This window comes from Camellia sinensis, chromosome 10 (genome assembly GCF_055761805.1).
Source record: "Camellia sinensis isolate YWXY chromosome 10, ASM5576180v1, whole genome shotgun sequence".
Classification (NCBI taxonomy): Eukaryota; Viridiplantae; Streptophyta; class Magnoliopsida; order Ericales; family Theaceae; genus Camellia; species Camellia sinensis.
The window spans coordinates 26,088,318-26,160,406 of record NC_138970.1 but is presented as its reverse complement, the minus strand read 5'-3'; the positions used below and the strand labels follow the sequence as shown (position 1 = coordinate 26,160,406).

Sequence of the window (72,089 nt, the reverse complement as noted above, 5' to 3'; positions counted from 1 at the left end):
AAATCTCTTAGGTGTTAACAATTCTCTTGGATCATCAGATTGGGGGATAACTCTTGAATAAACCATGGTGCACTTGTGGGAAATTCCTTGCCGAGAGCTTGTGCACCCCTAGGGATTAGTTGGGTTTTGATTCGGACACCCCAATGCCAATCCAAAAAAATAAAAATAAAAAATAAAAATGTGGAGCATCACTTGTAGCATGTGAAGGTAAATATTTAGTGTTCTTGCCCTTGAGCCTTGGGACTCTCTTGCGATGAGTGCAAGAGAGGTGTTTACTTATGTACCTCTTATAAAAACACCCCCTCTCCTCATTCTTTTGGGCCTATCGTGTACTTGGTCTTGGTCTCTCAAAACTAAGTTTATGTGGATTGAATTATCTAAAATAGTGCAGTAGACTAGGTTGCTTGGTGTTGGCCACCAATATTATATTTGGACTTTGGCATGTAGTTCATGTTGGATTTGAGTCAAGATGTCCCCTAATTTGTTACAATGTGTGGTAAAGGTATCCAATTTTCCTTCATTTATATTTTAAGGTAGAATAAAGTTTCTACATTAGGAGCTAGGAAGTCTAACATGGTAGTTCATTTATATTAAGATATGCTTGTAACATAGCGATAGAGAAGAAATACCTCAGCAACTTCTGGATCTTTTTGGATTGTGATAACACTAATCTGTTTGTCGGAAATGCTTATTGGGTGAGTCCAACCACGTGCATCTGGCACAATACCATATCCATTTTCATGTTTTTTCAGCAGGTTATTTCACGTACTTCCAAGCATCCACATAATGTCGTTAATGCACTTTATTCTCTAAACTTATTCTCCTTATTAACAGATCCACAAAGTTGCTGGTTGTTAACATTGACATGACCTATATTACCTTGCAGATTTCAGCAAATAATCTAATTGATTAATTTTGATGGAAAGTTTTATTTTGTCAGTTCAGTGGGATTTTTGGACAGCTCAGAAATGCTTTTCCCAACAGCCAACCAAGAAACTTCTTCCATTCTCTCTTACACAATCATATAAACATCCTGTTAAATGATAGTCTGCATATATATCGCACAGCAGCTTCCAGTCAGTCAGAGATCATATTGTTTTGCATGTATAGATCTTCTCTTCTGTTTATTATGAATTATTTGTAATTCCATGAGCAGTGCCCATGGCTGCAACAAGAATTGAGAATGAACTTCCTTTTAACGCCATCAAACTGAATTCTACTACTAGGCTCGTGGTAACCCAGGTCTACGCAAAATTGGCTCTCCGAAATGCAAAAGGGTGAGACAGAAGCACTCAATTAAGCCTTTCTTTATTCTTTTCGAGTGGAAGAGATGGAAGATGAAAAGATTGTCCAACATGGTGTTGTAATGATTTTTGTGAGCATAATCTTCCATTGCCAATAATAGTTTGTCTTTAGCTGTTCTTTTTGTTGTCAACCCTGTGTCCACTCAGATCATAGTACTCTTTATTTCTGCATTTTCTGTAGTTGTAGGTCCTTTTGATGTAGGCCAAGTTGTCATAGCAGTCATTATATCTTAGTAGTAGGAATCGTTATAGTAGGTGACGATTTTCTGGAAGAAATGCGATTTTGCGTTCCCGAATCAGAATCGTGTAAGAAACGCGATTCTTAAGAGAGAAAATCTCGTTTCGGTATGAGATGAAAATGTCTGTGAAAATCAAACAACTCCGTTCTCTCTCGGACACGGCTCTTCTCTCTCGTCGGATTCAACTCTTCTCTCTTGGACACAACTCTTTACAAATGACAAAAGAAATGAAAGAGTAGAGAGCAAGAGAGAACCTAGTTGCCATTCGAAAGGATGAAGACATCGGTCACCAACTTCGACTGCTTCGGTCGCTGCTTCGACTGCTTCAATTGTCGCTCGTTGCTCGATCTCCTTCTTTGTCTTCTCTCTCAATCTCTCTCTTCTTCTCCTCTCGTCTCTCGATCTCCCTCTTCCTCCTCTCCTCTCTCTCTCTCTCTCTCCTTTTGTTGACTTCTCTCTTCTTCTTTCTTTTTTCTTTTTGTCTTCTCTTCTCTCTCTGTTCTCTTTTCTAATATTTTTAATTAAGTTTATATTATACGATATAAATTACATTAATATAATAATATATAATATTGTTCATCCAAAAAAAATTGTATAATATAAATGTCTAAAATAAAAATAACTTATTTTATCATATATAATATAATTTATTTTGTATCTATAATAATTTTTATAATTTTATTTATATATATATATATATATATTTTAACAAAATTTATTATTCCTTGGTTTTTTTTAAACTCATCTTTTTTCATTTATAACATATATATGTATATATATATATGTATGTATGTCAATTTATTTATTGAAAAAATATGTACACGTATGTCAATTAAAAATAAAAAAATTTATATAGATAAATTAAAAATATAATTAATAAAAATAATACATAAGCACTCCTAATTTACGACTCCTCTAAGTGGCCATGTACCCCTGCTCCCGCTCCCGCTTTGTGCAACTATGCATTATATATCTAATACCACCATCTACATCTAAATCTTGTAATTTAAGACGAACTTAAGTCTAGCCTTGCTCTTCTTTGAACATTCAAGGAATTATGTTCTCTGCTAAGTAGGCCGAGTTGGTACTTCTTCCCAAAATGGTGTGTTATGTGTAAGGGGACCGATGAAAGTATGGATAATTTATTTTTGTATTGTCCTTTGGTTGTATCTTTATGGTGGAGAGTTTTTCATTTGGTGGAGCAGGATTGGGTTTTTCCACCTGCTTATGAGACTATGTTAAGCATTGATTTTACAGGATTTGGTTCAAATGTCGAAGCTCAGGATCTTTGGAGGCGTGTTATATCATGCGGTTCTTTGGGTTTTATGGCTAGAAAGGAATGCTACAAATTTTAAGGAGAAAAGCGAAGATGTTGAGAGTATTTAGGAGAAAATTTGTTCTTGGCAAGGCTTGGGATCAAGGTTTTAAAAAGCGGCCGCAACCGTTACGTAACGCCATTACGTAACGGTTTTGGCGGTTACCGCCACCCGTTACGGCTGCTTTTGTAGTGTGATTGAGATTCACAGGTGTGTCGGCCGTAGCGGTCGTAACGGTGCCGTAACAGCCGTAACGCACCGTTACGCAACGGTTCCAAACTGTTTCTTTCGAAAAAACATACAAAAAAAAGCTGAAAATGAGGGAAGAGGGATAGAGAGAAGAGGGAAGATAAAGAGTGTTAAAATTCACCTACTACACACCTACCACTACCACTACCACCTACTACACACTCACCTACTTCACCTACTCTCCACCTACTCCTCACCTACTCCATACCTACTACACACTCACCTATTCTCTTCCCACATCCTCTCTTCTATATATAGGAATCATTGTAATATATCAATATAACAATCAATAATACAATCATTTCTCTTTATACATTAAATTTCTACATGGTATCAGAGTAGGTTTAGAACCTACTATTTTCGCTTCCCCGGCGGGCGGCAACATCATCTTAGCCGCCCGCCGGACCTCAACCTATTCCGCTTGAATTTTCTACACATACCTTGATCACTCTGCATGTCCTTCCTCCTGCTGCTGCTGAATACTGGTTTGCAACTTTGCTCGGTCAGTTCAATTTACACAAGTTCCTATCCTCTGTCAAAGAGAATGGATTGATGCAACCCTCCGAATCTTCATAGCTAAAAAACCTTGGAAGACACCTTTTGCAACAATGGTGGACGAGGACAATGAATCATCATCGGCTACAGTCCTCGATCTCACAAGCTTCCAGCTACACGATCTCGACTCAGTCGAGCTTCCACCGAGTCTGACCTCACCGCCAATCGACTCTCCACCTTGGACCTCCGGATTGCCCACCTTTCCAACCTCAGGAAGCTCTCTCTCCGCCAGAACCTCTTACACAGCCGCCACACCCATTTCTCAGCCTACTCTCTCTCTAGATCGAGAGGCCATCCTTCTTCTTCAACAAGCCAGCAGTGCCGCCGTTTGCATAGACCTCCATCGCGGCTTCAAGCAACACCGCCGAAGACCCAACCATCAACTTGTTGCAGCTTCGACAGTCGTAGGTGTAGACACCCCATTTTTGACCGACCTTAAGACTCAGACGTCACCGATTGAGCACTTGGTGATGTTGCATAATGTGCTTGTTCAGAGGTTTCGGAGTTGCGGCCGTGAGCCCTGCCTCCGGACTCCCGAACCCTTTTCTGTGCCTTGTCTCGGTTTGCGAACCAGACTCGGTTTTCTCTGTTTCTTTTCCTGAGGGAAGGAAGAGGTCCTGTAGACCATCTCTCAATGTCTGCAGGCTACATTTGGTGGCCGTAGGCCATTTTGCCCATTTCGCCCATTTCGGAGTCCGGTTCTCGGTTTTGGGAGCCGTCAGGCCGTGTGCCTCGGTTCGGGACCGCCTAACCATCTCCGTTTGCTCTGATTTTTGGCTTACATCTTATTTTCTCCCTTTTGAGGGACACTGGGGTCTGAGAAACCCACTTCGTGGCCGAACGCCACTTTCGGTGTTTAACGGGCAGTTTCCGGGGCCCCGAACTGCGTGTTTTGGCCCCCGAACATTCGTTTTGCATCGGTTTTCGTTCATTTTTGGCAGGTACCTCTGTTTTATCACCAGGAAGGTCACTGAAGGGTGGGAGGCCAGCAATTGTTGCAGCAACCAGTTATCTCTCCTCCGGAGCCTCCCGACGCCCGTTTTTCGCACTTCCGGGCTAATGTTGAATACCCTAGGGTTAGTGTTGTCAACTTTCAACCACATATCTGTGATCTACACACCTGGGAGGCTCCTAAAAACCCATGGCCGACTACTAATTTTTCTTTCCATTTTTGCCCCTCCTCTTTAACTGCAATGTTGAACACCTTGGGCCCATTTTCTCGAACTTTCAACCACATATTTGTGATGTACACACATGGGAGGCCACTAAAAAGTGGTGGCCGGCCATTAATGTTGATTGACCCTTTTGAACCCCTCTTTCCGAGCCAATGTTGAACCCCTTGGACCCATTTTCTTGGACTTTGCACCACATGGTTGTGATGAGGAGACCTAGGGGAACATCACCATGTGGTGGCCGGCCACCAAATTTGATTGAACCTTTTGACCCCTAGCCGGCCGGCTAGGGGGGGTGGCGGGCCAGCCACCTGCAGCCAAAGCAATGGGCCGGCCTGCTTCCTCACTGTGTGTGCTTTACAGCTGTCCAGCTGTTTCCCCCCAGAAAATATCCCAATTCGGGGATATTTTGTGGGGAAAGATTGCCTCCTTTTGGCCCCACCTTTACACCCATCTTCTTGTCCATATAACCAGCTGAGGTCCTTCTTGACAAGGGTTAGAAACTTTCATCTTCAAGCTTCCATAGCCAACTCCATCTTCTTCCTTCTCAATTCTTGAAAAACCCTAAGTCCCTAACCATCATTCCTTCTACACCACCAAGCTCTACCACCACCATCTCATTTCCAGCAACAAGGAAGGATTCTTGAAGGCTAAAGAAGCTGCAAATCCATCTAAGAAGCAACAAAAGTGTTGATCTTCAAGGGTAAGTAATACTTTGACCCTTTTGACCCTTTTTCTTGATCAATATGTAAGCCATGCATGCTTTTTGTGTTGAGCTCCGGCCATAACTGAAAGTGGCCCTCTTTTGAGCTCATTTTCACTTTTCATTAAGGGCTCAACCCTGTTTGAGCCCTCCATGATGCACTTGCTTCATTGACCCTCTTGTATGTCAACATTTTGCATGCTATTTTTAGCCTATATGTAATCTGTTTTTGAGCATGTTGTAATCTGTGAATGTGCTTATTTTGGGCCCTTCTTCAACATTGTTGAAGGGCGCCTCACCATTTGGTGCCTCCATGTGTCACTTGTAGTTATATCCCTTATTTGGCCCCATTTTTGTGTAAATTGGTAGCCCTCTTTGCTTCTGTTTTTGGACCTTGGTCCGAACTTAAAGTAGCCTTATTTTGGCCTATAATTCATGTTTCATTAACACTTTTTTTCTGTTTGGTGAATATTTTGCATACTTCATGTTATAGCCACTTTTGAGCTTCATTTTGCATAGCATTTTTAGCATATTTGTATATTGATTTGAGGCTTGTCATATACTGTAAATATTCATATTTTTGGTCCCTCTTCAGTGTTGTAGAAGGAAATTTTTCAGTTTGGGTTTAGCTTATACTACTTGCTTCATTACCCCTATCTTGGCCCCTATTCTTGTATGCTATTTTTGCCATACCTATATTTGCTTCTTTGGCCATGTTTATAACTGGAAAAGTGCTTATCTTGGGGCTGTCTAGTTTCTGTCTTTGCATTGCATGTCCATGTTGTGCATATTTAGCATGGCTATAGGCCATTTCGGGTGCTTAATGTTGCATTTCGGGACATTTCCTTGCATTTCATATCATTTCGCCTCATCCCGGGGCTGTTTTCCCCTTGTTTTGTTGCTGAAATTCCATTAGCATGCTTGCATATCATTTTTGCCATGTTGCATCACATTTCACCATTGCCTCGGTTTGCGTGCCCGTGTGCACGCATTTCGAGGCACTTCATTTTCTGCCATCGGCATCTTATGTGAGTGTGGCTGAGGCTCTCTCATGTTAGTATAAGTCCATTTGTCATTTTCCATGTCATTTGCATTGCGTATGCATTGCCTCGGTTTGCGTGCCCGTGTGCACGCATTTCGAGGCACTTCATTTTCTGCCATCGGCATCTTATGTGAGTGCGGCTGAGGCTCTCTCATGTTAGTATAAGTCCATTTGTCATTTTCCATGTCATTTGCATTGCGTATGCATTGCCTCGGTTTGCGTGCCCATGTGCACGTATTTCGAGGCATCTCATTTTCATCATATTCTGTCATTGCCTCGATTTGCGTGCCCGTGTGCACGTATTTCGAGACACATAGCATTGTCTCGGTTTGCGTGCCCGCGTGCACGTATTTCGAGACACATATCATTGCCTCGATTTGCGTGCCTGCGTGCACGTATTTCGAGACACATATCATTGCCTCGGCTTGCGTGCCCGCGTGCACGTATTTCGATACACATAGTATTGCCTCGGTTTGCGTGCCCGTGTGCACGCATTTTGAGACACTTCATTTACACAGCATTTTACCATTGCCTCGGTTTGCGTGCCCGCGTGCATGCATTTCAAGGCACCTCATTTTCATTGCATTCTGTCATTTTCTCGGTTTGCGTGCCCGGGTACACGCATTTCGAGGCATTTCACTTTCATAGCATTGTGTATGTTAGGATTGTATATTAGTTGCATTTCATGCATATCATGCATATTGCATCATGTCCGGAATAGGAGTTAGCCCGGGCACGGGAAACGAGGTACATTTCGTACTCCGAGTGACGGAATGTGTCTCAATTCCCCAGTCACCGACACTCCGGATTATCCATGATGGAGTTAGGTTTTAGCTGTAGTTTCATGTGCATTCATCCTATATCGAATTGTGCATTTCGACTCCTCGACCATCATGCCTCGGTATGCGTGATTGGTGGCACGAGGATCGAGACATGCATATATTTGTGCAAATACATTGCTATGCCCCTTTCCTGCTCTCTGTTGCAGCAAAACGAGGAATCAGCAACTTTCCGGGACTTGGCACGCTTTTCAAGAATAACAGGTGTAAACAGAGGCTAATTGGGGCATTCCGGTGGATTTCCGCGCAAGACAGTCCGGACATGCATCATCCACCAGAAGCAAGGCAGTCCTTGGCTTGCACGCCAGTTTATTTGCTTTCTAGTTAATTCATTAATTAATTAGAATTCTGTAATATTTTGGACTGTAATATTCTTTTATTTTGGACTGTAATATTTGGACTGTATTATTTATTCGGACCCTCTGAGTGAGGGCACAACTGTAATAAGTGTGGGTGAGTGTGATGTATGTCTTCCAACCCCACGTCTTTCTCCCTTTTATTTATCCGCTTTTTATGGTTAGACTAGGGCATGTTTAAATTAGCATACAGTATGACAGCATGTTTTGCATTCATTCATCTGTATTGCATGCATCGGGCTCGGCGCATCATACTAACTGCATTGTACTTTCAATTCCAAGTTGAATACATGTTAGTTGTAGCATTTCATATACCATCTTAGAATAGCCGAGCCTACTATAGTTGCATTTTGCATGTGTTGCATTAAGCATTTTTTTGTATACTTAGGATCATGCATGATTTCTAATGTAGTTTCTGTTTTTGGCTTGGAGTACTCGGTAAGCTTTATGCTTTAGCATCCTTGCATGCGTGTGAGTGTTGCCATGAATAGCATGCTCACCATGAGGCTATGTGCTTATCTGATATAACTGCCTGAATGCCTGTGGGTGAAGGTTGGGTTATCTGAATTGGAATAAATCATCAAATGTTTCAAACCTACCTTCGGGTAGCAAACCATTTTCAAAAAGCAAACATGAAATGTTTTGTTCCGATTCGGACGACCCGGTCTATACTTATATGCTGTGAGCATCACATAGTAACCTAGGCTAATAACCGGATTAAGAACTCACAATGTTTTCAAAAATTGATATCATGGTTAGTAGAGGCCGGTCTATGACCGGGCGAGCGGGGGTGCTCACGAAGTGACCTTCCCCAATCGTACCCAAGTTCCCGAGCCGAGGCAACTTTGGTGATGACGGACACGTGGCCTTTTGGCACCGAGTCAGGGTTTCCTAAATTTCCCAAAATAAAATATTTAGGTGGCGACTCTGTATCTGGCAAAGCAGTCCATGTTTGGCACTTCTTTCAAAAATCAGTTTTCCTAAAACGATTTGCCGGATTTGGACTCTTTGGTTCAGATTTAGAACCGTGACGCAAAAGTCGAGTCCGAGCTGTAGCGAGGTCCCCCCCGCGGGCTTGTTACAGTTTCTGGCGACTCCGCTGGGGACTTAGAGAACTTGACTCGAACTCTTGATATCTGTTTTTGACTACACTTGTGTGTTTCTTTGCATTGCATTTGCATTGGTGCGCCTAGGACACCGTGTTTGCCATCTGCTATTCCTGAACGGTTTGCCAGAGGCTTGTCTTGTCAAGGCATGACCATAAGGCTGACCGGTTGTGGGCTCTGCCAGTATGGGAACACAAACCCCGATTTTACCGGGGCACCCTCTTTGACCATTCGACCTAGTGCATATTCGGATCCATAGTGACCATTCCAAATTAGGACAGGTTGCTTACCCGTTTATAGGTTGTTTGAAACCGCTGTGTGCGTAGTGAAACCCTAGCTCCTGACACAATAGGACAGGGAAACCTTACCCCAACATAGGGGTGTTTTGGCTCTCACTTATCTGTTATGTGCTTTAGAGTGCGTCTCTACAGGAATGCATGTATCAGTGTATGAGTTTGGGCGTCAGGCCTGCGGGCACCAGTTTGCGAATTTTGGCATCAAGCCTGCGGGCATTACTATCAGTATTTGGGAGTCAGGTTTACCTGCGGGTATCAGACTCAGATTTTGAAGCCGAATTTTGGGGCAGAATTCAGTAGAGGGCACACTCATTCAACTATGCTCGTATCTGTTCAGATGGAATCAGGCTGAGATGCTGTCTGTTTTCCCTTTTGCTAGGGTAGTCTTGGAACTATAGCTTCAGAAGGCTCCGATATCCCCCGGGTACATTGGATCCGTGTCGATAGACTTTGTCAGGTCGGAAATTCAGTTCAAGGGCAAATCAGTGTTTTTTCGCTGAGGTAAGGCAAAGGAGGGCCAGTTAGGGTTCATTTTGTTCATCTGATCCAACAGTCACCAGTCATATCATCAGCAGACCCGTGATGGCACAGGGTTCGGAAGATCTTCAGAGAACTGTGATAGGTTTGGCCTCCGGGACGTCGGCTCCATCATCGACCACACCACATACCGGGAACTTCATGTCAAAAGACTCCCCGATGTTGGGACGGGCAGCATTTGAGGAAAGCCAATCCCTTGGCAAAGTGGAGGCGAGTGGAAGGAACGAGGTAGGGGTGGACATGGATCCTCATAAACATCTTCTGTTGGCTGTTGAGGCTTTGAAAGCCGAGGGACTGAACAAAGAGCAAGTGTTCGCAGTCTTTGCAAAAACTGTGGACGACATTTTCGCCACTCAAGTTGGGGGCAGTTTGAATCAAGGGGCAAGCCGGGAGAAGGGTCGTTGTATCAGAAACGTTCCTTTCGACTATAATTCTGCACTTGGAAAAGATCAGCAAACTAAGACAGCACCTGCTAATCCCCCTGCTGGCGCGTCCAGCAAAAATCCACAAACCTCAAAATACCCACCTCGAGGCCAGAGGGTGTTCGCACCATTATATATGTCTCTATCAGCGGCCTTTAGGATCTTGATTAGAGAGGGGGATTTGAAGCCCCTGAAGCCGCAACCATTACCAAAGGACCTCCCTCTCTCGCACAACCCAGCCGACTACTGTGCCTTCCATCAGCGAGCTGGCCATGACACTGACACGTGCTTTCGTCTCCGCCACGAAATACAAGATCTGATCGACAACGGGGTCATCCCCGTACCAGGTCCTACAAAGTCTATCGGCATTTGATCAGTGAACTTATGGGGGATAATGTGATCAAGGGATGAACCACCTGCGGGCAGCGCTCAATTTACTTCAGACGTGGGAATGGCATGCACTGTTCTGAGCAATATGCAAATACCAGTTTTTTGTGCTCTCTGACTTGGGTATTGGGCCAGTTTTGTTGTTTTGTTTTGAGTCTGTCTTTTTGTTTTAAGTCAATCTCTTTTGCTTTGGGTCTGTCTCGTTATATTGAGTCAGTCCTGTTGTATAGGAAGTCGGGTGATCCCGGGGGTGTTACCTCAGGCGTCACCATTTTGTTTTGTGTCTGTCTTTTTCGTTTTGTTTTGAGTCTGTTTCTGCCAGGGAGCCAGTAACACCAACAGATTTGAATGAAACAACAGTAATTTTTGCACTTCTGTGTTCGCTTCTGCCGTGTGCTAGTTGTGACGGAATTTGAATGAAACGGCAGTACGTTCCACTTGCTCTCTTCTGCACCCCAAAATCATTGCATTTAACCTAAGTTTTTCAAAACTTTTTGAACACTGCGGTGAAAACAAAGAGGAAGTAATTCCTCGGGTTTTGCAAAACTTTGATCATTTGAGAGAAAGAGAGGCATGCTAAACCCTTAATGAATGAAATCATGCTTGTTAGCGTGAGTACTGAGAAAGACCCTGGCTTGATCCAGATTGGTTCTACACTATCTTCAGCGCGAGCGATTTGTCGCTTTCTTAAAAATTTTCAAAAAACAAAATGTTTTGCGCGGTCTTGCGAAGACCTGTGTGGAATCGCTCTTGAGATTGTGCAGCCTAGGATCGCTCTCAGCCTCGAGACTCAACCCCTTCGCTTCCAAACCTTGAACTTGAAATCAGAAGGTTCGACGGTCAACTACGATGTGAGGCCTATGTGGCTAGATTTGAAGCAGCCCTCGAACAAGAGGCACCAAAGTCAGGTCAAGAAGATCAGATCTCATCAGAAGAAGCTTACAAAGCAAAGCAGCAGCCATTCTCCTGGATTCAGATGACTCCAAGATCTCAAAACCATTTGGCATGGACTCGTTACGCTTTCACCCTTAAGAGGCTCGCTGGGCCGAAAACCCGGAAGGGCGACCCAGGCAAAAGTTAGAGCAAGAGAAAAATACAAAAAAAAGAAGAAGCAAAAAATGCAAAAAGAAAAAAAAAGAACAAAAAAGAAAGATGCAAAGAAAAGAACGAAAAAAAAATCAAAAAAAAAAGAGAAATGAAAAGAATTGAAAAGAAAAGAAAAACAAAGCTCGCAAGGTCGAAAACCTGCAACAGGCGCCTTGGCAAAAGTTAGAGCCTAAAAAGGAGAGGTTAATACCCGAGTGTACCTTAACCCCGAACTACGTGAGGCTTGATTCCCATCTTTGGGATACGTAGGCAACTTCATTCTGAAGTCCAGCCGTAAAATACTTCAAATTGACTGTGCCCATGTAATGGTTTTGATCATCTTCGATTTCTCTGTATCTGAGAATTTGGTTGTATTCGTCGCTCTGCCTACAATGCGCTGCGGTGCCATCCAAACAAGGGGCAACTTTCCGTTGCCATTCAATGCACCGCGGTGTCATTCAAACAAGGGGCAACTTTCCGTTGCCATTCAATGTGTTGCGGTGCTATCCAAACAAGGGGCAACTTTCCGTTGCCATTCAGAACGCCGCAGTGTCATTTCAAACAAGGGGCAACATTCCGTTGCCATGCAGTGTCCTTCAGACAAGGGGCAATTTCCCATTGCCATGGATCCGAGGTTGCGCATCTCAAGAGTAGGTCCCATGCTCGTTCAGCAGTGGCCGTTTGCGAAATAGTTTTTGAGAATTTTTTACTGAGGTTGACTAATCTTCTCGAAAAGTATTCCATTTTCAAAACTGGACCTTTTCTTGGACCCAAAAGAGGAAAACTCTCAGTGCTCACTGCCTAACTTGCATGATTTTAAATCAGAAAATTGAACAAGCATGTTAATCTAACTCTCATTTTGGTCAAAATTTTTTTTAGGAGAAAACTAAAACAAAAAATGGTCAAAATGATGAACTAAGGGCATAGTTGAGTCAGGCTTCCTGTCTTTCCCATTGTCAACATACTTGCCAAGAAGGGCACTCTACCTGCCAGAAAAGGGCACAACTAAGGGCAGAAAGCTCTCACATCCTCCAAGCAACGAGGTATCAAGCAAAGTGCGAAGCACGAACTAGAATGGGGCAAGATATTCCACTCTCTTGTCTGGACACATCTGATCACGTCCAAACTCCCCAGCAGAGCATCATCAACCGATGTTAGCTGAAGATTTGCTACACACCCAGTTGTAGCGCAACCTTTCCATAGGAGGAACTCACTGTTGTGAGCAGAAGAAAGAGAATCTAGCAGAATGCTAGGGACGTGAGCCCACAATTTGCTGTTCGTCCATCAACCACCCAGGGGAGGGATGAAAAATGAGAGATTGAAGAATAGAGAGACGTGCGTTGAGAGAAAAAGTGAGAAAAGGGCTTTTTCAGAAAAACAGAGCTTGAGGGCCGAGCGATGTGAGAACTACAAATGAGAAAGGGTGGGAAACACTACCCGGTGAAACAGGCTCCCTGTGCACGTCTGAGTGTCGTGTCTTTTTGTTTTATCTCGATTCTTGTTTTGAGTCGTTTCGAGTGTTACTCGATGTGTCTAGGTTGTGTGCCTTTTATTTCTTTGTTGAGTCGTTTCGCTGTGTTCAGTCGTAGGCTCAATACCCGATCGAGAACTCATTTATCAATTCAAGAATAAAATTGTTTTGCGCTCCGAGCGCCGTGCCGTTCTCCACATCTGTGCAAAAACAAGATTCGTTCTTTCATAAAAACCGCAGGGTTCAACCCAGGTCATGCGAGAACAGTAGAACTAGGACCTATTTGAAGCTATATGGGTTCCAGACTGCAAAGCAAAAGCAAAAGAGGAAATGTCGGGTATCTGAGTTTGTTTCAACTTCAGTAAGTTCCGAGACTACATCCCGTGTGTGCCTCTTCAAGTCTTGCCAAGGCTCCGAAGTATGAGTGTGCCTCTACCTCAAGCTCAAGATCAAGTCTGCTTCAAGCCAAAATGGTAATCAGAAGTGCTCTCCCTGAGTACCATGTTCGCAATGAGTTCCTAGGAGACCAACTGCGACGGTGGAAACTAGAGTTCGAATGGCCGATGCCTAGAACGCAAAGGTTCGGGATTTTCGAGACTAAAGTCTGGTTTAAATACCCAGAGGCGTGTCCTCGGCTTGAAATCCGTATGGAAGCCCCATAGGTTGAGATAGCGTGTATGTACCTCAATTCTGGATACTGAACCAACCTAGTCTGTCACCCCGTTGGAGAATAGGGAAAGTTGCGAATATGATCAGGAAGAAAGGCAACATCCAAAGTGTTCTACATGAAGAACCCTTATCAGTATTTCAGAGCCTTTGTGCTGTAAGTTGAAGGTAAGTGTTCAAAGAGCACGAAGGGGGGATCCCCGTCAGAGTAGAGCGGTTCATCGCCACTCACCCCATGAGGTGCTTTCTAAAAGCGCCGCCACGCTTGTTTATTGCTTTTCTTAAGCATCATGCATTGTATTGCATTGTACCTATCAAGTTTCTTTCTCATTCATACACGATATTGTATGTACGGTTCATTCAAAGAAGTTCCGTTTGAGATCATTCATTTAGTGTATCAATCACACTTCATTCATTTAGTATATCAATCATACTCTTTACACCGTTGTTTTTCTCGGTTAAAACCTTCCCTCTCTCCGTATGAAATACGTTGAGATACGCCTGTTGGTTACACCATTGTTATTCTCCTCGGTTAAAACCTTCCCTCTCTCCGTATGAAATACGTTGAGATACGCCTGTTGGTTACACCATTGTTATTCTCCTCGGTTAAAACCTTCCCTCTCTCCGTATGAAATACGTTGAGATACGCCTGTTGGTTACACCATTGTTATTCTCCTCGGTTAAAACCTTCCCTCTCTCCGTATGAAATACGTTGAGATACGCCTGTTGGTTACACCATTGTTATTCTCCTCGGTTAAAACCTTCCCTCTCTCCGTATGAAATACGTTGAGATACGCCTGTTGGTTACACCATTGTTATTCTCCTCGGTTAAAACCTTCCCTCTCTCCGTATGAAATACGTTGAGATACGCCTGTTGGTTACACCATTGTTATTCTCCTCGGTTAAAACCTTCCCTCTCTTCGTATGAAATACAGTTAGGTATGCCTGCTGGTTACACCACCTTTCACGTGAAACGTGTTAGGACTTTGTGTTAATCTTTAGTATATCAATCATACTCTGTTCACATAGTGCATCTATCACACTTTGTGTTAATCTTTAGTATATCAATCATACTCTGTTCACATAGTGCATCTATCACACTTTGTGTTAATTTTCAGTATATCTATCATACTTGTTCACTAAGTGCATTTATCACACTACGTGTTCACATTCAGTATATCAATCATACTCTGTTCACATAGTGCATCTGTCACACTTTGTGTTCACCTTTAGTGTATCCATTACACTTTGTTCACTTCACCCCTTTGTATATCACTTACACTTTGCCCAAACAGTGTATCTATCACACACTCGCTTTGCTCACTTAGTGCATCTACCACACTTTGTGCTCACCTTTTTGTGTATCAATCACACACTCTCGCTTTGTGTATCTATCATACTTATTCACTTAGTGCATCTATCACACTCTGTGTTCACCTTTTTGTGTATCAATCACATGTTTGCTCTGTGTATCTATCGCACATGCACACTGTATTTGCAGTGAGAATTCCATAATTTTCTTACATCCTTTCTGCACGAGGTGTAGTTTGGCTCGAGTTTACTTGCTTGCCTAGCATTCGCTTAAAATGTTGCATTTATTTCGCATAATTGCTTCATTACAGCCCTCTTTGCATAATCATGAGTCAAAATCGGCTTCGCGTAGCGTATAAGTCCAATCTTCAAAATCTTCTCGCATATCATTTTGCATCTTGCCCCCCCTGCCTGCGGGCATGCCTGCGGGCACATTTCTGTTTATCTTGTATGTTTGTCTAAGTCTTCGGCCTTGTCAAAAATGGGTCGTCTCTGGGCTTTGACATTCACTCCCGTCACTTGTGACTTCCGAGTTCTGTCAAAGAGGGGCAACTGTAGACACCCCATTTTTGACCGACCTTAAGACTCAGACGTCACCGATTGAGCACTTGGTGATGTTGCATAATGTGCTTGTTCAGAGGTTTCGGAGTTGCGGCCGTGAGCCCTGCCTCCGGACTCCCGAACCCTTTTCTGTGCCTTGTCTCGGTTTGCGAACCAGACTCGGTTTTCTCTGTTTCTTTTCCTGAGGGAAGGAAGAGGTCCTGTAGACCATCTCTCAATGTCTGCAGGCTACATTTGGTGGCCGTAGGCCATTTTGCCCATTTCGGAGTCCGGTTCTCGGTTTTGGGAGCCGTCAGGCCGTGTGCCTCGGTTCGGGACCGCCTAACCATCTCCGTTTGCTCTGATTTTTGGCTTACATCTTATTTTCTCCCTTTTGAGGGACACTGGGGTCTGAGAAACCCACTTCGTGGCCGAACGCCACTTTCGGTGTTTAACGGGCAGTTTCCGGGGCCCCGAACTGTGTGTTTTGGCCCCCGAACATTCGTTTTGCATCGGTTTTCGTTCATTTTTGGCAGGTACCTCTGTTTTATCACCAGGAAGGTCACTGAAGGGTGGGAGGCCAGCAATTGTTGCAGCAACCAGTTATCTCTCCTCCGGAGCCTCCCGACGCCCGTTTTTCGCACTTCCGGGCTAATGTTGAATACCCTAGGGTTAGTGTTGTCAACTTTCAACCACATATCTGTGATCTACACACCTGGGAGGCTCCTAAAAACCCATGGCCGACTACTAATTTTTCTTTCCATTTTTGCCCCTCCTCTTTAACTGCAATGTTGAACACCTTGGGCCCATTTTCTCGAACTTTCAACCACATATTTGTGATGTACACACATGGGAGGCCACTAAAAAGTGGTGGCCGGCCATTAATGTTGATTGACCCTTTTGAACCCCTCTTTCCGAGCCAATGTTGAACCCCTTGGACCCATTTTCTTGGACTTTGCACCACATGGTTGTGATGAGGAGACCTAGGGGAACATCACCATGTGGTGGCCGGCCACCAAATTTGATTGAACCTTTTGACCCCTAGCCGGCCGGCTAGGGGGGGTGGCGGGCCAGCCACCTGCAGCCAAAGCAATGGGCCGGCCTGCTTCCTCACTGTGTGTGCTTTACAGCTGTCCAGCTGTTTCCCCCCAGAAAATATCCCAATTCGGGGATATTTTGTGGGGAAAGATTGCCTCCTTTTGGCCCCACCTTTACACCCATCTTCTTGTCCATATAACCAGCTGAGGTCCTTCTTGACAAGGGTTAGAAACTTTCATCTTCAAGCTTCCATAGCCAACTCCATCTTCTTCCTTCTCAATTCTTGAAAAACCCTAAGTCCCTAACCATCATTCCTTCTACACCACCAAGCTCTACCACCACCATCTCATTTCCAGCAACAAGGAAGGATTCTTGAAGGCTAAAGAAGCTGCAAATCCATCTAAGAAGCAACAAAAGTGTTGATCTTCAAGGGTAAGTAATACTTTGACCCTTTTGACCCTTTTTCTTGATCAATATGTAAGCCATGCATGCTTTTTGTGTTGAGCTCCGGCCATAACTGAAAGTGGCCCTCTTTTGAGCTCATTTTCACTTTTCATTAAGGGCTCAACCCTGTTTGAGCCCTCCATGATGCACTTGCTTCATTGACCCTCTTGTATGTCAACATTTTGCATGCTATTTTTAGCCTATATGTAATCTGTTTTTGAGCATGTTGTAATCTGTGAATGTGCTTATTTTGGGCCCTTCTTCAACATTGTTGAAGGGCGCCTCACCATTTGGTGCCTCCATGTGTCACTTGTAGTTATATCCCTTATTTGGCCCCATTTTTGTGTAAATTGGTAGCCCTCTTTGCTTCTGTTTTTGGACCTTGGTCCGAACTTAAAGTAGCCTTATTTTGGCCTATAATTCATGTTTCATTAACACTTTTTTTCTGTTTGGTGAATATTTTGCATACTTCATGTTATAGCCACTTTTGAGCTTCATTTTGCATAGCATTTTTAGCATATTTGTATATTGATTTGAGGCTTGTCATATACTGTAAATATTCATATTTTTGGTCCCTCTTCAGTGTTGTAGAAGGAAATTTTTCAGTTTGGGTTTAGCTTATACTACTTGCTTCATTACCCCTATCTTGGCCCCTATTCTTGTATGCTATTTTTGCCATACCTATATTTGCTTCTTTGGCCATGTTTATAACTGGAAAAGTGCTTATCTTGGGGCTGTCTAGTTTCTGTCTTTGCATTGCATGTCCATGTTGTGCATATTTAGCATGGCTATAGGCCATTTCGGGTGCTTAATGTTGCATTTCGGGACATTTCCTTGCATTTCATATCATTTCGCCTCATCCCGGGGCTGTTTTCCCCTTGTTTTGTTGCTGAAATTCCATTAGCATGCTTGCATATCATTTTTGCCATGTTGCATCACATTTCACCATTGCCTCGGTTTGCGTGCCCGTGTGCACGCATTTCGAGGCACTTCATTTTCTGCCATCGGCATCTTATGTGAGTGTGGCTGAGGCTCTCTCATGTTAGTATAAGTCCATTTGTCATTTTCCATGTCATTTGCATTGCGTATGCATTGCCTCGGTTTGCGTGCCCGTGTGCACGCATTTCGAGGCACTTCATTTTCTGCCATCGGCATCTTATGTGAGTGCGGCTGAGGCTCTCTCATGTTAGTATAAGTCCATTTGTCATTTTCCATGTCATTTGCATTGCGTATGCATTGTCTCGGTTTGCGTGCCCATGTGCACGTATTTCGAGGCATCTCATTTTCATCATATTCTGTCATTGCCTCGATTTGCGTGCCCGTGTGCACGTATTTCGAGACACATAGCATTGTCTCGGTTTGCGTGCCCACGTGCACGTATTTCGAGACACATATCATTGCCTCGATTTGCGTGCCTGCGTGCACGTATTTCGAGACACATATCATTGCCTCGATTTGCGTGCCTGCGTGCACGTATTTCGAGACACATATCATTGCCTCGGCTTGCGTGCCCGCGTGCACGTATTTCGATACACATAGTATTGCCTCGGTTTGCGTGCCCGTGTGCACGCATTTTGAGACACTTCATTTACACAGCATTTTACCATTGCCTCGGTTTGCGTGCCCGCGTGCATGCATTTCAAGGCACCTCATTTTCATTGCATTCTGTCATTTTCTCGGTTTGCGTGCCCGGGTACACGCATTTCGAGGCATTTCACTTTCATAGCATTGTGTATGTTAGGATTGTATATTAGTTGCATTTCATGCATATCATGCATATTGCATCATGTCCGGAATAGGAGTTAGCCCGGGCACGGGAAACGAGGTACATTTCGTACTCCGAGTGACGGAATGTGTCTCAATTCCCCAGTCACCGACACTCCGGATTATCCATGATGGAGTTAGGTTTTAGCTGTAGTTTCATGTGCATTCATCCTATATCGAATTGTGCATTTCGACTCCTCGACCATCATGCCTCGGTATGCGTGATTGGTGGCACGAGGATCGAGACATGCATATATTTGTGCAAATACATTGCTATGCCCCTTTCCTGCTCTCTGTTGCAGCAAAACGAGGAATCAGCAACTTTCCGGGACTTGGCACGCTTTTCAAGAATAACAGGTGTAAACAGAGGCTAATTGGGGCATTCCGGTGGATTTCCGCGCAAGACAGTCCGGACATGCATCATCCACCAGAAGCAAGGCAGTCCCTGGCTTGCACGCCAGTTTATTTGCTTTCTAGTTAATTCATTAATTAATTAGAATTCTGTAATATTTTGGACTGTAATATTCTTTTATTTTGGACTGTAATATTTGGACTGTATTATTTATTCGGACCCTCTGAGTGAGGGCACAACTGTAATAAGTGTGGGTGAGTGTGATGTATGTCTTCCAACCCCACGTCTTTCTCCCTTTTATTTATCCGCTTTTTATGGTTAGACTAGGGCATGTTTAAATTAGCATACAGTATGACAGCATGTTTTGCATTCATTCATCTGTATTGCATGCATCGGGCTCGGCGCATCATACTAACTGCATTGTACTTTCAATTCCAAGTTGAATACATGTTAGTTGTAGCATTTCATATACCATCTTAGAATAGCCGAGCCTACTATAGTTGCATTTTGCATGTGTTGCATTAAGCATTTTTTTGTATACTTAGGATCATGCATGATTTCTAATGTAGTTTCTGTTTTTGGCTTGGAGTACTCGGTAAGCTTTATGCTTTAGCATCCTTGCATGCGTGTGAGTGTTGCCATGAATAGCATGCTCACCATGAGGCTATGTGCTTATCTGATATAACTGCCTGAATGCCTGTGGGTGAAGGTTGGGTTATCTGAATTGGAATAAATCATCAAATGTTTCAAACCTACCTTCGGGTAGCAAACCATTTTCAAAAAGCAAACATGAAATGTTTTGTTCCGATTCGGACGACCCGGTCTATACTTATATGCTGTGAGCATCACATAGTAACCTAGGCTAATAACCGGATTAAGAACTCACAATGTTTTCAAAAATTGATATCATGGTTAGTAGAGGCCGGTCTATGACCGGGCGAGCGGGGGTGCTCACGAAGTGACCTTCCCCAATCGTACCCAAGTTCCCGAGCCGAGGCAACTTTGGTGATGACGGACACGTGGCCTTTTGGCACCGAGTCAGGGTTTCCTAAATTTCCCAAAATAAAATATTTAGGTGGCGACTCTGTATCTGGCAAAGCAGTCCATGTTTGGCACTTCTTTCAAAAATCAGTTTTCCTAAAACGATTTGCCGGATTTGGACTCTTTGGTTCAGATTTAGAACCGTGACAACAAAAGTCGAGTCCGAGCTGTAGCGAGGTCCCCCCCGCGGGCTTGTTACAGTAGGCGTCGCGGCCCAAGCTGCCACTCACCTTCGGTGCTTCTCTTCAGTGTAACGAGTAGCTCCTCTCAGACCCAAACACATCGGAGCTCCATTCCTACTGATCGTAGCTCTCTCAAATCTATGGAGCTTAAGAATGCCATCACAGATCGACGAATGCTTGTTCTCAATCTTAGATCTGTAGTCTTTGATCTCCGACTTCGGATCTGAGTTTAACCACTATGACTCCGCCGTCACGCGAATCAACAACGGCTAGTCGTCGGAGTCGCTGAAGTTGTCTCTTCTGCCTTAAATCGCCTCAGATCGTCAACAGCATTCTCAAGCTGGTGTGTTTTACTCTAGTTGAGAGAGTCTTGCACTGAGCCCATCCACCACATGTAACAGAATCAATGTAGTTCATAGAACTGGAATTTCTGACAAGGGAAGGGCGAGAGTGAGAAGCAGCCAGGGGAGGAACAAGACGAAAACCATAGCTGGGATGGGGATCAAATTCTTCATCGCTTTCTTCGTCGAGGTTAAAGAAGTTGAAGGAGGCTTTGTCTTTGGATCCAGAAAGTTCCATGATTTGCTTGTCCCTGCACTCCGATGACTTCATTGATCCAAATTCAATGTATCTGAACAACAATCCAACCTTCTCCACACATTTATTTTATTATTATTTTATACAAACCCTACTTTACCCACTTTACCTTTATTTATTTTATTTTATACAAACCCACTTTACCCACTTTCCAACCCACCAAGGCACATGCTTTCGCCATTAATTTTTATTTTTATTTTTTATTATTATTATTATTATTTTTATTACCCAAAAAAAAAATAAAAATAAATAAATAAAACACCATTACAAACAATTTACAAATTTGCACAACCAACCATATTTTATTCATCTCAGGGAACAACCCCGATCACCCTTTTACACCAAAAAAAAAAAAAAAAAAAAAACAAACAAACAAACAAAACAACCACATCCACAGTGGGAATTTTCTTCTCTACTCTGCCGCCGGTCTCTTCTTCTTGCCTCCGTCCTAGGCGGCCCTTGACGGTGTTGCCTTCGTGTTTCCCACTCCACTGGGCACGATCACTATTCCCTGCTCCTCCACCGCAGCATATGGCGGACCTCCGAATCGGAACATCACGGTGGCCTTCCGCTTCAGCTCCTTATTTTCCGCCTTTAGCACACTTATCTCTGCTCGCGCATCCTTATACATGCGTTGGAGCAGAGCCAGTTGGGCGTTTAGCTGCTGCACCTCATTTGTTCTACTTTGCAGCCGGTGCGACAAGTTTGTGACTGCCGTCATGGTCTCCACACATGACTTCAAAGTATACTGATTGGCCTCAATATCAGTTTGCACCGCCATTTTTTGCTCCACAGACCGCATAGGAAAGTTCAACGGAGCAAAATCAGAGGTGTTTGGTTGAGGTTCACGGGCCATTGCACCAGTTATCTCTCTTGTTGACTCGTTGAGGTCTGGAAAGAGAGTGAGCAGACTACGGGACGAAGAGGCCATTTTCTGGGCAACCGAGTGTTACAGAGTGTTTCAAGATTTGCAGCTCTTAGAGACAATCTCTCAGAAAACGAATATCTCTCTCAGAAAATGAAGAGCTTTTCAGAAGTTTTTTCACAAGATTTTTTTGTCTTCGCTTCTGCCTCAAGCACAGCTTCCGCCTCAGTTTATAAAGACCCTGACGAAGAGGCAGACACGCGCATCATGCGCTGCTCGGCGCTCGACGACAACATGGGCGCGCCTTTTGATGGCCCGTCTTTTGATGGCACGCCTTTTTATGGATTGGGCACGCTTTTTGATGGCACGCCTTTTTTGACAGATTGGGCACACCTTTTGAGGGTGCGACTTTTTAAGGGTCCGACAAGACTCTGTAAACTGTCCCGACATTGATTCTGGTTAGTTTCTACAAGGGTCCAGCAAGACTCCGTAAACTGTCACAACAACTGTCACAACACCTTTTGAGGGTGCGACTTTTTAGGGGTCCGACAAAACTCTGTAAACTGTCCCGATATTGATTCCGGTTAGCTTCATGGGTCCGACAAGACTCTGTAAACTGTCCCGACATTGATTCCGGTTAGTTTCTACAAGGGTCCAGCAAGACTCCGTAAACTGTCACAACAACTGTCACAACATTGTCTGTTACAACGGTCCGACATGACCCCATAAACTGTCTTCTACATCGGTCTGCCATAACCATACAGTCTTCTACAATGGTCTGACACGACCATACAGTGTCTCCTATCCTCTTTTATTTTTATGTATTTTCTTGTTTTGTTACTCTCTCCAAACTCAAGTTGGTTAGTTCCTATCCCCCTTGAGTTTGTGGGGGGCTGTTAAAATTCACCTACTACACACCTACCACTACCACCTACTACACACTCACCTACTTCACCTACTCTCCACTTACTCCTCACCTACTCCATACCTACTACACACTCACCTATTCTCTTCCCACATCCTCTCTTCTATATATAGGAATCATTGTAATATATCAATATAACAATCAATAATACAATCATTTCTCTTTATACATTAAATTTCTACAAAGAGAGAAAATAGAGAAGCAAGAGATAGAGAGAGAGAGAGAGAAGAGGGAAGATGGAGAACATATTATTGATTTGTTGAAACTATAAGACCTATGCTATTCTATTCAACTGCTATCACTAAACCATTTTGTTTGTGTGTGTCTATCTATATATTGTTTGAAAATAATAATAATAATAATAAGTAATCATTATCTATATTTGGCTTGGTTAAAATATGTATATATATATATATATATATATATATATATATATTTAGGCTCTCATTTATTCTCTTACTTTTGTCATTATTTATCTTATATATAATAGTTAGTGATTGATTTTTTGTAAAATATAAAGTCATTAATTATTAAAATAAAATGTAAAAAACTCAGTTTATAGTGATTTAAAAATATGAAATATATTGGATCATACTTAAAAATTTACAAAAATTGATCAATATTTATTTTTAAACCAATAAATATAATCATGGAAAAAAAATATGCGTATCGGTAAGTTTTTTTCAAATTGTGTGAAATAAAAAAATTCACGGTTCCGATTACCGCAACCGTTACACTACGGCCTTTACACCCCGCAATCGCAACCGCGTCACCGCTACCGTTACGGCGACCGCAACCGCTTTTCAGAACCTTGCTTGGGATCTTTGGAGATGTGTTGTATTATGCAATTCTTTGGGTTTTATGGCTAGAATGGAATGCTAGGATTTTTTAGGAGAAAAGTGAAGACATTGAGAGTATTTGGAAGAAAATTTGTTATTTGGCTTCTTTTTTTGGGTTCAGGGGTCCTTTCTTTTAAAGAGATTCCATTTTTTTTCAAAAACAAATTCAAGAAATTTGAGTGCTATCTGTAGGGTGTGAGGATTCATGTTTTTCTTTTCTCTTGATTTTAGTGTACTCCTTGTCCCTCACCTCTTGTACTTGTTTACTGTTTTAATAAATAAATTTCTTTTGTTGCCGATTGAAAAAGTATTCTTGTCAATATTTGAGTAATTATTTTGAAAGTATATGAAGATGAGTGTTTAGCATCTTCCCATTCCTTTTTCTAATAAGCTGACACCCACACCTTACTACTCACAATTCAAAGCATATTTGTGGCATATTGCAGAGCTGTGTGAGGAAAGTATTGGTCACCTTTGTACAAAAATGTAGATGTACTTCATATTGCCGGAATCAGCGCAGTGCTTGGTTGATATCATTCAGTTTTCAACTTTAAAGTTTTTTTTCCTTTACCTAGGGTTTTATTAATGAGAAAACTGTCTGTGTCTTTATCTAGGGAGGCCTTCTAGCTGTACGTCTCGACCTTTGTTAATTTTGCCATTTAATATTAGGTTGGTTATATATATGGTGATTAATAACTGCTGACAATAGGCTTGAGAATTAGATTCTAACCACTCCATGATCTCACTTCCAAGAGAGAGAACCTTAAACTTTGAATCACTCGGCATTTTTTAAAGCAAACCTGCATATCTGCTGGTGCTACAACAGGGTGAGTAGGCTTGTCAATGAATCAGATTCATTTCAAACCTGACGTGAAAAATTTGAATCCGTTAGGGGAATATCTAATCCTAGAATCCGATAAATTGGAATCCGGTTGATTCACTTATTGTCGGATTTGGATATTTATTTGGATCTGATCCGATTATCGACCTGGTATGATTTTCATACTTTAATTTTTTATGTATATGTAAGACTATTATATTTTAAAAATAATGCGCAACAACAAAAAAAATGAAGAAAGTGAAATTTGATTTTAAATAATGTATTATAATAAATCAGGTCGGGATGGATTTTCAGATCAGATTCGGATTATGCCAGTCCCGGCTCTTATCCAATTTGTTGATAGGCTTAATGGTGAGGATATTATGCCCATGTTTTGAAGATTGTTTCTCAAATTGAAGATTTTTTTTCAAAAGTTTCCTTAAGAGTGGACCTGCAAAGTACTCTATATTTTTCTCATTTAAACGTGTTTATGTTTGTTTATCAATTGTTAACTTATTGAGTTGTTTTGCATTGATGTAGGAAACTCTTTTTCAATGGATTCGTGAGGAATAAAGTGCTTATCTGATGTTCCAGGAATGCAGGAAATATGCTTAGGGGAACCTTTGATCTTCATTTTCTTTTGCTTTAGCGTGTGAATTTGCATAAGCTTTTGAACCTTGCAAAGGGGAAAAAAAGGTCAATGAAACAAGTTGAATCATTGATGTTAACAATCAGAATTTGACTTTTACAAACTTGTTAGCTGTTGGGTCCCTGTTATCTAATTGCATTGCTTGCTGTTCCTTGGAAATCATTAGGTATTCGATGATTACACTTTTATTTCAGTCTGCCAGACTTTCAACTTATGCGATTTTGTCTGTTCTCTTGTTTCCGTATATGATATTGACTTCTACTTCTTGGTTCCTAGTGAAAACAGCCTTGATTGTGTAAAATTTCACTCTTACAGACAAAATATTTAGGTGGATTCTACTATATAACCATGACTTCACTCATCCCTATCTTTAGCGTCTTTATCCCTGGATTTCATCATATTCTGAATCTATTTTAAAGGTAATGCCAAACCAGAAAGTCACGATCCAAATTAAAACAGTCTCTATTATTGCTGTTTGTCATTACCATTCCTCGATTCGTCCTTGTCATCATGGAACTATTGCAATTTGTGTACACCAAACTGTCCATGCATAATTTGCATGTTTTTTAATTTCACGCTTGTAATTCTGGATTCCATGGTAGGGAAGCCTCTTTTTTTTTTTGGACTTGTCAATGGATGACAAAATTTCATGGTCATATGTTTTACATTTGGATGTACTTTGTGAAAATGAATATGCTTTTTTTGTTCTTTGAAAAAAATGTGTGGCTCATATTGGTTTCAAGTTAATCTTCTAGGTGAGAAGTAAATAAGATAAGATATTCTACTTTATTAGACTTTGTGATGGTATGTGGTGGATTCGACATTTGCAAAACTTGGAAATGTGCATTTTAGCTGATAAAGTTTGGTGGGGTGGTAATTTTGCAAGATTGAATTTGCCTTTCACTTGAGTTGAAAGGAAAATTAAAAAACAAATTGTGACTGGTTAAAATAATGTAATGAATTTCATTTTAAGTGTGATCAAATTTTATTTAAAATGAAAGGTTTATTGTAATAATTAATCATAAAATGTGTTCTATTTACACTATTCATAAAAAATCGAATTCAATTGGTGGTCATGGTGAGAGAGGGGCTACCGCACTTTGTAGCCCATCATCATTGAACTCTTCGTTGTTGTGGCTTTGGATATTAATTTTAAAGGGCAAGGCTTTTGTAGTCAACTTAAGGTATCTTGGGTTCGTTAGAGTTTATTTGGATGATTCAAATCGTTTATATTATAAAATTTATCAAAATAATTATTCATAGAATTTATCAAGAAAATTATTCATGAAAAAATTAATATTAATTGGACAATCGTCAGCACATCACATAAGTTCATTGGCTGTGGAAGCTTGCTAATGGTGAGGAAGCCATAATTTATCTATTAGATTGCCTATTTGTTCATTTGTATGGTGAGGAGTGAATGGAAGATACTCTAGGGTATGCACCCAATATCTCATCGAGTTCAAAGCTCCAACTCAAGCAATAGAGATGTTTGCCTTTGTTCTTGCTCAAGCTATAACTCAGTCTGCTAGTAAAGTAGCGAAGATCTAGTGATCGACAAAAAGAAGAGTTGGACTGTCCAACTAATCTGATTTTTGAATGGTTGATTTGTTCGGTAAACTTTACAATATAAATGATTCAGATTATCAAAATAAATTTCATTGTAAACTTACGAAGATTGGATGGTATCGATGTTATTGAATTGTTAAGAGCACTGCTAAGGACCAAAAAAAATTTATCAAAAATTTTTCACTGAATATTATATATAATTTTTGATAATTTTTTTTCTGCACCCAAATAAATATTATGTAGAATTTTTATTAATTTTTTTAGATCCGTAACATTTTTGATGTGTTATAAGTCTTCAAATGTCATTATTGGCAGAACTTATGTGTTGCTTTCAAAGCATGCCTATTGCTTACCTTTTACATTGTGCTTTTTAGCTTGTACTTTCTTCCTCATTTTGTACACTTTGAGTGCTTGTGTGATATTTGGAATGTGAGTTTTAGGGTATCTAATTCTTACTTGAATCGTAATTTAAATTTAAATTTAATTTAAAAACTTTCAAAACACTTCTTTAATTCCAAATTGAATTTTACCTGTTTTTTACCCAAATAAAATGAGACCTGATCTTGACTAAAATATTCAACAATTATATTTATTTCATTTGAAACTTATTTATTTACTAAAATGACACTCTTGGGATATGATGAGAATTTCAAAAAAATATTCAAATAAAAATTGGAGTTTACTATAAGAAATTTAAAATATTTCATATCAAATAAAGCTCTTAACTAAAGAGTTAGGAAAACATTACCAAAAAAGAGTTAGGAAATCAAAGGCTTCTGTGAAGTGTCTTCATAGCCTGGTATTTATTACTAGATTGTGAATGAAGAGTTTGATCTTGGGGTGTCAAATGAATTTGTGGACGAAGTGAAAACAAAATATATAATTGCTAAGGTGGAGATTTATAACTCATTCAAAGAGAAAGTCCAACTTCTATAGGATAATCTTTACAAGAATTGATTATCCCTAACCATGGGATAGTGGTCACTAGACAACACATTGTTGATACGGTTCCATTGAGGAATAATGGGGGTTTAACGATCACTTCGACCTCAACCTTAAGCTCAGTTGATTGACATGGTGTTGTAAATCAAATTCAGAAATCTCAAATCATCCGGTCCATAGTTGTTGCAATGTTAGAGAAGGAAGGGGTTTTGCTCTGTGCAATTGGAGATCAAAGTTTGGGTCATTATTATTGTAGAGAGAGGTTTTTAATATTAAAAAGGTGGAGTGTGGTGCTTAATTTTGATTTGGACTAAATTTTTTGATGTGCTACTGCGGCCATGGCATGATGATGAATTGAGTTTCTTAGTATGTGTCTAGTCACTCAGTTATATCTTGATGAGTCTACCCAAGTGAAGAACTAGACTTAATTTTTTTAAGGGTGAGCATCTTGATAGAAGCTCATAAAGAAATTCCAAAGAACTTCACAATCAAACTTAGTAATGGTATGGTTAATGACCTCAATTTGGAGGTACAGTGGAAACCTCCAACATGAAACAAATGCAAGTTTTGGTCATACTCACAATAGGTGCCACCTTAAACCTTGAAAGCCCACTTTTCAATTGTGGAGGAAGAATGAGAATAATAGGGTATATACCTTCATAGGGAGATAAAGGTATAGTTAGTGTTAAGGGGAATAAGGCTCATGTGCCTTCTTTGGGTGCACCATCAAAACATAGAGAACTAGTGTATGGTTCTCTGTCTTCTTTCAATATTTCTTGTCAGTCATTTCCAAATCTTCCACAACAACTTCTAGTGTCTAATCTTCTCGAAGAAATCTCAAAAAGTACGAAGATGAGTCATCTTAAATATATGTTTAATTCTACGCATTTGTGACAAATGTCTTGTTTTACTTTTCTTACATTTTAGGCATGATTTCATAGGTGGTAAAATATGAGAGAGTTTGCCATGCAAATTGCATTTTCGTAACATTATAAATATGTTTGTCCTTAATAATTGGATTGATTTGTTAGACATATTTTATGCATATATGTTTAGTGTTCATTTGTAAATTAGCTTTTGAAATCATTTTTGAATTTTTTTAATAAAAAGACGTATAAAAAAATAAAAAAATCTAATTAATTTTTTATATTGAGTTTTTGACTAATTTAAACATGTTTCCAAATACAAAAAAGATTGGTAGCCTGAATAGTTTGAGGCTCAAATTGGCTCAAAATTCAAAACGACATCGTTTTGATTTTTTTTCCCCCCTCTCTTTAAACAGGGAGGAGAGCTGAGAGAAGAAAGAAGGGAGAAGAGGGAAGAGAGAAGGAAGAAGAGAGAGAGAAGAGGGAGGAGAACAACAGTGTGATGGCGACAGAGAAAGGAGAAGAAAGAGAGGAGGGATAGCGAGAGAAGAGCAACGGCGAAGAGATAGTGATAGCGACGGAGAGACGGACAGCAGGCAATGGCGGCTTCTTCCCCTGTTCTTCTCTCTTTTTCTTTCTATTTCTTTTTTTCTTCTTTCTTCCTTTGCTGCTGTGGATTTTTTTGATTTTTGTAGATTTGGTAATTTGTGAGATTTTTTTGAGTTTTTGATTTTGATTTTCATGTGGGTTTGTTAATTAAGATTTTTCATGTCTGTTGCTGGGTTTGTTGATTTTTTTTTTTTTTGAGTTTTTGTGTTTTGATTTTGATTCATCTGTTTCGAAGAGTAGAACAGGGCAGAGGGGGAATGAAGGGGGAGGAAGAAGAAAAGAAAAAAAAAAAAAAATTCAAAACGACATTGTTTCGAAATTCGGGATAGTCGAGCCATGAGAAATTCGGGCTCTGTAGTGGGACTGTTCCAAATAAGACCTTAATACTTATGTGGTGTCTTATGCTACTTCTTTAAGTTGTAAGAATTTCCTTAAATTAGGCATGTTTTTCATCCCGTGAGAATTTAAACATGTCTTGAGTTTTATTTTAATATATATATATATATATATAGATATGTATTTAATAACAAAAGAAAAAAATAAAATAAAAAAAGGATGGCCCAACTTTAGTAGACTAGCAAAGAGTATTTATTGTAATACAGTTTAAAAAGTAGAGTTAAATTATATACATATTTAAAAAAAAAAATTAAAAATTAAAGGGTGGAGAGGTGGATTTGTTTTTTTTGTTTTTAATTTATTTTATTTCTTTTCGTTGGTCTTCCTCCTAGCTCTCTCTTCTTCTCGCGCCCTTCTTCCCTGGAGAGAGAGCGAGAAAGAAAGAGAGAGAAGAAATGTCAGAATTCACGAGATGATTTGCTTCCAGACAACAAATCAAATTCATACACACAATCATTTCTCTTTTTGATACTCTCTCTTCTTCGCACCCGTTGATCTTCATCAAAAGTTGATAAAATTTGATTCATCGATCGGTTTCTAGAATCAATCAATCATCATCATCATCATCTGAATCTTCAACGGAGCTTCGATCTCGAAGGTAATTCTCTATTTAATCGTTCGTGTTCATGTATCGACGCTTTTTGTCGTTTGATTTTGTTGAATTCTTGATAAATTTTGATGGATTAGGGTTAGGGTTGGGTTTAGGGAATCATCCTCATCGGAAATGGAAGCGTCTGGTGGTAATTCGGACGCGTACAGAGGTTCTTCGGTGATTAGCAGTAGCAATTCGAGAAGATACGGAATGCAGTTATCGGCTTCGAATTTTTTCCATTCACCGCTTTCGACATTGTTGGAATACTCGGGAATCCTTCGAACGAGGTCGAATTATTTGGAATCTGAAAGCTCGATAAACAGCAACGGCGTGTCTGTTGGTTACCAAGATCACATTCCGAATGATTCTTCTCCTGTGGCTAACAGTGGTGGAGAGGTTTCTATTAGGATAATTGGTGCCGGCGAACAAGAACACGATCGGCTTTTGCCTTCTTCAATGAATGCACAGAATGAAGCATATGTTCAGCCCATTGGTAGAACAGCGTCGGCCACATCAGTTTCGTCGGTACTGGATGGTCAGGGAGATTACAGGAGTGATCGCGGGGTGGGAGAGAGTGGTTCACAATCACTGAATGGAGATGGGGAGGCTGTGGACGGAGCTGGGTCTAATAGCAGGGATTCTTCATACCAGAGATATGACATACAGCAGGCTGCGCGATGGATTGAGCAGGTGCTTCCGTTCTCTTTGCTTCTCTTGGTGGTTTTTATCCGGCAGCATTTGCAAGGTATACACTTCAACAAAATTTCAATTTTGACGTTTTAGCTGTTGTAGGAGAGGGCCTTGTTCTATTGGTTGTAGAATGCATAATTTTGTCGCATTCATAAATCATATCCTAGTATTGCCAAGACTGAGTAGGTGTGAGAGTTCAATTTGGTCTAAAAATGTTCAAATAATTGTGAGGTTTGAGTCTTCTTGAGATCTGTTATTTATTTATTTTTTTATTTGTCATGTATTTATGGGGCTTGAACCGTTGACTTTGAGATGGGACCCATATTGCTGAGATCCAAACATGTGCCGTTATGTATAAGCGGCAACTGTATGCACTTTGCTTATTAATGTGGCAGCCTAAGTTGAAGAGTATAGGTGAGGGGGAAGCCAACAAAAACTAGGAACTGATATTTAATAATAATTGTTAGTTGGAAACAACTAATAGTATTAATTAGAAACAATTGCAGTCGACAAAGAGAGAAGAGTCTCATAACAAATTAAAATTGATTTAATTTGTTTTTTGTTCAACTACATCAAATAATATGCTAGGTGTCAAGGAACAAGATAGAGTTAATTTTCTTAGTGTGGAGGGTTTTTTGATGGAAATTAAAATGTTGGAAGTTACGGCCCTCCATTCTAAGAACAAATGAAATTGATGACAATTTTGAAACCTCCATTCTAAGAACAAATGAAATTGATGACAATTTTGAAATTTTTTCAACAAGTACAATTTTGGAGATGACAAAGATTCTCTGCCTTATGATTGATGAAACTTTTTTCAACAAGTACAAATGAAATTAATGACAAGATGGGACATTTTGGTTTGAGAATGATGAAAAATTTAAGGATGAAAATCAAGAGTGGAAGCGGGATCATTTAGTTAGATGGGAGGTTGTTTCTCTTCCTCGTCATAAAGGGGGTCTTGCTATCGCGAACGTTGTTGCTAGAAACATTGCTCTCTTGAGCAAATGGTTGTGGAGATTTCCCGAGGAAAGTGAGTCCTTATGGGGTTCTATCATTAGAAGCAAGTATGGAATTCAGGCTAATGGTAGAGATTCTATTGTGGTTAGCAGGGGCAGTTGTCGTTCTCCTTGGAAGTCTATCTCTCGGTTATATCCAATTGTGTCTCGGTTTTTCACTTTGAAAGTGGGTGATGGGGCTAGTACACGTTTTTGGGAGGATGTTTGGGTAGGGGATACATCTTTTGATAAAGCTTTTCCACTTTTGTATCGATTGGTTCAAGCTCAAAATGCTTCAATTCAGTCAATGGTATGTTCTCATGTGGCACCAATATCTTGGAATTTCAACTTCCTTAGGAATCTTAGTGATAGGGAGTCTCTTGAGTTGACTTCTTTGTTGACGCTGGTTGGTGGGTTTTCCTTAGCAGCACATCCTGATAAAAGGGTGTGGAATATCAGCTCTTCAGGGGTTTTTTCTTGTAAATCCTTGTTTGACAATCTCAGTGATAAGTCATCCGTTCCTCTGTTTCCTCTTCACATGAGAATTTGGAAAGCGGGTGTTCCTCATAAAGTAAAGTTTTTCATGTGGTCCTTAGCTCATAAAGGTGTTATGACCAACGATCTATTCCAAAGGAGAAGGCCAAACCACCATCTTTGCCCTCAATGGTGTGTGATGTGCAAGAGGAGTTCGGAATCAGCGGATCACCTTTTTCTTCATTGTTCTGTAGCTATTCAGTTATGGCAGCGTCTATTTGGTTTGTGTGATGTTAACTGGGTTGCTCCACGGGATTGCACACATATGCTTCTTGTTAAGTTTGACGGGTTCGGCGGTTCTAAGCGAGCCAAGTCATTATGGTCTTGTATTGTTTGTGCTATTTTCTGGATCATATGGCTGGAGAGAAATGTACGGATCTTTGATGGAAAGGAGGCTGATGCAGATTCGTTGTGGGATAGGGCTGGATTTTTGGCATCTTTTTGGGCATTTGTGTCTCCTCCTTTTAGGGGAATCCCTCTTTTCTTGATTTCTAGGGATTGGGCTGCTATTTGTAACCCTTAGGGTTTGGGTTTGCTTTGTTTTCTCTTTTTATGATGGCTGTGTTTTACTTTCATCATGTTCTTTTCTCTGTATGAGGATTTCTCGTCCTCCTTTCTTTCTTCTTTAATAAAATATATTTCGTTGTTGTTTCAAAAAACAAAAAAAAAGAGTTAGTGGAGAAGGTTGGTGGCTGAAAGATGGTTTCACTGTTGCTATGTCGTTCAGTAGCTGTTGTTCATCCATACAGGCCAATATTAGAGGAGTTTATTTTTTAGGTGATGGGGTGGAGGACTCTTGAAATACTTCTGCGCTGGAAATGGAGAGGGTTTAAGTTCTCTGATAGAGTTCGGTAGCTGTTGTTCATCCATACAGGCTAATATCAGTAGTCGGGTTTGTTTTGAGGGAGTTTATTGCAACTCTTTGCTTTCCTTGGATATTTTGGGTGGGAGGGAGTAGTAGGTGCCTTTGGAGAGAGAAATTGGCAAACTTTTGAAGATGGATAGATGGTGTACAGACTTAAGTTTACTTTGCATCAATTTATCCATTTTTGGTTGAAGGAGACTTTTGTGAAGCCTCTTATTTGCTATGAAGCACGGACATGGACACAGACACGGATACGGACACGGGACATGGTAATTTCCAAAATATGGGGACACGGACACGGCGGGGGACATGGCTAATTATTTTTTTTTAAAAATATATTTTTATGTATTATGTAAATTTATATTACATTCATCCTAAATTAAAATTAACAAACACTAAAATAGTAACATTAATTCAATAAAAGAGGAAACACTAAAAGATATATATATATATATTTATAAAAAGGTATATATGTTTATAAAAGTAAAAAAATTAAATAGAGAAATTAAAAGAAAATAGAATGATGGTAAATGCATAAAAGACATAAATTTATAAAGGAAAAAAAACTAAATAAAAATATATAATATATAAGTATATATATTTATACAGAAAATAAATTAAAAAAAGAAAAAGAAGGAAAGAAGAGAGTCGGGAGAAGAAAAAGAAGAGAGAGAGGTGAGAGGTGAGAGGTGAGAGGTGACACAGAGAGAGAGAGAGAGAGAGAGAAGAGGGCATTTTAGTTCGAAGTTGAAGGCGATTTTAGTTCGCATCATCTGGGTGGGTTCGTCGATTCAAGTTCGCGACATCTGGGTTTTCATTTGAGTCAACATCTGTTCGTCATTTCGGAGATCGAAGTCATAAGTCGATTCGAATTCGAAGCCCTAGTTGTTTTTCATGGAGATCGATCGAACAGGTTGAGAGGTGAGAGGTGACACAGAGAGAGAGAGAGAGAGAAGAGGGCATTTTAGTTTGAAGTTGAAGGCGATTTTAGTTCGCATCATCTGGGTGGGTTCGTCGATTCAAGTTCGCGACATCTGGGTTTTCATTTGAGTCAACATCTGTTCGTCATTTCGGAGATCGAAGTCATAAGTCGATTCGAATTCGAAGCCCTAGTTGTTTTTCATGGAGATCGATCGAACAGGTTAGTCTTCTTTTCTCTGTTTTTTCTTCTTCTTTTGATTTAGGATTTAGGTCTTCTCTTTCTCCTTCTATGTGTTCCCTTGTCGTGTCCCATGCCGTGACACGCGTGTTCCCGCCGTGTCTCCGCCGTTCCCTACAAAAAAAATCATTAAATTAAAGGGACATGCCATCTGGCGTGTCCAGTGTGTGTCCCCGGCGTGTCCGCGCGTCGGATACCGCCACAACACCGATTTTGAAGTGTCCATGCTTCATAGTTCAAGACCATGAAACGAGGCACCTTTTTGATCAACAATAAAAAAGAAATTTGGACATAGATTTTTAATTTTGTCCATGTCATCCTATCACTACCTTGAGGTGTACAGATACCCATGCAAAAAGACCTTGCCTTGCTACTTTACCACAAAATTTAGCAAGATCAAGGGTTCAAAGTTTTTTCCTTTAGAACCCAACGACCATGAACGACCATGTTTATCCATGTATCAAAGGGGTTCTGTAATGCTATTTAATTTTTTCAAAGGTTCATCAAGACTAAGGCATCAAAACTGTGGTGGAAACTGTGCTTTCACCCTTTTTGCATGGGAAAAAGGAACATGCTCACTGCACGTCTTCAACCTTTGGCAAGATTGATAAAGGTTTAGATTAGAAAAACTTTCCTTCATATCTTTAGCTCGTGTGACCAAATATGCTGCAGAGGATTTTAGGAGACTATGTTGTTGAGTTTTACTGAGCATGAAGGAAAGAAAAATTGGGATTGAAGTTGTTGCCATAATTTTCTTGGATATTTTTATCACTTGAGTTGATTTATTATAAGATCTTTTGGTCTTGATTTGAGTGAGGGTATTGTGCTCATTAATTGTGATCCATTCTGCTCATTAATTGGGATATTTATTGTTGACCTTCCTTGACTACTCCCTTTTGCTCTTAAATTTTATCCTACCATCTCACTTTTTTTCCTTTCCTTTTAGGAAAACTTTCCTTTAATTGGAGTAATTGATCTTTAGGTGGGTCCATTTATAGGAAGTTTTGATTTTTTAAATGTAAGAGAGCAATAAGTAACATGGTTGTGGCTTGTGACATCTAGTTCTAGCTCATGTGACATCTGCAACATTTTTATGTTTGAGAATAATTTGAATAATTCTAGACTTCTAGTGTTTCAGAAATTTCCTAATTTACTCGTTTTTGAACATTTCATGATACTAATTAATCTCGTCCTTGTGGCAATATATTCTTAACGGCCAACTTTGAAGGGAAAACAATTAAAGTCCAACCATATGAGGTCATCCTAAGTTCTCTCACACTTTTTCTTTTTTATTTTAAATTTAGCGCGTAGGATCGTATTAAATGGACACCAAGGGGTGTCACCCTTGTACATCAAAGGAAATAGATACAAAATAGAAAATTGTAATTCTGCTATAAAATCCACCAACAAATAAGCTTATGAAGCATGGACACTTCAAAATCGGTGCCGTGGTGGTGTCCGACACGCGGACACGCCGAGGACACGTACGGGACACGCCAGATGGCTTGTCCCTTTAATTTTATAATTTTTTTGTAGGGGACGGCGGAGACACGGCGGGGACACGCGTGTCACGGCATGGGACACGACAAGGGGACACAGAGAAGGAAAAAGAGAAGACCTAAATCCTAAATCAAAAGAAGAAGAAAAAATAGAGAAAAGAAGACTAACCTGTTCGATCGATCTCCATGAAAAACAACTAGGGCTTCGAATTCGAATCGACTTGCGACTTCGATCTCCGAAATGACGAACAGATGTTGACTCAAATGAAAACCCAGATGTCGCAAACTTGAAACGACGAACCCACCCAGATGATGCGAACTGAAATCGCCTTCAACTTCGAACTGAAATGCCCTCTCTCATCTCTCTCTCTCTCTCTCTCTCTCTCTGTGTGTCACCTCTCACGTCTCTCTTCTTTTTCTTCTCCCGACTCTCTTCTTTCTTTCTTTTTCTGTTTTTAATTTATTTTTTGTATAAATATATATACTTATATATTATATATTTTTATTTAGTTTCTTTTTTCTTTATAAATTTATATCTTTTATGTATTTACCATCATTCTATTTTCTTTTAATTTCTCTATTTAATTTTTTTTTACTTTTATAAACATATATATCTTTTAGTGTTTCCTCTTTTATTGAATTAATGTTACTATGTTAGTGTTTGTTAATTTTAATTTAGGATGAATGTAATATAAATTTACATAATACATAAAGATATATTTAAAAAAAAAAAAAATTAGCCATGTTCCCGGCCTTGTCCGTGTCTCCATTTTTTGAAAATTACCGTGTCTCGTGTCCGTATTTGTGTCCGTGTCCGTGTCTGTGTCCGTGTCCGTGCTTCATAGCAAATAAGAGGCTTCACAAAAGTCTCCTTCAACCAAAAATGAATAAATTGATGCAAAGTAAACTTAAGCCTGTATGCCATCTATCCATATTCAAAAGTTTGTCGATTTCTCTCTCCAAAGGCACCTATTACTGCCTCCCACCCAAAATATCAAAGGAAAGCAAAGAGTTGCAATAAACTCCCTCAAAACAAACCCTACTACTGATATTAGCTTGTATGGATGAACAACAGCTACCGAACTCTGTCAGAGAACTTAAACCCTCTCCATTTCCAGCGCAGAACTATTTCAAGAGTCGTTCACCCCATCACCTAAAAAATATACTCCTCTGATATTAGCTTGTATGGATGAACAACAGCTACCGAACGACATAGCAACAGTGAAACCATCCTTCAGTCACCAACCTTCTCCACTAACTCCAACTTCACTCTTGATTTTCATCCTTAAATTTTTCATCCTTAAATTTTTCATCACTCTCAAACCAAAATGTCCCATTTTGTCATTAATTTCATTTGTACTTGTTGAAAAAAGTTTCATCAATCATAAGGCAGAGAATCTTTGTCATCTCCAAAATTGTACTTGTTGAAAAAATTTCAAAATTGTCATCAATTTCATTTGTTTTTATTTGATGGTGGATTTTATAGGAGAATTACAATTTTCTATTTTGTATCTATTTCCTTTGATGTACAAGGGTGACACCCCTTGGTGTCCATTTAATACGACCTATGCGTTAAATTTAAAATAAAATAAAAAAAAAAGTGTGAGAGAACTTAGGATGACCTCATATGGTTGGACGTCAATTATTTTCCCTTCAAAGTTGGCTGTTAAGAATATATTGCCACAAGGACGAGATTAATTAGTATCATGAAATGTTCAAAAAGGAGTAAATTAGGAAATTTCTGAAATACTAGAAGTCTAGAATTATTCAGATTATTCTCAAACAAAAAAATGTTACAGATGTCACCCCTGAGCTAGAACCAAATGTCACAAGCCACAACCATGTTACTTATTGCTCTCTTACGTTTAAGAAATCAAAACTTCCTATAAATGGACCCACCTAAAGATCAATTACACCAATTAAAGGAAAGTTTTCCTAAAGGAAAAGGAAAAAAAGTGAGGTGGTAGGATAAAATTTAAGAGCAAAAGGGAGTAGTCAAGGAAGGTCAACAATGAATATCCCAATTAATGAGCAGAAATGGTCACAATCAATGACCACAATACCCTCTCTCAAATCAAGACCAAAAGATCTTACAATAAATCAACTCAAGTGATAAAAATATCCAAGAAAATTATGGCAACAACTTCAATCCCAATTTTTCTTTCCTTCATGCTCAGTTAAACTCAACAACATAGTTTCCGAAAATCCTCTGCAACATATTTGGTCACACGAGCTAAAGATATGAAGGAAAGTTTTTCTATTCTAAACCTTTATCAATCTTGCCAGAGGTTGAAGACGTGCAGTGAGCATGTTCCTTTTTCCCATGCAAAAGGGTGAAAGCACAGTTTCCACCACAGTTTTGATGCCTTAGTCTTGATGAACCTTTGAAAAAATTAAATAGCATTACAGAACCCCTTTGATACATGGATAAACATGGTCGTCCATGGTCGTTGGGTTCTAAAGGAAAAAACTTTGAACCCTTGATCTTGCTGAATTTTGTGGTAAAGTAGCAAGGCAAGGTCTTTTTGCATGGGTATCTGTACACCTCAATGACATGGATAAAATTAAAAATCTATGTCCAAATTTCTTTTTTATTGTTGATCACAGAGGTGCCTCATTTCACGGTCTTGAATAAAAGATATATTTACCTTAAGGCAACCTTTTAAAATATATAAGATCTTGGGTGGCTAATCTTAAATGATTGTGAATTTTTGTTCCTGAAGTAGCTAGATTTGGGGCAGTCTCGATGGGACTGCCAGAGGTTGGGGAGGTGAGTGTAGAGGCTAGGAGCGGAGGGATAGGTGAGTAGTGATTATGTGAGAATTTCTTCAAAATCCCATGACATTAAATTTATTCAGAATAGCCCCCCATTTTTTTTTTTTTTACCCAATTCACTATGGTGCTTCCAATTGAAGAATTCTAGCTGAGAGAGAGGGAGAGAGAGAGTAGGGGTTTCTAGGCCTTGCTCCCTACCCACATCGGGGTCCTTGGAGAAGTATAGACGGGGAACATGCTGGTACTTGCCAAGCCTACCTGAGTGGGTGCAGTGGGAAGGCATGCTTGGGCAAGAATGACCATGCCTTAGTCTTGAGATGGCAAAGATAGGTAGGCAAAGACATATATGCTTAGGTGGACCTTGCCTTAGTGCTAGCGGCGCCCAAGATGAGGGTGCTATTTTTGAAGCAATCAAAATAGAGAAAATTACACCTTTGGTTGCAAGTAATGATTGCTAGATCTCCTATCACTGTGGAATCTAGATTTCTAAACAAAAATATGGAAAAAAACCTTGAAAGTTTGTAATTCAAATGTCATGAGATAAATTCAACAATTTTGAAATTCTTATTACAATGTGCTAAATGTATTGCCCCTTTTATACTTTAATGCCCTTTAACTCTCATTTACTTTCCCTAAGCAGTCATTTAGTATTCCAACACCAAGTTATTTAATTCTCTAACAAAATACATGAATGCCTATTTCGGATACCCAGAACAGTAACTCTTCCTAGGACCATCAATAGTTTGAATCTTTTCGCCTGCCTTGGTCGGCACGGCTCAACCTTGGAGGGGAGGTTACATGTGGACAATCTAGTTATTCTTTTGTTGATATATCTCTCTCTCTTTAGTTTTGGGGCTCACCTGAACTTATGCGTTTTAGAATTTTGAGTTGAGCATGTTCTTTGTTGTGGCCATTGAGGCTTTAACTTCGGGTTGATTTTCATTTCTTGTAACCATATTTAAAGTCATTGACAATTGACATGTTCCAAGGGTGCAGGTTTTTTTGTTACAATTTGGATTGCTGCCGTGATGTTTAAGTCAAATGATATTTTACGAAAGCAGACAGCTCTGAAGGTGCTGTAAATGTTCTTCTCTATTGTGAATGCTGTTTAGGATTTTGTTTGTTGATGTAGCTATGATGGTTACTGTCATTTTTAATAACCTAAAAATTTGATTATTAAGCATATGAAGTGTCTCTCTGCAGGGGGAGAGGAAAATACCTATTCTCATTGGCATCTCTTTCGTGTTTGGGCTTCATGTGATTGTTGTGTACTGGTGGTATTGGAATGATGATATTCTGTTTCCGTTGATCATGGTTCCCCCAAAAGCTATACCACCTTTTTGGCATGCTATCTTCATCATTATGGTGAATGGTGTGTCTTGTCACTTAGTCATTATGTTGACAGCTGTTTTTTTTTTTTTTTGGCTGTTGTTTTTAACTGACGCATAGTATATTATGATTTATTAGAATATTTTTTTTTTGATAAGTGTTTTTTAATACATTTTTTTTGGTAATTATTATTATTATTTTAACATTTACATCCTCACCCTTTTCTAAGGTTGTGTGAGGTTGGGGAAGTCATCAGAAAGTGTTAAAGTTTAGCTGGTATAGTGCTTATTGACTTCATAATAATACGTATAAAAGCATGTTGCTTTCTTCTAGATCAGGTTATATTCAGCGCCTGCTGGAAAGTGATTTCTTTCTCGTGTTTCGTCCTAAATCTCAGCAACATATTTTGTCCTTTATGAAGGGAAAATGTTTGGAGCGCTTTTCTTTCCTTAGTTAGGCATGTTTCAAGCTCAACATCTATTCTGCTTCTAAATTTTGTGCGCCATTAGGCATCAAACAATCTATTTGTCAATGTAGGTTTTTTGGCCTTTTTAAGTGTGAAACTCCTTGTTCAAAGTTGAGATTTTTTAATTTTGTACTCTTCATATTTTCCAGGGCTTTGTCCAATTGTGATATACTTTTAAAAATGGTTTTTTAATTTCTCAGTGCCTTGTGAGAATTCTTATTGTTGGTTTGTTTCAGATACTTTGGTTCGGCAGGCAACAATGGTTCTCAAGTGTATTCTACTAATGTACTACAAAAACAGCAGAGGGCGAAATTACCGTAGACAGGTGAGTTCATGTTGACTCGTGCATTTAGAAAATTCATTTAGGTTCGTATAATGCACAATGGTCGTTTTAAAATTCATTTAGGTTCATTTTATTGCTGATAATAAATTTTTTATATTTATTATTATGGTTCATTTTACAGGGTCAAATGCTAACTTTGGTGGAGTATCTGCTTCTGCTATACCGTGCCTTGTTGCCAGCACCAGTCTGGTATCGTTTCTTCTTGAACAAAGAATATGGGAGCCTCTTTTCATCATTAATGACTGGGCTGTACCTAACCTTCAAGCTCACATCTGTAGTTGAGAAGGTATTGAGTATGCCCAGCTTCTCTTGCTCGGTTCCTTTTATTGTTGGTAATTTTGTGGTGGCTGTTTTTTTTTTTAGTAGTAGTTTTTTTGTACATGGTTTTTATTCCTTTTCTTCCCCAATTCGTCTATTGGTTGGTGGTTTTCAGGTCCAATCTTTCTTTGCTGTGTTAAAGGCATTGTCTCGCAAAGAGATTCATTACGGTGCTTACGCAACTTCAGAGCAGGTAGTGCAGTTTTCATTTTTCATGCACCCTACTGAGCAATTTCCATAAGTTGAATCATGTGTTGCTATGTCACTGATAAATATCTCTTTGGAATACCTTTTTTTTTTTTTTTCTTTTCCTTCTATATTCCTGTACTTGTTTATTATGTATGAGGTTAGAGGTTTTGACCTGACATGATGGCAAGTGGTCATCTGCCCCACCACTATGGCGTGGTTTGACTCATGAGAATTAGCCGCTCCGCCGAAAAGTGGGGGTACGGTTGGCTACCTGCTACCTCTCATTAGGGTTTTAAATATTGTTTGGTTTGTCTCTAACCAGCCCGTTCGAACCAGAATTTCATGCCACTGAGTTGTATACACCCTGGTATATCACAACTCCAACCCATTTTTCTAATGAATCTTTTGTTAATGAAGGCTTCTACATTACTCACAAATCACGACTGATAGGGTCTGCTCTCACAACTCCAACCCATTTTTCTTAGCATTGTTTTTGTCGAGACTGTGTGTTGAATGACCACATTCCCTGTTGGTGATGTGGATTATTTCCACTTTTTATGTGACTAGTTCCTTGTCATTGGTTGGTGCTTTACATTCTTGCCTCATTTACACATCTGTCTTAACATCCTCTACTTAGTTACTCTCTTCTATCTTAAAAGAGTCTCCTCTTTTATATGATACACTTTGATCACATGTCATACCAGCACATTTGGTCCTTCATTTCTTTCCCTCTGCTTGATATACTTGATGGTCTTCTACATGTTACATGGACTTGGAAGTTGGGTATGGGTATCGGGTATGGGTGCATCCGTAGAGATCAGACCCATCAAACCTCAAATTTAAAGGGTATGTGGACTTGAAAAAAAAAGTTTATATTTTTATATTTTTAATTTATCATGTAAAGTATCGGACGGACACATATCCCACACCTTTGTCCAAATGTCAGGTGTCTGACATGGATATTTGTCAAACTTCATTTTTCGATGAATTCAATTATTGAAGATGTTTGGATTCGTTCCATTGGTAATTGATGATAGTCTTTGTTCACAGTGATGTGTTTTGAGAAAAAAATGTGAATAACAACTCCTCACTATGTGCTCGCCATTTATGATGCCTTTTTGATTTGCTTTGTAGTGTTTTGACCTCGTGCTTGTTGATAATTGCTTTGAGTGGATTCTTCCAGAATATTTACTATTTAAGGGAAAGTTATTAACTTATTCAGCTTGATGTGATCTAATGCAGGTCAGTGCAGCGGGTGATCTGTGTGCTATCTGCCAGGAAAAGATGCATGCTCCAATCTTGTTACGTTGTAAACACATATTTTGTGAAGACTGTGTATCAGAATGGTTAGTTTTCTGTCCTCTATTCAGCTTGTTTTTTGTGTGCTTCGGTGTATTTTGTTCAGCGGAGCATTCATATACTTCAAATTGTTATTATTTAATGAATTTTTGGTGGTTGTGCTCTTTGATTGCTTTCCACTTATAGCATTTGTGTTCTTTTGATAAAATACGGTAAAATATCCACCTCTCCAAACAAGAAGCAAGTAGGTGGAGAACCTGTTTGGTGGATTGCTTAACTAATCGCCCAACCCCTCTTGGACTTGAAAATTGGAAGCCTAACAGTAATATAGTATTTTGGGGCTCTAATAAATGTGCTCGAAGTCTATCACTAGAAAATGTATGATGAAGAATTTCTTAGTGTAGCATTAAGGGTGTGTTTGGATCAACGATTTGAGGAGGGGGATTTGTCGTGGAAAGGAAAAAGGGAAAAGTGAATGAAAGTCTTTTCCCTTTTCCTTTCCCTTCACAAATCCCTCCTCAAATCTTCGATTCAAACACGGCCTAAAGGTGTGGAAGTTGAATGTCTAGGCATCGTAGTTGGCCTCTGTTGTATGTGTTGGAGTTGAGAGTTTGCTCAATGTGTATGGTGTGTCTGTTATTAGTAATTGAATGCTATCTGGCTTTAAAGGTTCCTATAAAACAAGATGCTATGAAATGGATTGAATACGAAACTTAGTTTCATTACAGCATCAGAAATTCTCACCCTGGTCTTACATACACGCAGGTGACATAGCTTGATAATCAACATGTAGAAAACAGAGTGCCATTAGAGATAAATTGTTCACGGGCATTGTTTTATTCTAGTGATTTAATTGCTGCAATCACCATAGGCTATTTGGTATCATTTTCATGTTGAATTACAATAATACTATCATTATGACCTTTTGGTGTATTTTGTTCGTTCAAAGCAAAGTTCTATTAAATAGATGGAATTTGATTGTGATTTCAGAGTGTCATTAACGGCTGCACTGAATCTATCAAAACATGAATTTTCTACTTCCAATTTCTGTTTGGGATAAAAAAGAGTCCTGTGTTTCCAGGTTCGAGAGGGAAAGAACATGCCCACTGTGCAGAGCTTTGGTGAAACCTGCAGATCTCAGATCATTCGGTGATGGATCGACTAGTCTATTTTTCCAGTTATTCTGAAAACATCAAGTACTGTCTTGTCTGGGGAGATTTTTCTGCTTTGAAGCTTAAAACCCTTGCTCAAAGCAGCCATCTCCTTATCATGTCAACATCACAGGTAAAATCTGACCAAATCCGGCCCAGCCCAGTTCTTGGGCCACCGCTGGAAGTTAGTGTCGTATGCTGTATTGAAAAAAGTTGTGTATGTAATTGGGGCCTTTGCTTTGAGGTCCAACAATATATGTACCACACTGTTCAGTTGCCATAAATGAAAGCTTTCCAATAAATGTTTTGTTGCCTTGCAATGCATTAAATCTATTATATTCTGATATCAAAGAGCTTCAATGATGGTTTGGATGTTTTGCAATGTAGTTACATAAAAAGATTTGAGTTCTGGTCAAAAACATAGTGCTTACTGTGATGGACGGAGAAATGAGAAACATGAGTTTGACACGGAGTATTACTTTACATGATAAGAATGGTGATGGACTGAGAAATGAGAAACATGACATGGGGAATGATTTTACATGATAATGTGTTTGTTTGCCGTATTAGTTTTGCTCTGTTTAGTTTTTGGCAGCGTTGTACCTACATCTTCAGCTTTTTGGTCGATCCTTGCTTTGTAATAGACTGTCTTGTATTAGTCATGCTCTGATTACGTTTTTGGAGGCATTGTATCCTTTGTATCTGCATCATCTTGGCTGCTAGTACAACGCACTAAAAACTGGTTGCCTGGAGTTCTTTGTTAGAAACACTTGCAAAAGATACAGGGTATCATAAGCTTTGAACTCTCCAGACAGACGGCCAATTTGGGCCAGATGAAAAGCCATTTTAAACTTCTTGTGTAGCGGTGGGGAAAGTGGAAAATTTCCAAGGACCTGTTTGGTGCAGTTCTATAAACCGTTTATTACTTTTACTTACTAGTTTTGGAAATCAGTATCAGAATGTTTGGTGTAGGTTTTGCTTGCAGTTTATGAGGCAAAAATACTTGTATAAGTTGATTATTGAGAAGGGAATGAGTCTAGTGTTTGGTTTTTGATTTTCAACTTTCAACCGACAAAAAACTGCACCAAACAGGCCCCAATTACTGTGCAACCATGCATTGTTTTCATGTAGCCTTTGGTCATAAAACCAATCACCATCAGATGGCATAGAAAATCTTGATCTCGAAGTTTCATCAAGGAAAATGTTATATATAAACTGATTTTTAACCTGATTTTTGTGTATTTGTTATTATGGCCCACACAATCTCTGCATCTAGTGGTAAAAAAAAAAATGGTAAAGAAATCCGTTTTTAACTGTTTGCAACCAACAAGAAAATCTTGGAAGCTAGGAGAACTGCAATTTAATAACAAAAGCAAGAGGAAATCAAAAAGAAAATGAGCTTTCTGTGGTTGTTTAATAACAAAACCAGAAAGCTCAGCTACACAGTTACAGAAAAGAAAAAAAAGAAAAAAGGAAAAGAACAGAGGAAAAAAAAAAGGTAGAGAAAATAGCACGAAAATAGATTGCCGACCCTCACCTCTCCTCTCCTCTCCTCTCCTCTCCATCTCCCAAAATTGAAAAGAAAGGAACAAAAAAATGGACTAATTTACATGAACCTTCGATGAAAAGAAAAAATAGCTAAATATAATTAGGAAGAAGCATTTGAGCGTCTCATTGAATCTTGTGCTGCAGAACTTGTACTGGAACTCAGTGATGCCTCAGACCGAGGAATATCAGTTTTCGCTTGAGGAATAGTTTCATTCTTTGAAGGAAGGTTAGTAGATGGGGCAATCTTAGGAGAGCATGGGGACGAAGGTGAGGGTGGAGAAACTGAGAGCATCCTAGAGATGGCAGGGATGGGATAAACTTCTGTAACCTCTTCAATGCCCTCATCCAAATAGACAACATCTTGCATGGTGAGTTGGTGGTATTCCACAATTTCTCTCAAGAGGCGGTTCTCACGAGAATATACTGAATTCTCATGCGCCAAACGAGCCTTCTCAGCCAAAAGGGTCTCGAGCTGAAGGCGTATCTATGATTTGCAAATATGTACCAGTAAATAACAGTGTCTATACACAATCACAACTTGGTACAACTTGAACTTATCAACCTCAGCTTAACCCTGTCGATTATAGTGTTGTGACAGAAAGGCAGTCATAGTAAATTCACCTCAAGTAATGCACAATGCAACAGTGTGTTCAGTTCATTGTTATATGGGTATTTGATTTGGTAGACACAAGGCAAACTAGTTTAGTTTGATTTGGTAAAAAATTCAAAAATATTCCAATATTATACATATCATTATAATGAGAAATGAAAATAAAAATAGAAAATGCTAATAAGATACACACACATAATAAAACTAAATATTGTCATGGATTCATTTGTGACGTTGTGGGTGTTTGGGAAGAGGGTTGAACCAAAATAGCCCACTAAAAGATAAAATATGCTAAATAGTCAATAAAATAAAATGTCATATCCGATCCATAATCATTTCACTTCTTATCTTACAACCATCAAATCAACTACTAAAAAAAAGCCAATAAACTTCTCAAACACAACTATTTAGCCTAGCTAAAATAATTAAAAAGTCAAATAGCCAATTAAAATAGCTAACTTCCCAAACAAAGCCATAATGAGTCAATCTAATTCCCTCTTCTAATCAATGGTGTATCAAGTTTACGTAAAGAAAAATGAAAAAAAATTATGGGGCATATATATAATGTGTGAAAAATTAAAAAACATTTTCAAAACTTAAAAAGTAATTGTTGAAAATGTTAAAGGAGCACGTGCCCCTCATGAGCCTATGTGGCTCTGCCATTGCCTGCATTCCATCTTAATAAATGCAAATATCAATATGTCATGCAAGCAACAGCAAGAATAACTGAAAATAAGGAAACTATAGGAATAAATACCATTTCGTCATCTGCAGGGTTGTCTCCTTTCTCACAAGCCTCTCGAAGGATTCCATTTTCTTCCTCCAGCTGAGCAGATCGTTCCTTTGCAAAAGCCAGATCTGCTTTGACGGTTTTTAGTTCCCGGAGAAGAAGTTTTGCTTTGGCAGCTGTTGCCATTGCTACCTGTGTGAACCAAAACAAAGGCCAAGAAGGCATTTTAACACCATGGAGATATAATCAACTGGTTCACAATGATGAAAATCATATGACCACCTTGACTCTTAATTATCTTTAATTTTTTTTGCAATAAATCAGCTGATTTCCCCCATAATCTTAGCCAACATGCAATTAGCAATTTTTAACTGAAAAATTTTGTTTGTCGAAAAGGGCCAAATAGGGATTATAATTTGATCTACATATGTACTCTAGGAACTGTCTGGCAATCTCTAAATAAACAACTTTTTGGTTAAAAAAATAAAAAGTAAAAAGGCTTATTTGATTTGGTTAAAAAAGCAACGTCTCCATAAAAAAATGATTTTCTTTGGGAATGTCAACGGAATTCTTAAAAGACGATTTTACCCTCCATACTTTGAGAAATTCCACCATGTCCCTTTGGTTATGTTAATAAGGGTTTTGTGACACTACAAGGGTAGCATGGTAATTTCTCACCAAAAAACGAGTTTGAAAAGAGCCACAAAACTTTCTCCATAACAAACAAACAAACAAAAAAACTAACTTTTTTTGCAATTACCAAATGTACCAACATTTTCAGATTCTTAAAAAAAAATAAAATAAAAAGAAAAAAAAAAAACTTCTAAAGAAGTAATTTCCAAAGTTGAATAAGTGGAGTAATAGAAAAATCACCATACTCCAACCTTGCCGATTAATTGGAGTGTGTAGATTTAAAACTGAATTTTTGGTTGAAACATCTATACACTTCAACTGCATGAACCAATATACTAGAAATTTGCCACCTTACGTCGCGAGATGCCTTGAGCTGACTTTGTTGATTGGTTTGCATCTGTGGTTGTGTGAATTGCACTGAAAGTTGCTGGTGCCACGGATTATATGCACCACCAGAGACCTGATTCTGTTCCTCAGAACCCCCTCCTCTTCTCCTAATTTGCAACTTGCGGGTTTCATTCATGATGTCAGCAGTTTTAGTCTCCACAATAGTGCGTCCTTCCTGAAAAGGAACAGATAAAAATGTGGAAACTAACTAACAATTTTGTGAGACAGGTTTGGTATCACTATGACATACATATGTCTAGCAAGATGACCAAACTTTCTTATTCTGTTATCTCTCAACGTATCTTTAATTCATGCTACCTTTTTTACAAATCTTTTCATTCTAATTCTATCATTTTGGTCTTACCACACATCCACTTCAACATCCTCATGTCAGTTACATTCATTTTACTTGTGTTATTTCTTAATTGCCCATAAATTTATGAAATTCATTCATGAATTAATTTTTGAAATATCACCAATACCTCCAATGCATTTCCGATGGAGTCACCAACTTGATTAAGTGAATTTGTGAGTGCATCCAAGCCCTTTTGGAATCTAGGATTGTCCACTTTTCTGGAGCTCTCAAATGATTGATATGGCTGATAATCAGAAAAGCAAGATGGCCAGGGTATAAATATATCAGATAAGGAAGCCAGACCATATGAACACTTAATAGCAATAAAATGAACAGGAAAATGGCTTCAAACAACAAACCAAAAGTGTTATAAAGCTTATTTTTGCATGATTTAAAATTCTCCTTAACAATAGAAGTACAGTTGGAAGTCTATATTCACCTGGCCACCTGTAGAAGTATTGAGAGTCTGCAGCCTCATTCTAGGTGATTCAAATTGTTGAATGGCATCATCATCCTCGAGAATTGCTTTAGCTTTCTCAGCTAGAACACCCCAAAATCCTTTGGATTCGTTTGAACCTTTCAATGATGTGTAATAGGCAGAAGAGTCCTATGTTTTCAAGTATCGCATCAGATCAGCTGGAAATAGAACTCTACAACAACTTCATGATACTTGTTGAAAAACTTTATAAAACCTAGTAGCAGCAAAAAGGATTCTCATGGCTTGTCCCAAACAGGTATAGTAGGACTAGTCGAATTCAGTTTAACAAAATAAGCATTAAATAATTATCAAATGGTTGATTTTGATTTGACTTGATTATCGTTTTTGCTGCTACTAGGTTTTATAAAGTTTTTCAACAAGTATCATGAATAATTATCAAATGGTTGATTTTGATTTGACTTGATTTTTCTTAATCCAAATAGAACTCTGGCCAAAAACCTAGATAAAGCCAACATTGTCAAATACTAACAACTCACTCAGTGGAAGAATGATTTTCTGAGTGGTCAAAGTTAACCATAGATCTCTTTCATGACTCATTACAAGCAGACTGGTATACCATCGCAGCAATGTATCAATTTATAAAAATTAGTAATAACAAGACGAAAAGTACAACAATGTTACGTGCTCAAAACAATAGAAAACTATTTAGTGGATTAGCTATAATATCAATTGAAAATGATATATTAGAAAAACAAACACAAAAATTTACATAGTAATTTTGCATCATAAAAAGTAAGAAAACGTATTTTAAATTAAAAATACAATAAAATCATATGATGTAAAAATGTATAAAAATGCCTCATTTAGATTTTTAGGCTAAGGCCCGTAAAAGGTTAAGCCGCCTATGTAGTTTATATCGTGTAACAAGTATGTTTGGGATGGTCATATCCAAACAAGTTCTGAACATTGTCTTTGGTTGCAAATCATGAACTAGATGGACCCAAGATACTTGGGTTTTTAATGAAGGTAGTCTTAAAGGACAATTTTTCATGTCATTGTGACTTCATTAATATATTTAGATATTATATAATTTTTTTTTTCTTTTTTCTTTTTCTTTTATTGAGATGTAAATGTTCATCCTCATCGTAAGAAAAGTTACAAATAGCAAACACCTTTAAATAAAAGTTATGAAGCATTGCCCTTTCACGAACAATGTAGTAAATGTGATGAACTATTTTGGTAAAAAAAAAAAAAGAAAAAAAGTCATCAACCAAAATAAAAAGTCGTCAACCCAAAAAAAAAGAAGAAATGTCGAGCATTTGGGCTAAAAAATGCTAGACATTTCTAAAACATGACCCTAAATACACCTCGTGGCAAGAAATTGAGTCTTGTTGGTTAAGTTCTAAATCAATAATTAATATGGAATAGTTCACATAACAAATGTTTTAAGCTTCTCAAACTTTTTCCTTTTTTGTGTGTGTGTGTGTGTTAACCACATTCATACATGTTTATGTATCTTATGAGATACACTATACATACAATAAGCGATACATAATAGTGCAAGATTCAACAATAATAGTGCAGGATTCAACAACAGTGATGAGAAGGCATGCAGACGGATCTGTTGAAAAGAGAGGTTAGAGAGGGAAATAACCTTGGGTCTTTCTCTGAAAGAGGAGTGAAAAACGGAGTCGCCGTAAGCGGAGGAGAGAGAAGACGAATCGCGATGGGCAGCGGAGGCTCGGATGGCCTGAGCGGCCAGAGATGACGATGACGACGAAGACGAAGAAGACTTGGTCTCATCATCGGCCGGAGGGTAATGAATCTCCTCTTTGAATGTCGAAGACCTAGTGATCCCCAGCTGCCTTCTTCTATATGCCATTTTCACACAGAGAGAGAGAGAGAGAGAGAGGGAATGAGGGATCACGACTCACGTCTAACGAACTCTCCTGTTTTGAAGAGCGAGAGGATCATAATATATGTCTGAGCAGAAATTATCTAACAGGTTAGCAACGCTCCGTGGGTTTATATGGATTAGTTTGGCAGTGGGTTGATTTTTTTTTTTTTTTTTGGTTATTTTAATTTGGGATTAAAAATTTTATTTGGAGCAGAAGTTTTTAATTTTTATAAGAAAAAAAGTGAAATGATTATGATTTAGGTGTAACATTTTATCTTATTAATTTTTTAGCTTATTTTATTTTTTTTATGACTATTTTAGCGCCAAACTTTATTTTAGCCACATGCCAAACAAATGCTTTGTTATTGGGGTTATTTATTCATTTATTCCCTTGTTGGAGCATTTACAATCCATTAGGCATATATGCATATTAGTTCAAATCCCTAGTATGATTCACTTTTTTATTTTTATTTTTAATTTCAATGCATTAGGCATATGATTAGATATTTTAGCTCAACTCACATTCACTAACTATATATAGGAATCCTTCAAAGGTTAGATAAAATGTATTTAATCATTAAGATCATTTACCGCCATCTTTAATATTGATGTGGTATTCTATAAAATTAATAATATTTGAATGAATAGTTAAAATAAAGAGTATGGTTATAGTAGAAATATGAAACAATTGATAGATCAAATAAAATGTATACTTTATAATAATGTTTAAATAAGTAAAATGCCTATTAGCATTGAAGATGCTCTTATGGGTTAATCACACAGTCAATGTGAAATTTCTGGAATATATGATAATTACTCATGTGTGAGATTGTAAAAAGAGAGTGGTTATTGAGTACTCTCGGAATACGAGCACGTGATACTCTATTGTTATGTGATACTTTATGATATTATGATTAGTGAAAAATCAAATATAATAATTTTATATTAAGTGATTAAGAAATATAAAAAGATATAATGAATCATAATTAGTGACTTGACATATCACAGGAGTCCTTATAATTTTCCGTTATGGGAGACGGACGCGGCGACAAGTGTGATTCAAGTCCGGATTTTCCTAATTTGAACCGTTGGATTTAAGGAAGTTGCACAATCGAGCGGCTTGGAATGTTCAAAAGAAATGGAGAAAAAAAACGGCGTGGAAGCGAACGAAATAGGATAAATTACACGTACCACCCACATAGTTAATTGAAAATACAAATATCTCTTGTGGTATCAAAATTTACAAATTATCCCTTGTACAGTCAGGGTGCAACTCGAATTTACTTAATTTGAGTAACCTGAGTTCAATTTGTTCTCCAATTATCGTTTAAGGTTAGGTTTGACATTTTTTAAAAAAGTTAAAAAGTCAAAAAATCATTATTCTATTTAAGTAACATTATCTTATTTAAGTCACATCACCTCTCTACCATATTACTTCAAACCCACTCATATTTAATAAAAAGTTAAAAAATACATTTATTTAGAACATCCCAAACAATTGTTCTTGTACTCAACTTTCCTAAACTTCTTGACTTTCTAGTCAAAAAGAAAAACAAAAATGGTAACAATTGAAAACCATGAGTTATAATAAGTTACTTAAACCGTTCTATCATATTGATAATAAAAATGACCTGATTTTGAAAAATATCTTTTGATTCGCAAAGTTATATTTGATTTGGTTCAAAGTCCATATAGGTTTAGAGTGTCGATCCATCGTTACCCAACTTTAAACATGGATGAAACAAGCAATTACATTTACATAGATGTGAAAATTCAAGATGCTTAATTGATAAGAGCTTGATTTTCACTGGGATTTATAATGATGGATGAAAAACTCTTTCCATTGTCAACAATCAAGATTTGAAGCCATGCTTGATTATACGACTGGAAATATGTTGAGGATAAGACCACAGCCACATTTGTTTAAATTTTTTTTTTTGACACATCATTTTCTACTACATGCTCACAATGAGAATAGATCCCACATCATCAACTGGGTAAACTTTTTGTACCGAGTGAATTTTAGCCCTTCCACATTCAGGGCTTCCAATAATATGATCAAAAGCAAAGAGCATAGAGTAAAATCAAGCTCCTAAGATACAATTGAAACTTCAGAAGCAATGGGTTAAAATACCTTCCTAGAAAGTAAAAATGTTAACAATTAGAAGAACCATACCAATCTTATACAAGGTGGTATTAATCAAATAATAATCATGCAATAGTTGGAATAAATGTGGATGAAATTGCTATACAAAGCCGAAAAGAACGCAAGATAGAATAAACAGAATTCACAGAGCGTGACCTCACACGCTTCGTATGATCAGAACTTGTCACTAGTACCTCGACAGTATACATTGTCATCATTTCAATTTAGCTATTGAGAATGGCTTAAAAAAATGAAGAGAAGTAAGCAAGTGGTATGCCACTGCTTGGTGATGTTGGACGAGACAGAATGAGCTAATCCAAAAATGTGAACTCTGAACTCTCAGAACAGGAAAATGACTGCCTTCCCCTTGCCTTCAGCCGAACAGCAATATCATGGAATTTAAAAGAGTAAGTGGAGATAGAGAACGATCCACCCAGCCATCGAAAAAACTGCAAATATATGAACCCAAAACAACACAGCTGCTGCCTCTCTTCCGCACCCCCTTAAATTTGCAACAGCACCTACAAGCAAACAAACAATTGAATTTTTGAAACATTATAGTACATCCTTTCATTATATTAGTGGCCCAGGTGGTGGCAGGTTGGTGGTGGTGGTGGTGGAGTAGTGAAGGGGGGTAGTGGTAGTGGTGGTGGCAATGGTGAGGTGGTGGTGGTGGTCTTGGATTGGCAAGACAGTTTGGAAAATGTTCACTTTTTAAAAGTAGAAAATATTTTCCATCCGATAAACTTATTTTCTATTGACCATAAAAAACGTTTTCCATTAGCTTTCGTTTCTATCGTACCAAATGCCAGAAAATACAAAAAAAAAAAAATATATATATATATATATATATGTTTGATGATGCGGATATGGCCCATAGGATTAAGGCAAGATGGTGTAAGTGGAGAAGTGCGTCTGGGGTATTGTGCGATAAATAAATACCCACTAGAATAAAAGGTAAGTTCTATAGAACGGCTATTAGACCAGCTATGTTGTATGGGACGAAGTGTTAGGCAATTAAGAAACAACATGTAGATAAGATGAGTGTGACTGAGATGAGGATGCTAAGGTGGATGTGTGTCGAGACTAGACAAGACAGAATTAGGAATGAGTGTATTCGGGAATAGGTAGGAGTAGTACTGAGAGAAGATAAGTTGAAAGAGAATCTATTGAGATGGTTTGGTCATATTCAACGGAGACCAATAGAGCCAGTAGTTAAGAGATGCGATGCAGTGACGGTAAATGAAAGTGTTAGGGGACTAAGTAGGCCTAAATTAACGTTGACTAACGTTGTAAATAGAGATATTGATATACTTAATTTGATTAACGAAATGGCCTTTGATAGAGCCGCATGAAGAAGAAAGATTCATGTACCCGACCCCATTTGATAGGGACTTAAGGCTTGGCTTGGTTTGGTTTATATATATTCGCTGAAACAAACGGAGCGTAGGGGTGTGCCCTTTTGCATACCATAAACATTTGGAAAAAGAAGGCATCTTATAATGAGCCTAAGCAAAATATGTAATTACGACACAGAATTATTATTTTTTTATTTTTTGATAAATAAGACAATTATTTTTGCTTTAGCTTTGTGTTTTCGTCTTGAAAAATATGTATGGCAATAGCTTGGTTGTTACCAGAAAGCACAGATGTGGGCATTGTATGCTGGAGAAGAAGAATAAATCTGAACATCTTATCATCAGGAGGAAGCAAACCAAGCTTGTCAGCCAACATGACAATGCCGAGTCCAGTGGGAGGAACCAAAACCAACCGTCCAAAAATAATAGCAGCAGTTGTCCGTAGACCAAGTTTTGAACTCCCCGGTCCTGCAAGGAAACCATAAGTTGTTAGCGATCTAACTATTGGTTAATGTGCGCAGTCCCAAAGACAACAGTTGAAGAAAGTGACTACGAACTGACAAAGGCATATTGAGGAAAATATACAAGCATTTGAATATGATGAAAATTTTTGCAAGAAAAACGTACAGAAATTTTAAATTTTAAATATAGATAACCCCAGACAAATTTAAATTTTCATGCATCTTGTATTTTTTACAAGAAATTAAAAATTAATTATAATGCTAATATGGGTTGTACATCTTGTAGTTTCCACCACTTCCATGCTAAACAAATTAAGAATTTTTTTTTTTTTTTTTTCTCTCTTTCCCTCACTTTCTACCATTTTCATCCTAAACAAACTCAGCTTTTCTGTCTTCAATTTTTGGTAAATGCAATAAATGCAAAAAATTTATGACCAAAATGTTTCAGAAAATTTTCTGAAAGCAACCCACTTTTCAAAAACACCAAAAAGTTGTTTATGAATTCTTGAAATCTGTTTGTGCACAAAAATAAAAGGGAAGTGATTGAGACCCCCTCCAATCACCACCCCCACCACCCCCACACACACGTGGGGGCCGGTGATTGGAGGAGAAGGGAAAAAAAGAAAAAAAGAAAAGAAAAACTGGCCAATCACAGAGAGAGGGGGTCATGGGGTTGCCCCCCTTGTGGGGGTCCAAGTCATTTTCCAAAATAAAAAACAATATGAAAATGACGTGTTTTCAAACTTTTAATTATTTTCGTCTCCAAAAACACAAAATCGAAAATGAAAACATAATCAAACAGTTCCCTTGAATTGCAACTGAAAAGATTCCTTAAAAATCCAGGATTAAGGGGCGTGTTTATCATAGATGTTCAATGAAAGCACATGATAAACAATTGAGACACGAGCAATGAGAAAGGCAACTTACCATCTACAAGGTTGCCACCTAATGCCAACAAAATGCATGGAATCATGGCACCCCTGAGAGTCAAACACAATGTTAGATATCATATTTTGAGATCTAAACTATATTACAGCTAAACATTGATGATACTGCTAGCATTCCCGTGATAAGATATAGGCCTTATTTGGTGCAGCTTATAAGAGTTGTGCAACTTTTGCTTATAGTTTATGAGGCCAAAATAGTTTGAATAAACTGATTATTAGGAAGCTAAAGGAAGAGTTCTTTTAGCTCTGCTTGCTGATTATCCCGCTTTTAACTTGCAAGAAGCTACACCAAATGGGCCCATAGCGCCTAAAAGTGAATACTAAAAATGAAACAATCTTGTGAGCTGTGTTTAGTTATTCCAATGCACAAAAGATTAAAGAATAGAACGTTATTGGAACAAAGCAAACTAGTATTACAAACATAATTCTATAAGGAAGTTCCAGTATGAACGAATTCTTTAAACATTTTTTAAGCTAGTTTTGATTCAACTAGATCATTCTTGATCCCAAAGGGGAGAAAACATTTCAGAGGAGTACCCTTACATACCAGCAAAGGTACACATTCAGGTCAACCATCAAAACTTGCCAGCGGATAATGAAGCATAAACTTTGCCATATCCTGAAGCAGTGGTTTGACACTGGTAAACCAAAATCCCAACCAGGCAATGGGCTACACATGAAGGATCACCCCCAAATATGTAATTCCTAAATCCAGGAAATGGATAGAGGGTAGCATTTCTATGTCTACCCCCCTGATTTCGTTCATAATTCTTTCTGAAGTTCTATTGTGAAGCATATTATATATTAAAATCTTGCTTCGTGTGCAGAAACACTTGATGAAGGTATAACAATATATACAAATATGTATACATATATATGCAGAACTTCAAAGAAAAGGACACACCAAATAAAGATAAGGAGAGATGGAACCGAGCATACCCAAGAATTGTGCAGCTGTCGGTGAAGAAGTAAAGAGGAGCATCAGGCGTAAATATCAAATTCTTTAAAAATGGTATGCATCCAATTACCATCGATAAAATCTGAAACAAAGTCATGCATACCAAACTTTAGTGCTAGTAAATGCATGAGAAGTGCAAGGGATTGAACAAAATTTTCTTGAATAAGCATTTTAATAGAAATGGTCAAAGTAGGCAAACCAATTAAACAGAACTCTCAACCATCAAGTATTAACTGAAAGTATGCTTTTAAGTAAAAATATAAAGAATGAGCTTTGATTAAGAAGTTCTGATTTATTTTTCAAACTTATTTACCAAAAAAAAAAAAAAATTAAAAAAAAATAAAAATAAAAATAAAAAAGAGCTAAGGCCAAAGATGGAGTTTACTATTATAGCATATACGATAAATTATTAATTATAATCCAAGATACTAACCCACAACACAAAATACTAAGAAAACATCAATCAATCAGAAATTGAAGAGATTGAACTTACAGAAGCAATGATAGGGGGTTGAAGTATTTGCTCAAGCTTCAACTTCTCATACAAAAACTCTAAGAAAGCTTTAATCTGCATCAAGACTCACAACATGTAAGAAACCAACAACCAACTTTAGTCTATAAAATAAGCAACAAGAGAGCACAATAATTAATGAATCAGGGAAAACATCCCAATTGAGCTGAATATTACTAAAAGGCTAAGCAAGGCATGAATTATAAAATTGCATAGCAAATTCAATGCATTCTGTCATTTTAATCCTAATAAGTTGTTGTAATAGTGAGGGGATGAAATTGTGATCATTCATTGTGTCTTGCTACTAAATTGGTAGGGATGATACTTATCTACATATTGATACTTACAAGCTAATTATTTCCCTGCCAATTTCACTTCCATTACAGTAAGGGTAAAGCATTTTGCTCATTTTTTTTTTTTTTTGGGTATATATAAACAACCATGATTTCAGCGGAGCTGAAGAAAAAATACAGTGCCACAACATCTTGAAGCAAATATAGTTGATTCTCACCTTTCCTTTCTTTGGAGCATCTGAATCTGTTGGTACAACCTCTTCCGTAAGCAAAGGAGTTTCCACTGGAGTGCTATCCTTAGCAGTGTACTTGATGGGAAGATTTCTGTCCTCAATGTCGAAGGTACCTTCAGGAGGGGGTTCAAGCATCTGATAAACATAGGTGTATAGAACAATTGCACCAACCTAAATAAATAGATAAAAAAATTATTACATGTTACTCGTTTTCTTTGCACAGATTATATGAGAAATACAAAATGCACAGATAAAATTCTTAAAGCTATGTAGACACCTAACAAGCCAACAAGAATTCAGATTTGTATGAACATAGATTTCAAAAAGCTACAATTAACCTATATAGATTTATAGGTACAATTCCAAAATGCTAAATGGTAAAAGCAAATGATAAATAGGGCATTTGTAACTCTACAGAAACACCATTTTTTTTTTATATTTTTTGATCTTTCCAATTTGTAGTGATATAAAAAATAAATAAACCAGACTTCCACTTATGGGAGACATATAACCTAATGATGGAATAAGTCAAAATCTGTTCCTGCATAAAAAATACATTCATGCAATTAACAATCTAAATCATGTCGGTGAATAACAAAGAAGTGATTCTTCTTGCTCTTGGAAACTGATCTAGCTGCTAAAATGTGAAGGTCCTAAAACATAAGGATGAATAATTACATAATTAGGAATATTGAAAGAAAGCAATTCAAAGAATCGGCTAATCAAAAGATAGATAATTATTCAAACATCCAGTGGGTAAAGAAATATGTATTTCAATGACTCCAATATAAGCTACAGTGAATAAAAGAGATTGAATAATTTACCCACTGGCCGAATGAGATATATGCATTCCCATCTTGAGCACATTTCTCAGAATCGCCGAAAGGATTTGACTTGTCTCGACATAAAGCTGCAATCAGGACAAGTGGCACATTTCCAATATTCCCTGCGTAAACATCAGTAATGAGAGCACAGAACTGGAAAAAAAATACTAGAGCCAGTGTTGGCTCCAAAACTTTTTAATGATGGGGTCATGCAAAATCATAAACACTAATTCTCAAACCATAAATAAATAATTTTAATATACTACTATTGTTTTTGACAAAATACACACACACACAAACACAAATATATATATACACATTTTGAATTGTTTGAAGAACTCTTGCGAGCTTCGTCTGAAGTGTGCGCGAAACCAATGCAGCCTTCTAACAAAATTGGAGAAAACCAATGCAGCCTTCTAACAAAATTGGAGATCCATAATTTTATCCAATCATAACTTTGGGCTTTTGAAACCCATGTTTATCAATCTTTGAACTCGATCTTCGTTATTAATACATTCGCGAGTTCTAGATTTAATTTTCAGGACATAAAAACACAAAGTAATTGTTTAGCACATTCAACCTTGTTGAATATAGGAAACTAGAATATTTTATTTATAGTGTATAAAATCCGTGATTGTATGAATCACGGATTTAGTGCCTTGATTGTTTTGTTTCCTAAACTATAACTTGAATTCATTATATATACATGGCTCTAGCCAAAAACATTCTTTTCACTCCTTTTGGCCATTTGGGTAACGGAAATGCAAGAAGTGGAGATCAAAGTGAGAAGTGTTGTGGCACTATCAAATCAGGGCAATGAGTAGTGGCATGCAAGCGAGAAGCTTTCTTAAAGATTTCAGAATAGAGTTTAATCAGGGTTTAGTTGCAAATCGTTTAATTGTAATGTCCATAGTCTTATTGTAACTTATGTATGGTTGTCATTGATTTCACATGCTTCATGTAAGATTGGCATATTAATTGAATTGTCATAATGCAATTAGAATTGATTCATTAATCACCGAACATTGAACTTAATTTTAAAATTACAATATATATATATATATATAGACTACTCCATGTTGAGAGTAAAAGTGGACATCCAGACTCTCCTACAAAGTAAGAAACCAAAACAATCAGGATAAATACTTGACAGAAGCTGAGGGAGCATTTCATATATCATTAACAAATGCTAACTTCACAATTTACTTCACAATTTAAAGTAGCTTACCGATTCCAATTTGTATGATAGTAAACTTGAAGAATGGGTATGGTGGATGGACGATGGACGCCACAAGTAGACCTATTAACGACCCTGATATGGTAGCTAGAACAACGTTAAAAGGAATGAACCACCTGCAAAAGGTCAAAAAATGCTTGCTTAAACAACAAATCTCTGAGCTATTGCTATTCAGAGAAAAGAAAAACACCTAAATCTTACCACTCAATCATATTCTCTAAAGTGATGGCTTGTCCGAGTTGAGAGAATATCAAACATGGAAGTAAAAGTGAAAAAACCAACTGCACCACATAGTTTGAACAATCAGTTAGTTTGCATATATTGGCATATCACTATATAACACTAAATAAGAAGACAGGTAGAAAGATTTTATTTTCTAGAAGAAAAAAAAAAACACTTGGTAATAATAAAATCTCATTGCCCATTGATTCTAGCCTCTTTAGCAAAACTGAAAACTACATTGGAGGAAATTCACAATGTTTTACACAATTCTACAAGTTGAGGGCAACTAACTAAGCCTCCGTTTGGGAAGTGGGTTGGCTTTTTGGTTTTTTGGCTATTTTAGCCTGGGCTAAAAAGCTTGGTTTGGGAAGGGCTTTTTGGCTTTTTTGACTTTTTCTGTGAGAGAAGAGTGTAATGATTATGGGTTTGATGTGATGTTTTGTTTTTTGTGGCTAAAATAGCCTATTTTGTCTTTTGTGGCTAAAATAGCCAAAAAAGCCTGAAAAAGCTCTTCCCAAGCGGACCCTTAAATCTTGTTGGTTTCTCAATCAGCCTAGATTCTAGCTGACAAATAGTACAAAGGGTAATCACCAAGACTCCTACTCATATTGCACTAAGATCTCTCCATTTCCACCTACCAATAAAAAAAAATATTTAAAAAGAAAAAGAAAAGAGATCTCTCCAATTACACACACGAATATAATCTACAAGTCATACAGCAATACAAAAACTAGATCATCGGCTAGATAATTCAATACTCTTTAAGAAAAACAAGATAATAATAAGCTTGCTTACCCCATTTAAAAGCTTCCTTCCATTGGCAGGTAATAGCTTAAAATAAGCAAGAAGAAATCCCAAGAAGCAAACTGTAAAAACCTTTGCTATGGGTAAAACTGCTATCTTTATAGTCCCAATCAATGACTCTCCTCCTCCATTTTGACTGTCCATTAGAACTTCTGATAAAAACCTTTCCATATTTTCCAATGTAAACTTCCAGACTTCAAATCATCAATCAATAATGCTCTGAACTGCAGAAAATTGTTCTCTCCTATTTCAAGGCTGGAATTTTCAATGAAATCAAGTGTGAGCTAATTAACGGTTCAAATCCAACAAAAGGGTTTTTATATTGTTAATGAATCCCCAGAAGATTGCAGCTTTATTGTATACAGAACAGATTTCCAATCCAAAAAATTCTTGGAAATCAGAATTCAGCCAGAGTTTCTCCTCGCCGAGATCTTGATGAAACCTTCAACACCTTTATTTATTTGTATTGCCTGATCTTCTTGATCTGCAAAATTCACCCAAAAAATTAATTAAATAATGATAAAAAATGTAAATGTTGAACGAAAAAATGTAAATTTCACCAAAATTCAGTTTATAATCCAATTAGTATTTCTATATAATAAAAAACAAAAAACAAAAAACAAAAATTAGGTTTCAATAATGTTAAAGAAAAGTATATACTATAGGGTTTGAATTCCTCAATCAAAATTGAATTCAACTTAAAACAACAAATACTGATGAACAAGAAGATTTGACTAAATTCAACCTAAACCAACAATAACAAAGAAAATAAAATAAATAGGTATTCAAACATAATAAAACAATAATTGGGTTTCAATAATGTTAAAGAAAATAATATAGCATACCTAATAAAAGGGTTTGAATTGAATTCAACTTAAACCAACAATATGAGAACAAGAAGATTTGATAAAGTTCAACTTAAAGCAAACAATAATGACAGAAAAAATAAATAAATACACAGCATAAATCACTTGAATCCCTGAAAGTACGCAATATATATATATATATAAAGTAAATTCAAAGCATAAAAAGCAAAATTGAGAGAAATTCAAGCAAAAATACATACACACTACATTAGGGTTCGAATAAAGCAGTTCCAATTCTTATTACAAAAACAGAAAATACGGTGATATTCAACTGCTGATATATATATATATATATATATACAGATCATATATACATACATATATGTGTATGTGTGTATAGGGTCGCCTGAAGCTGAAGCATCCTATACCTTATAAGGAATCATTGGGCCCTCGTTTCGTATTTTTGCCCTCTTATTTATAGGGGGTGTTTGGCCGAGGGTTAGATTAAAATAGAACAAAATATCACATTTAATTTACAATTATTTTATGTTTTTGTAATCATCAAATTAATTATAAATTTTTTTATAATTATTTTTCTAAACATAACTCATTTAGTTAGGTTAAAACCACGTTTGAAAACAAGTTATATTAGTAATTTTTTAACATTTTATGAAAAATATGTAAAAAAATAAAAATAATGATATGATAATTTATAATAATTTGGTAACACTATATGCACTAATTAGTATATTAACTAATGTACTAATACTAATTATGACATTATTGTTAACCCTACTCATTATACAAATTACAAATACTAAAAACATTTTAAATTATGTTACATCATCAATTAATATACTAATTAGTGTATATCAGATTATTCAAAGTGATTTTTTGACTTTTTAACTAAAACATGTATAGTTGCTAAACGAAACTTTAGATTAGATTGGGACTAAATTAGTCACTAAAAAATAAAATAAATTAATAAAATAAAATGTCACATTCAAATTATAATTATTTTATTTTTATATTTATAAAAATTAAAAAAACCAATTCCAATAAATTTTTTAATCTCAAACTAAAAAAATCCCAAATCTAAAAAATCAACTAGGACAATTTTTTTTTGACAAGCCAAAAACATAACCAACTAAAATAGCCTCCTTTGCAAATGGGGCCAAAATATCAACCATACTCTTATTTGATTCTCCTTTGTCGGTTATGTAAATTACACCTTGTACCTTTAGAATGATTATTAATTTTTACTTTCGCCCCTAAAATTGCATATCTTCTCAATTTGACCATCCAATTATTGGATTTTTTTTTTTAATATGAGCTCGTTTGGGATGTGAGTTAGCTTTTTGACTTTTTGGTTATTTTAGCTTGGGAAATAAGTTTTTTAGCTTTTTTTTACTTTTGTGAGAAAAAAAATAAAATGATTATGGATTGAATGTGACATTTTATCATATTTAACTAAAATATCCTATTTTGTTTTATATGGTTATTTTAGCTCCAATGGGGTATCCCAAACGAGCTCTTAGGTTTTTTTTTTGGAGGTCAATCAGTACAAGATTAATTATAAAGGGTTTGAATTTTCTCATATTCAAATTTGAACTTGAAAGAATTTCAGAAGATCGTCGAGCCACTATGGATTTTGTTTTGATAATCTGAACAATTCATTTTATAGAGTCATCAATGCATTTCATCCATGAAAAAAAATTAAGTTGATCCAATGATAACAACCTTTTCGTTTTATCACATTTGTTTTCGAAAAATAAACGGTAAGTGTGTTTTAAAGGTAAACTATTTGTTTTTTTTTATTTAACAAAACAAGTACAATAAAATAAAAATGTTATGATTATTAGATCGACTTAATTTTAAAAAAAAAATGGTATGCACAAAGAGCCTACAAGATCAAAGGTTTGAATTATCAAAACGAGATTTGTGGTGGATTTTACGGACCTCTCAAATTCTTTCAAGTTCATATTTTAATTTGAGAGAAGTTCAATCTAAATATGATAAGTATTATATTAAACTGAACCATTAAAGTTTAGTTAAGTGTTGTTGGTTTTTGAGTTGGGGCTAAAAAATCACAAAAGGACAAAAAAAAGTCAAAAAAATCACAAAAAGACAAAAAAAAAAATTTACCATTCCAAAGCCAAAAAAGCCAAACAAGAATACCAAATGACCAAAAAAGTTTGAGGCTAAAAAAGTCAAAAAAGTTAAAAAGCCAATTAAAAAACTAATTGCCAAACAAGCACTTAGTAGTTATTGTTCAGTTTTGTGACAAAAAAATAAAGCTTCTATTTGCACACCACTAATTTTTTCCGGGGTGTTTTGAAAAAGTAGGTGTTTTTGAAAAAACCTATAAAAAATATAAGAGATGATTTGACTTAAAATATGTTAAAAGCCAAAAAAAAAGAGCTTATAACTATGTTTCCAAAACACCCTTCACTTGACATTGTTTATTGCGTTTGAATTTGAACTATCGAACAAAATTTTATGGTTATGATATTAATATCAAAATGAGGACTCACTTTGATGAGAACTCACTTTGATGCTTAACATTGAATAAATAGTTTTTGTTAGATAATAATATCAAAATGATTAATTATTGTTCAGTATATTTGTATTATTTTTTTGTTCAGAAATCAAATTTACAAAAACAAATTCGTAATTTGGATATTAACTTCTAAACGAAAACTAGTTCCATGCTTCATATCTGAATAAATAGTTTTTGCTCAGTAAAAATAATTGATTTTTATTCAGTATGTTCACAATACTTTTTTAATTTGAATTTCAGCTATAAAACAAAATTTCATAGTTCAAATATCAATTGTCAAATGAAAACCTAATTCGTGTTTGATATCCAAATAAATAAATTTTGTTCGGTAATTAATATCATAAAATAATTTATTTTTGTTCAATAATTAATATCTTAATAGAATAAATAATGTCAACTAATTTTTGATGGAACCAAACCTTATTAGTAAAAAAATTAATAATTCAAGGACTAAATTGAAAAAACACAAAATTTAAAGGTCAAAGTAAGAATTAAGTGATACGTGGAGTGCAAAGCTACCTCAATAATGCTTGCTGGAGTCCTCTTTAAAACAATTGCAACCACAACCACTGTCCTAGGTGGGACCTGCAAAAATAGAATTTTATATTTTGTGTATAATATATTTTTTAAAAGTATTATCTTAGCTTTAATGAATAATTAAAATAGTGAGGTACACATTATTAATACTAAAGTGGTTGAATAAAATAAAATAAAGAATAAGTTTGTCTAATTTTTTTGGATTTGATACAATTTTTATTGGGTTGAGAGGTTAGGGATGATCTAAATAAGTGCACTTTTGGACTTCTTATGAAATATGGGTTGGGTTTGAAATGATGTGTTAGAGAGGTGATGTGACTTAAATAAGATAATGTGACTTAAATAGGATAGTAACTTTTTAACTTTTTGATTTTTTTGAAACTTGCCGAACCAACTCTTAATCTCTAGAAACTTCTGAACCAATCTAGCGTAGATTTGAAGCACAAAACCATTACTGTGGGTAATCAAGAATATGAACATGACATCTTATACACAATCTATTTGATTTATGAAGAAAAATAAAATTAAAAGGGAAATGTAAAAAATAAAAATTAGTTTGTAATTGATTTAATTTAATTTTCATTTTTATTTCCTTTCCTATTATAAATTTAAGATTTACTATTGATTTTTTTATGTTAGTAGTAGATAAAAGACTAATTTTATGATCCGAAAGTTAACCCAGGTGGCCTTTCAGGTCATTCCATTCGAGACCTTAAATTTTAACCAAGGTGGTCCTTTTAGGTCACCCCATTAGAGACCTTAAATTTTATTTTCAAGTGTTTATTGTTCAGTCAACTTCTTGGTATAATGCAAAAGTATGATAATGTAATGTGTTGCTTCAAAGTAATAAGATAACAATTTTTTTTGAAAAATGCTGTTAGTCTTAAATTTTTTACTAAATAAATAACCAAATGTGAGACAATTAGTTAATTATTTAATAGAAAATTTGGTATCCCTAACATTACCCTCTTTTTTTTTTTTCAAAGAATATAACATGTTAATTCATTTTTATTAAGTAATTAAGATTGACTAGGTTGTTTGGGAATACGCCATTTTAATAGCATTTTACTTTTTATGAAAATATATGTAAAAAAAAAAATATGACTCAAATAAGATACAAAGACAATAATAAATATGTCATTTCAAGTTATTCCCAAATGTGCTATGGTTTTTTGTTTATCATCACCCAGATATTTTCACATTATAATTTGAAAGTATTTTTTAAAAAATTCCTTGAATAAATATATGATTAGGTTAGAGAGTACAATGGTTTATTCACCTAACATCATTTATAATTTTTTTTATTAGTAAGTCACATCATGTAAAATGATATGTGACACTTGTATTAATTATATGTAATTACATATGTATATGGAGAAATTATTAGTTACTGCAAGGAGCAGTACGTGTCGCTCCACGTGTATTGTGATTAGTAGAAAAAGTAGAGTTCACGATTTTGAGTAATGTTAGGAATCATGAAAAAAATATCATGAAATATATCATGAAGGTTTTTCATCATTTGATTAATATGCGGTGTTTTATTAGGTGAAGAATTTTTCATAATCCTTTTCATGACATTTTTTCCATGATCCCTAGCATTACTTCAGGATTTTATATTAAAATAATTAAAAAATATGAAAAAATATAAAAATTTGTAATTGACCACAAACATAACCACATGATGTTGCCAGACCAATCAATAATTATGCATATGATATCTTACTCTTCTTATCAATTCAACGGTAGCAAATTAGCAATTGTCTACGGTTCGTTAACCATCCTAATGAGCTTTCGTGCGTCACTCAAATTATTTGTCAACCGTTCGTTATGCCAATGGACCATCCTAATTGAGCCTTCGTGGGTCACTCAAATTATTCATCTGGTTGGCCGTTTGAGAAGATTATTTATATAAAAAATTAAATTAATTAAATAATTACAATTATATGATTATATTAAATTTATAATTAAAAAATAGATCATAAGTATGAATTTGATAATATATAATCTATTTTAAACTAAATAAATTTAATCTAATTATATGTCTATAGTTATTTAATCAATTTAATTTTTACATAAATAATCAATTAAAAAAATATAAATTATATTGAAATTGATCTCGTGGCTGACTTAGCCAACTAGGTACAATTCCAATTCAAACAGTCCAATACATTTAGTAAAGACATTGACATATAAAATTTTGGGACAAATATTATTCAGTTTAAACTTTTAAAAACAATTTCCGCTCAGTAGTAAAATTCACGTATATTAATAATTAAAATCTTAAGATTTTCTATGAATTTGTAATTGTTTTGTAAAGCTATCACTGAGTTATAATTGTTCTTAAAATTTTACATATTAAATTACTGTCTTTGGTTTGAGGTGTGAAACTCATGTCATGTGATAGTATAAACGTATAGAATTTTGCTAAGTTCAGGATAGCTTTTAAGCGCTTGATAATGGTGTTATTTAGAGTATATATTGATTTGTTTGTATGACTTTTGCTTATAATTTTTGAAAAAGAAATAATTTAAATAAGTTAAAGAAAAAAATAGTTACTTAAATGTGGTTTTCATTTCTATTTCTTATCATAATTTGAAAAAAATTATACCAAACAGTCAAGTACATGTCAACATATAGCTAAATGTGTATTTTCATACAGATAATGAGTCTGTTAAGTGACATTGTGATGTTTTGAGATGATAGTAAAAAGTTGATTTTTTTGTTTTTTTGTTTTATGCTTTTTTGTGTAAAAAGTAGAGATGTAATGTGACCCAAAAAAATAAAAAAAAACTAAAAAAAGCTAAAAAAGTCAATCTTCCCAAATTTGATAATAAAAAAGTCCAGCTTTTTGCCGAAGAAGTTATAAATACAAGAAGTGATATATCCCTCTAAAAATGGAGCTCCAAACAGAGCTCTATACACTTGGCAATGAAAAAAATATATATATTTCAGAACTCTAAACAATGAGCTCCAAGGAAGCTGTAATTAGTGGGCCTCACCCCATTGATGTGATATCTTGACCTAATTTTTTTTTTTCGCCAGCTCTAGAGTTCATTGTTTAGAACTCCCTATTATTTTTGAGAAAAAAAAATAAAATCAAAATACCACATCACATGAGACCCACCATCCCTCTAAAGCTCCATTAGAGCTCTTATTTTGGAACTCTAAAACATTTTTATAAATCAACAATGATAGAGACTACTAATTTTGGAGCTTTAAAAAGACCACTAATGACATGACACTCAATAAAAAAAGAAAAAAATACAACACCAAGGTCAAAACATCAAATCATTCATGATGGAGCCCACTGCCACATCATTAGTGATAGCACTAATTAGTGCTTTCACTCATTTTCCTTTATAAATACAAAGTGTATCAAATAGTTTGGCACGTATTCTTAAAAAAATAAAACAAAGGGCAAATTACAAACACCCCCTCGAGGTTTGGTAAAAATACAGATTCCCCCCTGAGGTTTGAGAAATTACATCCCGCCCCCTGAGGTTTATATTTCTATAACAAATTGTCCCCTGAGGTTTTCATTTTCATACAGATTCCCCCTAATTTGTTATGAAAATTTGACCTTCAGGGGCAATTTGTAATTTCTCAAACTTCATGGGGAAATCTGTATTTTTACCAAATCTCGAGGGGGTGTTTGTAATTTGCCCTAAAACAAATCAATATAAAAGAGAGCAAGTGAGTGGTCTGTTTGGATAATTTAAATAAGTCACCATTATTTGAAATTTTTTATTTTTAGTAATTTTTTTTTTCAAATTTTGTTACTTTTCCAATCTATATTGTGAAGACAAATCTAAAAATAAATCTTTAAAAAAAATTAAAAATCCGAAAGAATTAAAATGTCCAAAAAAAGTCTACTATTTTTTTTCTTATTTTTTTATTTTCTAATTTTTTCATTTTTTTTTTAATTTGATTAATTTTCTAACTTATTTTGTCAAGTAGAATCTAAAAGTTTAAAACACTTTCAAAAAAATTGCTAAAGGTAAAAATACACTAAAAAAAAAAAACACCCACTATGTATTATTTTAAAAAATAATTTTTTTAAGTAGTTTTTTTAATAAAAAAAACGTGTATAAAGGTAGAAAGAGAAATTAATTTTTTGACTTTTTTACTATTTTAGTATATTGTTAAAACAGCCTTAAGGTCTTGTTTGTTAATAAACTATTTTAGTTAAAAAATTTTAAAATTTTAAAATTATTATATTATTTTTTATTTCTTAAAATATTTTTTCATAAAAAATTAGAAAAACTTCTAAAATTGTAAGTCCTAAACAATGGCAAACTCTATGGTAAAGTGAGAGCCCAATAATGAGCTATGTCATTTGTCCATCATTATTTAATGAAATTAGGAGACAGTGCAGGTGAGCAAAGCCTGAAAAATCAACATTAACTTCCGTGGACAAAAGGCCAAAACTCACCAATCGATCAGAACGCGTCCGCCATGTTTTTAAGGCCGGAATCAGAACACGTTGATTAGGAGGGAGGATTGGATTCCCAATTGGTAGGATCTACTAACTTATATTTATGTGTAATAAAATATTATGGGACTAGTCATCATCTGAATTGGAGTGGGTGTTGTGATAGTACTTATGTTGTCATATTACGTATAGTTTATTTTAATTATATTTTAATAATTTAAATTATTTATATTATAAAATTTGTTATGTATATTATATATATAAAAAATAAAATTAATTGGAGAAGCATAACCCTATTATTAAGATGAATAATAACACTAAAAATTATTAAAATCATACTAATCACTTATTTTTTCAAATATAAAATGTGGTCTTGTCGTGGATTATATATAACTAATTAACTTAATTTTTTTATATGAATGATTTATTTAATGAATCCTATACTATAAACATTTTAGATCATTAAAATAAATTCAGGATATGTCTTCATGGACTCATAACATGATACTATGCCTTCGTTCGGGAAGTGAGTTGACTTTTTGACTTTTTTGCTTATTTTAGCCTAGGGTTAAAAAGCCTGGTTTAGGAAGAATTTTTGACTTTTTTTTAGCGAAAGGATGTAATGATTATGGGTTGAATGTGATGTTTTATTTTATTAGATTAAAAAGTCTATTTTATTTTTTGTGACTAAAATAGCTAAAAAAGACCATGTTTGAGCTTCCCAAACGAATGCATGCCTATAAGGCACATCACCAACCTCATTCCCTTAGCAATCCCATGAATTGGAGATGTTGTTGTGACCCTAGTTACAGCAGCCTCCTATGATGCCATGGTGGAGATTTTTCCTGAGTTTTTTTTTTTTTTTTTTTAATTTAAACTATTCACATTGTAGGGTTTATTGAATATATTATTCATACAAAAAATTAGGTTAATTAAAAATTTGTAACCCTATGATCAAATACTTATTATTTTTAAAAAAATTATAAAGATCAAGTTAAACGTTTATTTTTAAAAAACAAATGTGTACTTGTTACATAGTTATAGATGTCCAATCAATTTGATGTTTTGTATAGATGATCTATTTCACAAATCCTACAAAATCACAGGAGCCTGTTGTGATTTAGGATCCCTTAATCTGTAATCCCATGAGAGTATAAATCCCCTCTCATGGTAGGATTAACATTTCCATGGGAGGGTTGGGATTGCTAATCCTCTCACACATATTAATGGTTAAAATTAGCAGCAACTTGTGCTATGCAAGAGAATGAATAATTTATTATACTCATTTTTGTATTATAAAATAAAAAATTCTTATAAATTTAAAATATAATAGGGAGTTATAACTAACAAATATTTTGAATATGATAATTATCTAATACCTAAGTTCATACATTCATTTTTGCCATAAATTTGTCATTTGAAACATTGATTATAATATTATCTTAGTCCAAGTAGGTCATTTAACAGCACGAACTATATTTCTATCGGACATTATTCTAGCTTTAAAAACGAATAATGAAAAAATGGGTACCATTACAAATAATATAAAAATGTAAAAATGAATACTATTACAAATAATGTAAAAATGTTCAAAGGCCATTTAAAGAAAAAAAAAAAATGCCCCCACTACATATAGTCAAAGGTATACGGAGAGAATAAAATTTATCATAACTCTAAAATTCTACAACTGTCTAACCAATTGTAATGTTATTGATGGTTGAATGTATAGCTCGAATTTTAAACGCGGAGTTTGAACAAAACTTTATACCCAATACGCAAACACTAAAAAAACTCGATGGTATGTTAAAATATATAGCTGAAGTGTGAAGCATTTGAAAAATAAGATAGAAATGAATTTGAAGATGGTCATTAGATTAGAGATTAAAATAAATTAAAAAAAAGATCGAAAAATATAATAAGAATAAAGCTGGAGATAATGATACTATTGGAGATAAAAAAAAATTAAAAAGGAAGAAATAAGAAATCAATAAAAAGAGATAAGGAGTCATAGATAATAAAAAGATTTTAAAAGTTAAAAATTTAAAACAAAAACAATAGTAACAGAAAAAAATATTTTTTATTTGAAAGAAATAAGGATGAAAAATTAAAAACATAACTTTGAGAGAGCAACATGTAGGAAATAGAATTTTAACTCTGCTTAAGAATTGAGTATTAAGACTTTGAAAATTTTAGAGAACACACTATATTTACTTATATATATAGTATAGATATATACATAGGTAAAAAGATAGATATCAAATCTAATTTGAAAAGTAAAGATAAAGTAAAATAAACATCCTACAAAAAAAGAAGAGAGAAATGTGGGAATTTGGTTGTTGATAATCAAAATTTAAAAAGATAAAATATTAATGAGAGATTACGTATGAGTAAAAGATAATTTAATTTTGTTTGTTATATCAAAATAAAGACATATATATTTTCTTGAATAGTAGCAAAATAAATTTACTTTTTAAATAAAGTTGTAATAGAATAAAATATATTTAATTTTTAAATTGTATGCTTGATGATATTTTTTCAAAAAAAAAAAAAAATACATTGATAGAAAATTTTAAAATTAATGCTAGTCAATTGTTATCATTATTTTTTATTTATTTATTTATTTTTGATCGGCAAATGTTAGTTGTTAGTTGTTAAATTAGCATCTATAGGAGAAATCTCTCCACCATTGGCAAAGCACCTAAATGCTTGCATTCCCTTAATTAACTCTTAAAGGGAATTGAACCCATGATCTCCTTAGGACTAAGCCTTAAGGAAGGCATGGTAGCCAACTAGGGTCAATTGTTATCATTATAGCCTACAAAAAGAATTTTGGATAAAATCATGGATAGTCAATAAAAAAATCAACACTTAGCATTAAATTTTGTAAAAATTAAAAAAAAAATTGAAAAATTCAGAATTCAGTATTGGAATTCCTGGAATCATATAATTGGGCATTTTACTTAATTTTAAAATTTAAACGTTAAATCCAGTAAGATTATGTCTTGTGTGTTAATTCAAAATTTAGATAATACACTAATAGATTTGAATCATTTTTTTTAATATTGTAAAAAAAAAAATTCAAAATTTTAAATTAGATATGTTTAGATAGAATTTAAAATTTTAAAAATTTAAAAATTAAATATTGTTAGATGTATTTATCACTTTAAGCCAAATATATTTTTTATTTTTAAAACTTTTAAAATTGAGAAATTGTGTTTAAGGTTTTGAAGCTGTTTTGTGTGTATATTTAATTGGGTGTATATTGGTTGCAAATGATTCGAAAAACTCTCATTTGAGAGAGCTTGAAGGAGAAAATGTGAGATTAACTCCATGCATAGCTGATCTTCTTGATTTCGAGAGTTTACCTGAAACCATTAATGGATGTGATGGTGTGATAGATATGAGATAAAATAATAAAAAAAAATTAAATTCAAGATTTGATGAGTTTCAAATCTGATT

The 72,089-nt window shown here is 36.3% G+C and overlaps 3 protein-coding genes and 1 long non-coding RNA gene across 13 annotated transcripts; 2 read left to right on the top strand and 2 right to left on the bottom strand.

Moving 5' to 3' along the window:
* Nucleotides 1-1,998: 1,998 nt before the first annotated feature.
* On the top strand, nt 1,999-21,274 carry LOC145801035 (uncharacterized). Its single transcript, XR_014341854.1, has 2 exons — nt 1,999-4,071; nt 20,441-21,274. It is a non-coding gene; the product is annotated as an uncharacterized LOC145801035 (long non-coding RNA).
* Nucleotides 21,275-28,906: 7,632 nt separating this feature from the next.
* Nucleotides 28,907-44,004, top strand: LOC114279061 (uncharacterized). 6 transcript variants are annotated; one of them, XM_028221232.2, is made up of 9 exons: nt 29,097-30,093; nt 30,183-30,832; nt 39,604-39,680; nt 39,811-39,979; nt 40,639-40,727; nt 40,867-41,031; nt 41,179-41,256; nt 42,495-42,598; nt 43,633-44,004. In XM_028221232.2, exons 2-9 carry the CDS (start codon nt 30,220-30,222, stop codon nt 43,736-43,738), a joined length of 1,401 nt encoding a protein of 466 aa, XP_028077033.2. In that variant the 5' UTR covers nt 29,097-30,093; nt 30,183-30,219; the 3' UTR covers nt 43,739-44,004. The 6 variants fall into 6 exon arrangements, with proteins under 6 accessions (XP_082747239.1, XP_028077033.2, XP_028077036.2 ...); XM_028221235.2 differs by having other exon boundaries at nt 29,718-30,093; nt 30,201-30,832; XM_028221234.2 differs by having other exon boundaries at nt 29,773-30,093; nt 30,189-30,832.
* A 1,032-nt stretch (nt 44,005-45,036) lies between these two features.
* On the bottom strand, nt 45,037-50,377 carry LOC114279062 (uncharacterized). Its single transcript, XM_028221237.2, has 6 exons — nt 50,059-50,377; nt 48,405-48,572; nt 48,093-48,209; nt 47,579-47,785; nt 46,618-46,782; nt 45,037-45,734 (listed from the first exon to the last, which is right to left on the bottom strand). The coding sequence occupies exons 1-6, from the start codon at nt 50,284-50,286 to the stop codon at nt 45,351-45,353; spliced, it is 1,269 nt and encodes a 422-aa protein (XP_028077038.2). The 5' UTR covers nt 50,287-50,377; the 3' UTR covers nt 45,037-45,350.
* A 2,120-nt stretch (nt 50,378-52,497) lies between these two features.
* Nucleotides 52,498-61,617, bottom strand: LOC114279109 (protein PIN-LIKES 6). Of its 5 annotated transcripts, none has more exons than XM_082891107.1 (11): nt 61,480-61,617; nt 60,287-60,779; nt 59,471-59,550; nt 59,261-59,385; nt 58,033-58,154; nt 57,194-57,379; nt 56,665-56,739; nt 56,153-56,253; nt 55,194-55,246; nt 54,085-54,273; nt 52,498-52,968 (listed from the first exon to the last, which is right to left on the bottom strand). In XM_082891107.1, exons 2-11 carry the CDS (start codon nt 60,464-60,466, stop codon nt 52,847-52,849), a joined length of 1,233 nt encoding a protein of 410 aa, XP_082747233.1. In that variant the 5' UTR covers nt 60,467-60,779; nt 61,480-61,617; the 3' UTR covers nt 52,498-52,846. The 5 variants fall into 5 exon arrangements, with proteins under 5 accessions (XP_082747233.1, XP_082747234.1, XP_082747235.1 ...); XM_082891108.1 differs by having other exon boundaries at nt 61,530-61,580; XM_082891109.1 differs by having other exon boundaries at nt 61,362-61,551.
* Nucleotides 61,618-72,089: the final 10,472 nt, after the last annotated feature.

Coding starts and splice junctions, on each gene's coding strand:
- LOC114279062 (XM_028221237.2), bottom strand. CDS start 50,286: ATGGCATATAGAAGAAGGCAGCTGGGGATCACTAGGTCTTCGACATTC. Junction 47,786..48,092: donor CCATCGGAAATGCATTGGAG/GTATTGGTGATA, acceptor GTTCCTTTTCAG/GAAGGACGCACTATTGTGGA. Junction 45,735..46,617: donor ACCCTGCAGATGACGAAATG/GTATTTATTCCT, acceptor TGCAAATCATAG/ATACGCCTTCAGCTCGAGAC.
- LOC114279109 (XM_082891107.1), bottom strand. CDS start 60,466: ATGGAAAGGTTTTTATCAGAAGTTCTAATGGACAGTCAAAATGGAGGA. Junction 57,380..58,032: donor ATATCTCATTCGGCCAGTGG/GTAAATTATTCA, acceptor CTATTTATTTAG/GTTGGTGCAATTGTTCTATA. Junction 55,247..56,152: donor GACAGCTGCACAATTCTTGG/GTATGCTCGGTT, acceptor TTTGACTCTCAG/GGGTGCCATGATTCCATGCA.
- LOC114279061 (XM_028221232.2), top strand. CDS start 30,220: ATGGAAGCGTCTGGTGGTAATTCGGACGCGTACAGAGGTTCTTCGGTG. Junction 39,681..39,810: donor GAAAGCAGACAGCTCTGAAG/GTGCTGTAAATG, acceptor GTCTCTCTGCAG/GGGGAGAGGAAAATACCTAT. Junction 41,032..41,178: donor TCACATCTGTAGTTGAGAAG/GTATTGAGTATG, acceptor GGTGGTTTTCAG/GTCCAATCTTTCTTTGCTGT.